Here is a 72,089-nt window from a genome sequence, read left to right as displayed (position 1 = left end):
TGGCAGACTTCGCCACGCGCCTGGTGCCCTACGGCTATTGCGTGTCAATAATATTATTAAAACACCGTTGCTCCGGCCCTCTGTCTCCTGCTCCTGATTCCACCTCTCCACTGGTCCTAGACAGTCGTGACACTGTAAGGGCTGTCATAGAGAGGGGACCAAAGCGCAGCGTGTTGAGTGCTCATGATGAAATTTATGTGAACTCAAAAACACTAAAGACAAAATAACAAAGAGAAAAACGAAAGTGCACAGTTTTGTCAGGTACATAGACTAAACAGAATACAACTACCCACAAACACAGGTGGAAAAAAACCCTACTTAAGTATGTTCTCTAATTAGAGACAATGAGGACCAGCTGCCTCTAATTGGAGACCATCCCAAACAACAACAACATAGATATAGAAAACATAGACAAACACAAAAACACCCCCTGTCACGCCCTGACCTACTCTACCATAGAAAATAACATCTTACTATGGTCAGGACGTGACATGGGCAGTATTCGGAAATTCAGATGAATGACATGCCCAAATTAAACTGCCTGCTACTCGGGCACAGAACGTATGATATGCATAATATTAGTAGATTTGGATAGAAAACACTCTGACGTTTCTAAAACTGTTTGAATTATGTCTGTGAGTATAATAGAACTCATATGGCAGGCAAAAACCTGAGAAAAATCCAACCAGGAAGTGTGGAAATCTGAGGTTTATAGTTTTTCAAGTGATTCCCTATCCAGTATACAGTGTCTGTGGGATCATTTTGCACTTCCTAAGACTTCCACTAGATGTCAACAGTCTTTAGAATGTTGTTTCATGCCTCTACTGTGAATGGGGAGAGAATAAGAGGTCCTGGAGTCAGATGACTGAGAAAATGACATGAGCTCAGACAGGCACGCGCTCCCATGAGAGTTAGCTGTGTTCCTTTTCTTTTTTAAGACAAAGGAATCGTCTGGTTGGAATATTATGGAAGATTTATGATACGAACATCCTAAAGATTGATTCTATACATCGTTTGACGTTTCTACGAACTGTAATATAACTTTTTTGACTTTTCGTCTGAACTTAACTGCGCGAGCACAGTGCATTTGGAGTACTCTACCGAACGCGCAAACAAAAAGGAGGTATTTGGACATATATATAGACTTTATCGAAACAAATTAACATTTATTGGGGAACTGGGATCACTGGGAGTGCATTCCGATGAAGATCATCAAAGGTAAGTGAATATTTATAATGTTATTTGTGACTTCTGTTGACTCCACAAAATGGCGGGTTTGGTTTCGTCTCTGAGCGCTGTACTCAGATTATTGCAAAGTGTGCTTTCGCTGTAAAGTTTTTTTGAAATCTGACACAGCGGTTGCATTAAGGAGAAGTGTATCTATAATTCTTTGAACAACAGTTTAATATTTTATCAACGTTTATGATGAGTATTTCTGTAAATTGATGTGCTCATTCACCGGAAGTTTTGGGAGGCAATACATTTCTGAACATTACACGCCAATGTAAAATGGGGTTTTTGGATATAAATATGAACTTTATCAAGCAAAATATACATGTATTGTGTAACATGAAGTCCTATGTGTGCCATCTGATGAAGATCATCAAAGGTTAGTGATTAATTTTAGCTGTATTTCTGGTTTTTGTGACGCCTCTCCTTGCTTGGAAAATGGCTGTGTGGTTTTTCTTGTCTAGGTGCTGTCCTAACATAATCTAATGCTATCCTTTGCCGTAAAGCCTTTTTTAAATCGGACAATGTGGGTGGATTAACGAGAAGTTTATCTTTAAAATGGTGTAAAATAGTTGTATGTTTGAGAAATTAAAATTATGACATTTTTGTTGTTTTGAATTTGGCGCCCTGCTATTTCACTGGCTGTTGGCGACGCTAGCGTCCCACATTTCCCAGAGAGGTTAAGGAAAACACACATGAGCACAGGTAGAAATTGGGTACAATGTTTACCAATAGTATTAATGACTATTAGGGTAACTCCAGATAAAAAATGGGCTGTCCCCATTCGAGAAAGTGTTTGGTAGACCATACAGAATGCCTGAATTGGGAGGACCAGAGCAAGCCAACATAGAATTAGAACACACCTTAGCAGAACACATGAGAAGATTATTTGTTAACCACACCCGTATGTCAAAGCTTTTGTGTCCCACAGGTGAATTACAGAAGATGATTCACTCAATCCAACCGGGAGACTGGGTGTGGATCCAATCCCTGAGGAGAAAAGACTGGAAGCAGTCCTGTCGGGAAGGCCCATACCAGGTTTTGTTGGTAACCGCCTTTGCCATTAGAATAGCTGAAAGAGCCACTTGGGTCCATGTTACCCACTGCAAAAAGGTAGGAACACCAACTGACACCGTTGAAAACACACAGTGTTAGGGAGCAGAACCGAGTGCCAATAGGGCCTGGGAGTTACCTCCCTAACGAAGATTCCCTATCCTGACCTATCATCACTGTGTGCGCTCATGGAGGTGTGAGTATGGGGTGGTTCCTAGCAGATTGACTAAGGGCAGGAGAGGGTTGGCAGTTTTTGGAAATATGGGGGACCCTGAGCTGCATCATAGTCTTGGTAATCTTCCTAATACATCCAGATCCACCACCAGTTGGCATAAATCGTACCGAGTCTCTACCATTGTTGAAAAGCAAAAGACAAACTACTCAATATAAGGACAGCCAAGGAAGAGTGACATATAAAATAGGGGTTAGAGAAGGACAGAACGTGAGATTTAAGATAAGGGTACTAAATTTGACTAACGGGTGGGGTTACTGTTATAAGGAGATAACTGACGACAACACCCCCTTATACCTGTGTCAACCAACTATGTCCACGTGTTCCTGGTCCCAGGTGTTTAAACACACAGGGGGAAGGGAATATGAGACTAATATCTGGAAATGGAGCGCACGGTGGGGTGTTAAACGGAATAAGGATATTCCTTCATGTATGTTGGGAATAGTAGTAACTATACAAAATGTAACTAGGAGAGACATACAAATGAAGTATCTGGTATGCGCTGATGAGTATGGCAAGGATACCTGCCTTCCATTTCCATTGACAGACACCACAGTGAAATACCCCGTAGTAAATCCATTATTAGGAACAAGTCAAGTTGATCATTCAGGTGGAAATTCCTTTGATTCTACTAGTCTACCCGATGTGAAAGATTTCCTTCTCCAAGAAAGGAACCAAGGGGAGATAGAAGGAATAACAGATGAAAATCTCTGGTTGAGATGGATGAATTACACGGCCAGGGCTCTGGGCCAAACCAATTGTTATGCATGTTCTACTGGGCGACCAACTATGTTGACTGCTCCAATGCCACAGACTATGCTCTCTTGTGTGTTAGACTTGGGATCTAATCAAAAAAAGGTCAACTGTACAGGGATAGGGATGGCCAGATTGAAAAACGCGGCCAATCCACCTCAGTTCACTCTAACTCCTGGGGAGTACCAGTGTTATAGACTCAAGAATGGCATCAGGGATTTGGGAGATTTTAATGGATGTAAGACGGTAGTTAATGTGACTGACTTAGATTCGGAAGCACAGGAGAAAATTCTTAACCTCACAGCCCCTATAACTGATGTATGATGGGCTTGTACCACCCAAGGACGCATACGGCAGACACTACCAAAAGGGTGGGTAGGTACTTGCGCCCCGGTGTTATTGGTACAACCAGTTAGAATTAGTCATCAGAGGCCGGTTATAAGTGGCCAAAGTAGACATAGGAGAAGTTTGGACCAGGATGGGAGTAGCCCTGTCTGGATGGATGCTATTGGCACCTGATGAATACAAAGCTATGAATCAAATAGGTGAAGGTTTTACCACTGCTTTCTTTTGGTGGGTAACTATTAACAAAAATGTGGATTGGATCAATTATATCTATTATAATCAACAAAGATTTGTGAATCAGACTAGAGATGCGGTGAAGGGAATCTCTGACCAATTATCCGCCACCTCCCTCATGACCTGGCAAAATAGGTAGGCTCTTCATATATTATTGGCAGAAAGAGGCGGGGTTTGTAGAATGGTGGGGGGTCATTGCTGTACTTTTATCCCTAATAACACATCACCAGAAGGGACTGTAACTAGAGCCTTGGCTGGGTTGACCGCTGTAAGTGAAGAATGGGCTGAAAACTCAGGGGTTAATACATCTGTGACAGGGTGGTTTGATGAAATGTTAGGCAAATGAAAAACCATAGTAGCTACCATCTTGGGGGCTGCTATTGTTTGTATGGGTATGCTTGTATTATGTGGTTGTTGTCTTATTCCCTGTGTCCGAGGTTTGGTGAGCAAGGCGTTGGAGAATGCAGTGACTCAGCAGATGGTGAGGTACGGGCCCTTCCCAGAGTCCGACCAATGGGATGAACGCTATATATACCCAGACCTGGTGAACACTGCTGATCCATTCGATCCTGACGACCTACAATTAGATACAACTTTTCTAAGTTCTAATGTGTGAAGGTTATAGTGAAAATCGAGAGAAGAACTATGACTGGGAGTAGTAATAGAACAAATCCCTGATAATTATGTGTTATTACTGTAGATACATTTAACCTGTGTGTGTAATATTTAGTCAAAGGGTGGATTGAATGAAGAATTTGAATGTTTAAAGGTAATGACTAAAGTATTCCACCCAAAATTGTATAACTGTGTGAAATGTGTTAGACTCAAGAATATAATCTGAGAATGTGTGTAGCTCTGTTAGAATTCTAGAACTAGGGCATTATATTCTTTTGTAGATATGCAAGCAGGGTGCAGCTGCAAAACAGATAACAGAAAACCATTAGAGGTTTTCAAACCAAGGGGCCCCAATGGGGGAGGAGAAGTGAAAGACTTGAAGAATGTGACAAGATTGATAGTTCTTTCTCTATTCTGTGGTCAGTGGAAAAATACTGTTTGTTTGAACAGGGAGTAGCCTAAGATAAGGATTTGTGTGTGTATAAAAGACTGGCTCTGTTTTTGGGGGGCAGAGCGCTCTCTGAATAAAGAATTGACCTATTGCAGACTGAGACTTTGTCTATTTCTTTAAACTGGAGTTTTACAACCTTCAGGAATTAGACAGAGATATAAAATAGTTCAGTTAGAACATTGAAATAGATATTCTCGTGACATTTCCCCAGTCAGTATTGTGTATGTGTTTCATGTCTATACGTAACTCGAGTTTGTTATATTGTTCGATGTTCTGTTTATTATTAAACTCACCACCTGAACTTGCTTTCCGACTCCTAGCATATACACCCAGATCCCCCGATCTCCTTTGTGGTGGAGGTGGACACTTCAGAGGTGGGTGTGGGGGCAGTTCTGTCTCAACGACAGGGTAATCCACAGAAATTGTATCCGTGTGCATATAACTCTAAGAAACTGTCCCCTGCAGAGAGGAATTATGACGTCAGTGATCGAGAGCTCCTGGCGGTGAAGTTGGCATTAGAGGAGTGGAGACACTGGCTGGATGGCGCCAAGGAACCATTCGGCATCCTTACCAACCATCAGAGCCTGGAGCACATATGGACAGCGAGGAGGCTGAATCCACGCCAAGCAAGGTGGGCCCTTCCCAAGGTTTGACTTCACGCTGACCTATCGCCCAGGTAAAAACAAAACACCAAGGCCGATGCCCTGTTCCGTCTCTACGATTCGGGAGAGGGTCCTGTCCAGAATGCACCTATAATCCCATCCTCCCGAGTCTGGGACGTAGATCTGGACATTTGCCAAGCTCTGGAGAGGGAGCCCATACCCACTAATTGTCCTCCTGAGCGCATCTACGTTCCCAAGGGGATAAGGGATCGGCTTCTGACCTGGGCACACACAGCTGTTGTCGCTGGACCAAATCCCCCCAGAACGCTCCAGCAGGGAAACTCCTTCCCATGCCTCAGCGTCCCTGTTCCCATCTATTCATTGACTTTGTTACTGATCTCCCCTTCTTTGACGGTTTCACCACCATTTTGGTGGTTGTGGATACATTTTCAAAATCCTGTCATTTAATCCCTCTTTCTGGTCTCCCTACTGCTATTCCAGCAGGTCTTCCGGAATTATGGCCTTTCCGGGGGACATCATCTCAAACCGTGGCCCCCAATTCACATCACAGGTATGGAGAGCCTTTATGGAGAAGCTCGGGCTCACGGTCAGCCTCACTTCCAGGTATAGGCCTCAGTCCAACAGGCAAGTGGAGAGGATGAACCAGGAGCTGGGGAGGTTCCTGAGGAGTCACTGTCAGGACCGGCAGGGAGAGTGGGCTCGATTCCTTCCATGGGCAGAGTACGCCCAGAACTCGCTACATCACTCATCCACTGGGTTGACCCCCTTCCAGTGTGTTCTGGGTTTTGGAGCATCTCTCACGTGAGACTCCAGCATGCCGTCCACCGTCAAAAGGAGCAGGCAGACAGCCACCCCAGTTAGACCCCCATGTACCACCCTGGGGACCGTGTCTGGCTTCCTACCAGGAACCTCCCACTCCGCCTGCCCTGCAAGAAGCTGACTGGAGAGTCAATGAGGTGACGTATAAGTTTCAGCTTCCCAGTGACTTTTGTATCTCACCTTCTTCCCCATAGATTAGGAGAACCTTGAAGGCTACTCCCGGTATCTCACACACACATGTCTACTGCTCCTTTGGGGCCACTAAATACACACACACATTTCTCTCCCTCTCCAGCCTCTACTAGACTTTATGGGACTAACGTTCAGTACATTGATTATTCATTATCCATGCTACATAACTACTAATTCATAATGGATTATTGATTAATTTACCTTTATTAGGTTCTCCTCTTATCAGTTCCCTAGCTGATGCTGTCCCCCATGACACCCCTCTACCCATCCTGGACATCGAGGGGGTCCGGCCTAAGCCGTCAGATCTCTACTAAACTCCCGACGTCGTGGGGGTCGGCTCCAGTATCTGGTAGACTGGGAGGTGTATGGCCCGGAGGAGCGGTGTTGGGTTCCGGTGAAGGACTATCTGGATCTCAACATCATCCGTGATGTCCACTTTTGCCGCCCGGACCGGCCCTCTCCTTGTCCTCGGGGCCGCCCCTCTGGTCGGCGTCGTCCTGCATCTGGAGCCGCGGGGGGGAGGGGGAGGGGTACTGTCACATCTACTCCCACTCCTCCCCTCCCGCGTTCGATGTCGCCGGTATACTAACCACCGATCCTAGGATCCATCATTACGAACTCTTGGCATCAATCATTACACACACCTGCACGTCATCAGGCACACCTGGACTCCATTACCTCACTTATTACCACTCCTATATCTGGCACTCCCTTAGGTTGTTTCCCCAGTCAGTATTATTTATGTGTTTCATGTCTATACCTGCTCGTGTTTGTTACATTGTTCAATGTTCCGTTTAATATTAAACTCACCACCTGACCTTGCTTTCCGACTCCCAGCGTATACAGTACAGGGTGCTGGAAGTGGAGTTTTCAAGTGTTGAATAGCAGTTGCCCCAGTAGCTAAGTGGGTATATTATGGTATGTATCAGGGCGTATAACCGTACAACAGGTCTAATACTATAAAAACATGCATTTAGTAATGCAAAAAGTTCAAAAGGCAATGTTTGTTTCACCTTATATGAGTACAGTCACTAGCTGGATATTCCTTTTCCAGACTTGTGTATACTGAATGCTATATTAGTAAACCGGAGAAAAATGCTGAGGGTAAAGACATCAGAAACATCACAACGTCCTTCTTAGTCATCAAATAATCTATTGTATGTCAACTGTAACTGTGTCTACATAAAAAATGATTATATTCAACAGAATTCCAGTAACGACTAGAGCATAGAATTTCAAAATCAGTGGACTATCTCCTGGTTCATGGGACAGCTGATGGTATGTCTTTGTTTCAGTGAAATATTTTACATGCTACTCAATCACGCACTCACACACAATGCTGTATTTTTCATTTATAATGTATAGAATATAGTACTCGGTATAGCCATTAACAGGTGAATGCTCCTGATCTTATTCATAATTGGTTTTAATGGTATTTGACAGATGCATATATTTCCTTGTTCAATAAGGTATTACAAACAGTTTGTTTTTCTTGTAGACAATGCTCACTTCCAGCAATCTGTACAGATCTCCAAAGCCCTGGTTGACCAGCACGAGGACTTTGAGGCAATGGTAAATATTGATTTGGGGAGGACAACCTGAGGAAGGTGGTGGGGATGATGAGTTGCACTTGGAGTCCACGTGAGGAGTGTCAAATATTCTTCATTGGTTCTGATCTACAGTATGCCTATGTTTGATAGTCCTAGGGCTAACTATAGTACGTGTAAAAATATTTTGGGGAGTTACTACTGTATGTTACATGCAAACTATATGTTACAACTTTCATTACACACATTTGACAGTTTATAAGACATTTTGCATACCCTTCACTGAGTGGTTTGAATATGACCAAACTGTATCTATGATATGAACTACACTGAGTGTACAAAACATTAAGAACACCTGCTCTTTTATTGACATAGACTGACCAGGTGAATCCAGGAGAAAGTGAATCCAGGTGAAAGCTATGATCCCTTATAAATGTCACATATTACATTCACTTCAATCAGTGAATATGAAGGGGAGGAGACAGGTTAAAGAAGGATTTTTAAGCCTTGAGACAATTGAGGCATGGATTGCGTCTGTGTGCCATTCAGAGGGTGAATGGACAAGACAAAAATGTAAGTGCCTTTGAGTGGTTTATGGTAGTAGGTGTCAGGTGCACCGGTTTGTGTCTAGAACTGCAGCGCTGCTGGGTTTTTCACGCTCAACAGTTTCCCCTCTATCAAGAATGGTTCACCAGCAGTGGCGACCCGTCATTCAGGTTAGGTGGGACAGAGCTCCACCTGTTTTGAGCACCACCTGTTTAGCAAAATAAAAAACATATACAGTGCCTTCGGAAAGTATTCAGACCCCTTGACTTTTTCCACATCAATCTACACACAATACCCCATAATGACAAAGCAAAAAGAGGTTTTTTGAAATGTTTGCAAACTTATAAAAAATGTAAAACAGAAATACGTTATTTACATAAGTATTCAGACCCTTTGCTATGAGACTCGAAATTGAGGTCAACTGCATCCTGTTTCCATTGATCATCCTTGAGATGTTTCTACAACTTGATTGGAGTCCACCTGTGGTAAATTTAATTGATTGGACATGATTTGGAAAGGCACACACCTGTCTATATAAGGTCCCACAGTTGACAGTGCATGTCAGAGCAAAAACCAAGCCATGAGGTCGAAGGAACTTTACGTATAGCTCTGAGACAGGATTGTGTTGAGGCACAGATTTGGGGAAGGGTACCAAATAATTTCTGCAGCATTGAAGGTCCCCAAGAACACAGCGGCTTCCATCATTCTTAAATTAAATACGTTTGGAGCAACCAAGACTCTTCCTAGAGCTGGGTGCCCGGCCAAATTGAGCAATTGGGGGAGAAGGGCGTTGGTCAGGGAGGTTACCAAGAACCCGATGGTCACTCTGACAGAGCTCTAGAGTTCTGCGGCACTCCACCAATCAGGCCTTTATGGTAGATTGGCCGTACGGAAGCCACTCCTCAGTAAAAGGCACATGACAGTCCGCTTGGAGTTTTCCAAAAGGCACCTATAGACTCTCAGACCATGAGAAACAAGATTATCTGGTCTGATGAAACCAAGATTTAACTCTTTGGTCTGAATACCAAGCATCACGTCTGGAAGAAACCTGGCACCATCCCTACAGTGAAGCATGGTGGTGGCACCATCATGCTGTGGGATGTTTTTCAGCAGCAGGGACTGGGAGACTAGTCAGGATTGGGGCATAGGTGAACAGGGAAAAGTACAGAGAAATCCTTGATGAAAACCTGCTCAGGAACTCAGACTGACACGAAGGTTGACCTTCCAACAGGACAACGACCCCAAGCACACAGCCAAGACAACGCAGGAGTGGTTTCGGGACAAGTCTCTGATTGTCGTTGAGTGGCCCAACCAGAGCCCGGACATGAACCCGACTGAACATCTCTGGAGTGACCAAGAAATAGCTGTGCACCGATGCTCCCCATCCAACCTGACAGCGCTTCAGAGGATCTGCAGAGAGGAATAGGATAAACTCCCCAAATACAGGTGTGCCAAGCTTGTAGCATCATACCCAAGAAGACTTGAGGCTGTAATCGCAGCCAAAGGTCCTTCTACAAAGTACTGACTAAAGGGTCTAAATACTTATCGTTGAAGTCGAAAGTTTACATACACCTTAGCCAAATACATTTAAACTCAGTTTTACACAATTCCTGACATTTAATCAGAGTAAAAATTCTTTGTCTTAGTTCAGTTAGGATCACCACTTTATTTTTAAGAATGTGAAATGTCAAAATAATAGTTGAGAGAATGATTTATTTCAGCTTTTATTTATTTCATCACATTCCCAGTGGGTCAGAAGTTTACATATGCTCAATTAGTATTTGGTAGCATTGCCTTTAAATTGTTTAATTTGGGTCAAACGTTTTCGTTAGCCTTCTACAAGCTTCCCACAATAAGTTGGGTGAATTTTGGCCCATTCCTCCTGACAGAGCTATTGTAACTGAGTCAGGATTGTAGGCCTCCTTGCTCGCACACACTTTTTAGTTCTGTTCACACATTTTCTATGGGATTGAGGTCAGGGCTTTGTGATGGCCACTCCAATACCTTGACTTTGTCCTTAAGCCATTTTGCCACAACTTTGGAAGTATACTTGGGGTCATTGTTCATTTGGAAGACCCATTTGTGACCAATCTTTAACTTCCTGACTGACGTCTTGAGATGTTGCTTCAATATATCCACATAATTGTCCTCCTTCATGATGCCATCTGTTTTGTGAAGTGCACCAGTCCCCCCTGCAGCAAAGCACCACCTCAACATAATGCTGCCACCCCCGTGCTTCACGGTTGGGATGGTGTTCTTCGGCTTGCAAGCCTCCCCCTTTTTCCTCCTAACATAACGATGGTCATTATGGCCAAACAGTTCTATTTTTGTTTCATCAGACCAGAGGACATTTCTCCAAAATGTACGATCTTTGTCCCCATGTGCAGTTGAAAACCGTTGTCTGACTTTTTTATGGCGATTTTGGATCAGTAGCTTCTTCCTTGCTGAGCGGCCGTTCAGGTTATGTCGATAATGGACTCGTTTACTGTGGATATAGATACTTTAGTACCTGTTTCCTCCAGCATCTTCACAAGGTCCTTTGCTGTTGTTCTGGCATTGATTTGCATTTCTCGCACCAAAGTACGTTCATCTCTAGGAGACAGAACGCGTCTCCTTCCTCAGCGGTATGACGGCTGCGTGGTCCCATGGTGTTTATACTTGCGTACTATTGTTTGTACAGATGAACATGGTACTTTCAGGCGTTTGGAAATTGCTCCCAACGATGAACCAGACTTGTGGAGGTCTACCATTTTTTTTTTCTGAGGTCTTGGCTGATTTCTTTTGATTTTCCAATGAAGTCAAGCAAAGAGGCAGTGAGCTTGAAGGTAGGCCTTGAAATACATCCACAGGTACACCTCCAATTGACTCAAATGATGTCAATTAGCCTATCAGAAGCTTCTAAAGCCATGACATCATTTTCTGGAATTTTCCAAGCTGTTTAAAGGCACAGTCAACTTAGTGTATGAAAACTTCTGACCCACTGGAATTGTGATACAGTGAATTCTGATGAAATAATCCGCCTGTAAACAATTGTTGGAAAAATGACTTGTGATTCAATAATTATTCAAACTCAAATAAGTTCAGGAGTAAGAATTTGCCTAACAAGTCACATAATAAGTTTCATGGACTCACTCAAAAATAGTGTTTAACTCTCACGTCCTGACCATGGTAAGCTGTTATTTTCTATGGTAGAGTAGGTCAGGGCGTGACAGGGGGGTTTATTCTATGTGTTCTATTTCTATGTTCTTAGGTTCTAGTTTTTGTATTTCTATGTTGGTTTATTTGGGATGATCTCTAATTAGAGGCAGCTGGTCCTCGTTGTCTCTAATTGGAGATCATACTTAAGTAGGAGTTTTTCTTCCTGGGTTTTTTGGGTGATTTTTTTGAGTAGTGTTTGTTTCTCCTCTGTGTCACAGTTTGTTGTTTTTGTATTCAGTTTATTTATGTACTGCATAGTTTCACAGAGTAAATAAAATGTGGAACGACACACACGCTGCACCGTGGTCCTCTTCTTCCTACGACAGCCGTGACATTAACCTGATTTTTGAATGACTACATCATCTCTTTCCCCCACACATACAATTATCTGTAAGTTCCCTCAGTCAAGCAGTGAATCTCAAACACAGATTCAATCACAAAGACCAGGGAGGTTTTCCAATGCCTCGCAAAAAAAGGGCACCATTGGATGGGGAGCGCGGCCCCTTTGAGCATGGTGACGTTATTAATTACACTTTGGGTGGTGTATCAATGCACCCAGTCCCTACAAAGATACAGAAGTCCTTCCTTTCTCAGTTGCCGGAGAATAAGGAAACCGCTCAGGGATTTCACAATGAGGCCAATAGTGACTTTAAAACAGTTACACAGTTTAATGGCTGTGATAGGAGGAAACTGAGGATGGAACAACAACATTGTAGTTACTCCACAATACTAACCTAATTGAAAAGAAGGAAGCTTGTACAGAATCAAAATATTCCAAGACATGCATCCTGTTTGTAACAAGGCACTAAAGTAATACTGCAAAAACAATTTGCAAAGCAATTATCTTTTTGTACTGAATACAAAGTGTTATGTTTGGGGCAAATCCAAAACAACACATTACGGAGTACCACTCTCCATATTTTCAAGCATAGTGGTGGCTGCATCATGTTATGAGTATGCTTGTAATCGTTAAGGACTGAGGAGTTTTTCAGGATAAAAAAGAAACGGAATGGAGCTAAGCACAGGCAAAATCCTAAAGGAAAACCTGGTTCAGTCTGCTTTCCACCACACTGGGAGATGAATTCACCTTTCAGCAGAACAATATCCTAAAACATAAGGCCAAATCTACACTGGAGTTGCTTACCAAGAAGACAGTGACTGTTTCTGAGTGGCCTAGTTACAGTTTGGACTTGAAAATCTATCGTAAGACTTGAAAATAGCTGTCTATCAACAAACAATTAGACAGAGCTTGGAGAATGTTGAAAAGAATAACGGGCAAATGTTGCACAATCCAGGTGTGGAAAGCTCTTAGAGACTTACCCAGAAAGACTGACAGCTGTAATCACTAACAAAGGTTTTTCTAACATGCATTGACTCAGGGGGTTGAATACTTGTCTAATCAAGATACATTAGTGTTTTATTTTTCATTACTTTTGTACAAATGTTAGCATTTTTATTCCACTTCACAAAAAATGACAATTAAATACATTTGACATTTTTACAACATTGTATGCTGTTGCGTTAAGATTTCCCTTCACTGAAACTAAGGGGCCTAACCCAAACCATGAAAAACAGACAATTATTCCTCCACCACCAAACTTGACAGTTGGCACTATGTTTTGGGGCGGATAGTGGTCTCCTGGCATCTGCCAAACTCAGATTCGCCAGATGGTGAAGTGTGAATCATCACTCCAGAGAATGCATTTTCTATTGAGCATAGTGATTTTAGGCTTGTGTGTTGCAGCTTGGCCATGGAAACCCATTTCATGAAGCTCCCAACAACGAGTTCATGTGCTGATGTTGCTTCCAGAGGCAGTTTGGTACTCGGTAGTGAGTGTTGCAACCGAGGACAGACGATTTTTACGCGTTACGCGCTTCAGTACTCGGCGGCCCCGTTCTGTGAGCTTGTTTGGCCTACCACTTTGCGGCTGAGCCGTTGTTGCTCTGAGACTTTTGCACTTTACAATAACAGCATTACAGTTGGCCGGGGCAGCTCTAGCAGGGCAGAAATTTGATGAACTGACTTATTGGAAAGGTATCATCCTATGATGGTGACACGTTAAAAGTCACTGAGCTCTTCAGTACGGGCCATTCTACTGCCAACATTTGTCTATGGAAATTTAATGGCTGTGTGCTCGATTTTATAGACTTGTCAGCAACAGGTGGAGCTGAAATAGCTGATCCACTGATTTTAAGGGGTGTCCACATACTTTTGGCCATGTAGTGTATATGAGTATATACCAAGTTCACATGGTATATGATTCTTCAGTCTGGACACATTATTGATAGAAACTGTGTGTTTTGCATATGATCATCATATCATCATTCATCATTGAACAAATTAACAAATTAATATAATCCTGAATTATATTGTGTTCGTGCCTTGATCACCTAAATATCTGATAATTCTCTAAATTCCACTCAGGGATAAAATGCTGAAAGGAGGTGTTTCAATGTTTGCTTAACTCCATATTCTTACGTTCCACAAACACTGAACCTGCAGTGCAAATCAGGCTATCTGAAAACAGATGGTAGACTGTTATATAAGTATTTGGATTTGTTGGACAGGATGAAATCATGTTTGATTTCGACACCTAAGTGACAGCTTTTACCTCTGGACATTTCCACATTTAAACAAAGATGGGCTGCAAATGTATCTAGTGCGTTGAGTCGAGTTCTGACTAATGGATTGAGAGTAACGAATGTGCTTGTGCGTCTGTGAGGAGGGTGCCACCTGAGCAGACAGTCACCCAGCTCAACTATATAAAGGCTGGCCAGACCAAGAAGGGGCCAAGAAGCAGCTCCAGGGAGCCAAAGAGAGAAGAAACCAGCCGAGATCTACCTACGCACAGCAGGCAGCCAGGCACAGACTCCCCATTTCTCACCGACACTCAACAGAGGGAACACAGGTGAGCAGCACCAAACCCCTAAAACTCATTTTCAACCGCTGATACCTCACATCGGGAAGTTTCTCTGAATTATATTCAATTCAGAATGAGATTCTCTTCAATGTGATGCTGTTTGGCTGAAGTTGCAGATTAGTTTTTTTTAACAATCTCCTATTTCCACTGCTAATATCTAGGAGGTCAAAAGATGAAAGGCACCCACTCTTTCGCTGGACTTCTGCTCTTGATCATTGCTCAGAGCAGCTTGCAAATCCCGCAGGAGGACACAGAGGACAACTCCAGGTAAGAGCCTCAAACTCGGAGCAACTTCTGAACTCTGCACTATTCAGGTTGAGAGTCTCTCTCTCTCTCTCTCTCTCTCTCTCTCAGCATCCTGTAACTACTGACTTGTCTGTTTCCGCAGCCTGTTGACAGAGGACTCTATGTTCAGCGAGCCAAGGGAGCTTTCAAACACGAAGAGACATTCAGAGGGAACATTCTCTAACGACTACAGTAAATATCTCGAGTCGAGACGAGTGCAAGACTTTGTCCAGTGGCTAATGAACTCCAAGAGAAGTGGGTGAGTGTTTCTTTCTTTTTCTCCTACTGGTGTGTCTGTTTTCCTCATTCCATTTCAAAAAGCAGTGGATCATCTTCCAGTATGTTCCAGCTTAACCTGAAACTGTGTGAATGCAGTACTTAAGAGATATGATGAATTTAATGTCAAATGTTTTTGCTGAGTTAGAAACAAAGATAAAAATGCCCTACATTTTTATGACATACTGTAGATATTAACTACATGTTGGTGATTTTCATGGTTTTATATGGTTTTAAGTTACAGCTCAGTAAAATCTTACTATAGCAGCTTAATAATGCACAGTGAATCAATATGTTTAACAACTGCTTATTTCTCATATATTATTAACTATCAACACTATAAAATCTCTCCATATTTTTTTCAGGGGTCCCATCAAACGACATGCAGAGGGTACCTACACCAGCGACGTGAGCTCCTACCTGCAGGACCAGGCAGCCAAGGAGTTTGTGTCCTGGCTGAAGAATGGCCGAGGCAGACGAGAATAGGCCTCCTCTACTCAGCCACAGAGTCCCAGTGTCTTATTACTCAGTCACAGAGTCCGAGTGTCTTGTCTTATGAGCCCCCAGTCAAGAGAGAATGCAACACATCCAGAATGTTCCATCCCCCTGTTCCATTTCCTGTTTTATAACCTGTATCCTCCTTCCTCTGGTCATGCTAATAAATCCCCGAACAAGAAATTGTGTTGCCTGTCAATTGCTTTTGTTTGTTTAATATAAAATGGTGACATAGTGTATTAACTAAATGCTTCACTTTGTACTTCAAGGGCAAGATTTTCAGTGTTAAAAAAGGAGGGGAACAAGATTGAATGGTTAAACAATAGCCTAATTAAAAGTTTGATTAAAAAAAACACTCTCCTTCTAAAAATAACAGGTTAAAAACTTTGGAAAAACTGGCCCAAAATCTGTGGTCTGTACCTTGCTAATTTTGTGGAGAAAAATGTTAATAAACCATTATTCTAGCCATACAAAATGTATTCAAATATCCAAAGACACACTCAAAAGTATGTGGACACCCCTTCAAATTAGTGGATTTGGCTATTTCAGCCACACCCGTCACTGACAGGTGTATAAAATCGAGCAAACACCCATACAATCTCAGTGCTCCGTGACTTTCAACGTGGCACTGCCATAGGAGGCCACGTTTCCAGTAAGTCAGTTTCATCAAACTTCTGCCCTGCTAGTGCTGCCCCGGTCAACTGTAAGTGCTGTTATTGTGAAGTGGAAACGTCTAAGAGCAACGGCTCAGCCGTGAAGTGGTAGCCCACACAAACTCACAGAGCGGGAACACCGTGAAATGGGTTTCTATGGCTGAGCAGCCGCACACAAGCCTAAGATCACCATGCTCAATGCCGAGTGTCGGCTGGACTGGTGGCCTGCACAGAGCCCTGACCTCAACCCCATTGAACACCTTTGGGATGAATTAAAACGCCGACTTCGAGCCAGGGCTAATCACCCAACATCAGTGCCCGACCTCACTAATGCTCTTGTGGCTGAATGGAAGCAAGTCCCCCGCAGCAATACATTTGGCCAACATTCTGGATGTGTTCACATACTTTTGGCCATGTAGTGTATCTAAACACTAACCAGAGAGATGCCTTATCATATGAACCCATAAACACACATTTTGTGGAAATACTATATTCAGTTCAAATATAATCCTTACTTTTATAATAAATGTAATTGTAATATATATAATTATAGAACCTGTGTCAATCGATGAGTATCAATTCAAGATCATGTTTAAGTCGAGAACCTGTGTTCACGGAGGTGGAACCCAAATCAATCAGCCTTGAGGACAGCCATATCACCAAGGGGAAAACACACCCAGGGATTTCAATCAAGTAATGGAATGACGTGATGTGAATCAACAGCCTGGCAGGGATCAGTGATCAGGGACCACTTCCTAGGTGTTACTGGCATGGAAGTAAACTAGTCACATGAGCCAGATATATGTCATGCTTTGGGATGTGATACCTCTCTAAGCTGTCAGCAAGTGAATAGAAAACCATCTGTTGGTTTTAAAAAAAAAACACCTGCCCACACAATTCTATTTATATTCCAAATCTCTAAGGGTCATACTGGGCATTTGTCGTAATAGAATTTGGGTCTCTTTTGTTGTTGAATAAAAAATGATATGTAATTCACTTCTGTGGATGAGGCTGTCATTGTTTTGTACAATATGTTCAAGTGAAGTCACGGTGTATAATCCATCGTATTACCTCCAGGCAAATTGAGGTCATGCAATGAATGACTTCAGCAATTGTACTTCCTCTTTATCCAACCTTATGCTCACAAGGCAGATATGGCTGTGAGTGAAGTGGAAGACTCAGTTCAGTTGAGGGGATTTCTGTCAAACATTTCACCCACAGTGTAATGTGACCTGACCTAGGTCAGTGTAATGTGTGTAATGTGTGTAATGTAATTACAATGTAATGTGACCTGACCTTTGACCAATCACATCAGATTTTTTTCAGAGCTGATCTGATTGGTCAAAAAAACTATTAGTGAAAAAATTATTCTGAATTGGACTGCCTGTCTAAACGCTGCCCTAGTGTATAAGGTTGACTAGTCAACTTGAACTCAAAGTTGACCCTCCCTGCCTTTATTCACTGGAACTTGCATACTCCTTGGTTTCTCGTAGGTCAAAGCATACAGAGTAAATCTAAAAACTCTCACAAATTTAGAATTAGGGTTATATTTTGGGCATTTGTTTTAGGTGTCAAGGCCATTTCAGATCACTAGTTGACTTACTCCAAATCAGACATTCCAAACAGCATGAAGTAATATTGATGGGGAAAAGAAACATGTTCAAATAAATGTATTAAGTTTGAGTTTTATACTTTCATAGTAAATGTACATGCAGTTGAAGTCGGAAGTTCACACACACTTAGATTGGTGTCATTAAAACTCGCTTTTCAACCACTCCACACATTTTTTGTTAACAAACTATACTTTTGGCAAGTCGGTTAGGACATCTACTTTGTGCATGACACAAGTCATTTTTCCAACAATTGTTTACAGATGGATTATTTCACTGAATCACAATTCCAGTGGGTCAGAAGTTTACATACACTAAGTTGACTGTGCCTCTAAACAGCTTGGAAAATTCCAGAAAATGATGTCATGGCTTTAGACGCTTCTGATAGGCTAATTGACATCATTTGAGTCAATTGGAGGTGCACCTGTGGATGTATTTCAAGACCTACCTTCAAACTCAGTGCTTCTTTGCTTTACATCATGGGAAAATTAAAAGAAATCAGCCAAGACCTCAGAAAAGAATTGTAGACCTCCACAAGTCTGGTTCATCCTTGGGAGCAATTTCCAAACGTCTGAAGGTACCACGTTCATCTGTACAAACAATAATACGCAAGTATAAACACCATGGGTCCAAGCAGCTGTCATACTGTTCAGGAAGGAGACGCGTTCTGTCTCCTAGAGATGAACGTACTTTGGTGCAAAAAGTGCAAATCAATCCCAGAACAACAGCAAAGGACCTTGTGAAGATGCTGGAGGAAACAGGTACAAAATGATCTATATCCACAGTAAAAATGTAGAAATGTCCTCTGGTTTGATGAAACAAATATAGAACTGTTTGGCCATAATGACCATCGTTATGTTTGGAGGAAAAAGGGTGAGGCTTGCAAGCCGAAGAACACCATCCGAACCGTGAAGCACGGGGGTGGCAGCATCATGCTGTGGGGGTGCTTTGCTGCAGGAGGGAATGGTGCACTTCACAAAACAGATGGCATCGTGAGGAAGTAAAATGATGTGGATATACTGAAGCAACATCTCAAGACATTAAAAGTTAAAGCTTGGTCACAAATGGGTCTTCCAAATGGACAATGACCCCAAGCATACTTCCAAAGTTGTGGCAAAATGGCTTAAGGACAACAAAGTCAAGGTTTTGAAGTGGCCATCACAAAGCCCTGACCTCAATCCCATAGAAAATGTGTGGGCATAACTGAAAAAGCGTGTGCGAGCAAGGAGGCCTACAAACCTGACTCAGTTACACCAGCTCGTCAGGAGGAATGGGCCAAGGTGTATATTTGGCTAAGGTGTATGTAAACTTCTGACTTCAACTGAATACAAGATACATAATAAACAGTAATACTTCAGCTCTAAAGATCAGTAACAATAGCAGAAAATAAACAAAATATTGTTTTGGAGTGCCATGTTTCCTTACACTGCTTCACAGATTTCTGCCACAAATAAAACAGATTGACTTTTCAAACACATTTATTCAGAGCTAAGTACAATTAGCAACAGGAGTAGTAGCAGTTGAGTAGAAATGCTCAACAAGAGATTTCAAAATATTTTGCAGATACTGATCATTAAAAATGAAGCAAAAAGGTATTATAGATAAATAGGTTTAGAAAATTAGATGTGAACAAATTCATTGTTGGTATTGTACAAAGGAAATATAGTTTAATCTTTATAACAATAAATATAGCTCCTATAAATGTTCCCCTTCCAGAAAAAGTGCTATTGCAATTGTTTCTATAGCCATGTATGTTACCTTTCAGCAGACACCTTCAAGTATTAGTTAAGCTTCATCTTTAGTTATTGACTGGACAATCATTCCTGGGCAGACACAATGCCCCCATGACAAACAACTCAAATAATATGACACACAAGCATTAACTTTGCAGCTTGAAAATATTGATATACTGCAATAACTGCAACTATTTCAACTTTGGCAACAAATATTATGATTTAAAATAAAGCCAGGATTATATTTTATTCTTGAACATTGTTTCAATTCTATCTATTGATATGCATAACAGTATTCTACAACGTAAGTCAGGCGTTTTACTAATCAAATGCTCAATGCAATGTTTGCTCTTTGTACAATAATAAATTGCCAACAATAAATAATATAAAAATGCTATTTTCAGCTAATCTCTTTATTGGTAGTAACACAATTGGAAAATATTCTAAGATTAAAGACTATTGCAAATAGCTAAAATCATAATGCAATACATTGAATGCTTTAACACAGATACTGTAGATTTTATTTGCCAATGAACGTAGCCCTTTCCTGCAGTCAAATGACCTAGTGGCCCCATGGGTGAAATGTTTCTTACGCCGGGATGCAAACTTAAAACGTAATAAAAAATGTTTAAACCCATAACCATGTGTGTGAGGTGTATACTTTTGTTTCAAAGAAGATTTGTTTATGACTATCCAATAAACCCTTTAAGTGACCCTGATTTAGCCCATTGCAGTAAAAGGTTAATCAGATGCTGTATATTTCATAAAAGTGAATTAATTAAAGCTGCATGCACACAGTACATTTTCACTTTGCCTATATTGTAGATATATGAACTCATGAATTGTATATACTGATGTACAGTACATAGTCTTTAACTGCAGTATTGTACAAACGTTTTAATCGATTGTTTATCTGGTTGGATAATTTATCCATTTCGAAACAACTGTAATATTATGATATTGAAAAAAATTACAAAAACATACAAAATACATTCAATAAATTCAAAAACATACATAACTTGAAAATAGTTTCTTAATGTGACAGATACATCCTGGACAGAAACATTCCGTTGCTTTCACATACAGTCAAACTAACCTCTCCTATATCTGCTGGTATTACTTGACATTTAAAAACACAAAAACAAATAAAAAGCTTACATTTCTGTAGATTGCCTCACAAAGAAGCAGCTTCTGACACATAAAACTAAAAACACTAACGCTTTTGAACACACAAAGATTTACAAGACAAATGTAAAGGAATGGTAAACTGTGGCACACAATATTGATTTGTTTTGAACACAGTGAAGGGGGAAACGTCATAGACTTGTCTCCCTGTCGAAGCAGCCCTTCTGCAACGTTCTCCTTTTCTTTTGTTTCCTTCCATTGTTCTTGGATAAGCTGTGGGTATAAACACTGGCTGTTAGTGCTTTCAAGTATACAATTTCAGAACGTAGCTTATACCGATCAGCTGTCCGGCTCCAACAACGGAGATTCTCCATTATGAATAATTTTTTGGTCCAGGATTAGGCTTAATCTGTGTCCCCAAATGTATCAACAACTGATGTTTTAGTTGGGAGGGGCTTTACGTGAACATTAACACCATATTGATGTGCTTTAGTAAATCGCATGGTAATCCCCTCCCATACAGAATTGCACTGTATGTTCAGGCAGCTGAGAAGTATAATGGGATCAGAATCTCAGACAATGTTCATGAAAGAGCAGTTTTCACAAGAGAGATGTACTAATATAATTACACTCTCCAGCTGTTGAGTAATGGGAGCCTGCAGCTAGTACGCTGTAGTGCTCCTTGCCAAACTGCCCGTCACGGCCATTGGCTGAGGCATAGTAGATTGGGTAGAGGGATGATTGTCATGCTAGCAGAGCCTGATTGGTACAGCAGCATCATGTTGTCAGAGATGGCTCCTACATGCACTTTACATCCTTGCTTTCTCAGTCATGTCACTTTAGACTGAGCACATTCATTCGTCACCGCCTGTAATACGCTGGGTTTATATTCCAAGCAGTGAACAGGTAATGGACTCCGCATCCATAATATTTATCTTTGCCTGACATTAGCAGTCATCAAAGAGATTCAAAGAGCTGTGCTCTCCCAGTGTTCATGAACTCGAAAATGCATAACATGACAATTTGAACGATGCAAAATAAGCAGCATCTAATTTCAACCTGATGGTAAATTGAGGAATTAGACATTGTACAATCCTGCCTCATATCATGCAAAGATAAACATAATTATTTTTATTCCAAAAAGTGATGGTCACCAAATGGAGTAAGGATGATCAAACGGGCACGGGGATCAGACTCTTACCTTTGAGGGGTTCAGCATCTAAGAGGACATAAGGGAGTTTATGACAGAGATGGAATGGGAAAATACAGTCAAGAAACTCATCAGTTTTAAAATGGAGAGACAACTCCTTTCTACAGTGAATAAGTAGCATCTAGTTTCAACCGAATGGTGAATCTGTAATTTTGTTCATATACAATAGCAATGACATATCAATATCCTGAAAATTCTCTATATGAGCATGGAACTTGGTCAATATGAGGCATTTTATGAATTCAATGGTACATTGTCATCAGTTTCTAATATAATGGTTATAACACAATATCTACTCAGTATAGGAGGAATCCTAACTTGAGATATTCTCAACAAACTCCATATTTTCACAAGGACTGATGCCATGGGGAAATGTGTAAGAAAGCTTGAGTTACATGCACATATCTTAAATGAAAACACATTTTTAAACAAACTGACAGAAGAAAAACAAAGATACATTTTAATGGAATAATGTATCAACTCCCAATGTGCTGATTTTGGGTATACATGCTTGAGGCAATGCAATACCATTTTGAGTTGTCGGAGTTGACATTCCACGTGTTTCCAAAAGAGCCTTTGGACATTTCATCTGTGATGTTGAGTACAGATTCACTCCTAAAAAACAAGACATAATCATGCATAATAATACACAACAAACAGTCAACTATTTTACTACCAATGAAGCTTGAAGTCTTTTTACAGTATAAAAAGGGAGATATAATGTTATCATAATAGCCAGACTTACTTTTGATATCCTTCTAATGGTAATTGCACTACTCCCTCTTCCTCTCCCAACATGCTTTGCTCCTCCTCCTGAAGAATATGATAATCAACAGGAAGTTGTTAAACTATAGTGATAGTACTGTACTGTATATAATTAATTGGTTAAAACACATGCAGAGATAAATCATTACAAGAAAAGTTACATATCTACAGTAAAAAACATTAAAAACATTATTTTGAGTTACTGACATAGCCTTGTTCTGTTCAATGTTCTCTACCTAGATATAGGTTCGTGCCGTGAAAAGATCTCCGTGGGCTATACTCGGCCTTGTCTCAGGGTAGTAAGTTGGTGGTTGAAGATATCCCTCTAGTGGTGTGGGGGCTGTGCTTTGGCAAAGTGGGTGGGGTTATATCCTGCCTGGTTGGCCCTGTCCGGGGGTATAGTCGGACGGGGCCACAGTGTCTCCCGACCCCTCCTGTCTCAGCCTCCAGTAATTATACTGCAATAGTTTGTGTCGGGGGGCTAGGGTCAGTCTGTTATATCTGGAGTTTTTCTCCTGTCTTAACTGGTGTCCTGTGTGAATTTAAGTATGCTCCCTCTAATTTTCTCTCTCTCTCTTTCTCTTCTCTCGGAGGACCTGAGCCCTAGGACCATGCCTCAGGACTACCTGGCCTGATGACTCCTTGCTGTCCCCAGTCCACCTGGTCGTGCTGCTGCTCCAGTTTCAAATGTTCTGCCTGCGGCTACAGAACCCTGACCTGTTCAATGGACGTGCTACCTGGTCCCGGACCTGCTGTTTCGACCCTCTCTTCCTATCTCACCTGCTGTCTCTAACTCTGAATGATCGGCTATGAAAAGCCAACTGACATTTACTCCTGAAGTGCTGACCTGTTACACCCTCTACAACCACTGTGATTATTATTATTATTTTACCCTGCTGGTCAACTATGAACGTTTGAACATCTTGGCCATGTACTGTTATAATCTCCACCCGGCACAGCCAGATGAGGGCTGGCCACCCCTCAGTGCCTGGTTCCTCTCCAGGTTTCTTCCTAGGTTTTGGCCTTTCTAGGGAGTTTTTCCTAGCCACCATGCTTCTACATCTGCATTGCTTCCTGTTTGGGGTTTTAGGCTGGGTTTCTTTCTGTATAGCATTTTGTGACATTGGCTGATGTAAAACGGGCTTTATAAATACATTTGCTTTGATACTCTAAATAACCAAATTCATGTTGTTACGTTCAAAAGAATACAAGATAAAAATCGCTGGCACCATTCAAACCAATGAGGGTTTGGAACGTTAAAGCCAATTATCTCAGAATCATCTTTTTGCAGAGAGAACCTTTTAAATGCTATTTTCATACCTCTTCTTCAGCATCGTTCAATTTCTTCTTCTTACTCTCTGGCATGAGATCATCCAGCCAGCTCATCTCTCTCTTGGTGAAGAAGCAATCCATCAGCTTCCTAATGAACACCAGAGCCAACACCTGCAAGGAACACAAACACACTTACTACTTAACTTACTATTCACGGATTGCATGTTTCCTCAAAATATAGTTTTGAACGTTCGTTTTGGACGGATGCCTGACTGAGCATTCTACTCAATGCATCATCAAGGAGCGCTGATGAACATTTAATCAAAAGTCCATTACGGTGGCTTGGAAATACAATGACATTCAAAAGGGCAAATAATTAGTAGGAAAATCTTTTGTCATCATTTTGATGTCACCAAATGTACTTTAGATGCAGTATAACATTAGCTAGCTAGCTAAAATTGAGGGGGGTGGCACCGGATTTTTAGCTAGATAACGTTATCAATGCTAGCTATTTTTGACGAACATTGCTGGCTAATGACAACATTGCCAACTGTCTAAAGTTCATTTGACAACATGATCATGCTGGCAAAGTTGTTTCCTACAAAATATTTCACTACTTTATCAATGTCATCATATTTCCATGCACTATAGTGTAATTTCGACGAGACAGTAGTTCTCCTCGGTCCAGAATGGCTGAGTTTATCACCACTTTAGGGCGCCACTACGGTGCCGCCGATAGAGGAGGGCTTGAGAACGTTCAAAACAATGGCATGACGTGACGGAGGTGCAACCTATGCTACTCAAGACAAAATGATCTACGTAAATAATCCTTGTCCCAGCAAGAACGGCCCATAGGGCAGGAGCCTATCTCCTGTTTCTAGTGTGCATCTATGCAGCTTGATGTACAAGTACACCCCACTGTACAGGACGCGTTCTAATGTATAACTTAAGTCAATGGCTATACTGTACATCTCATAGTGGTGCTAATTGTGTTGAACTACAATGTGGCCAAATAAATCTACATGTAACCTATGACCCGGGGAGAAAGCTAGGAGAAAGGCATTTGCGAACCATCATGGGGAAGACGATGGCATAATTGGAGGTCTTGATGACCCAGAGCATGACCAGGCAGCTGAGCTGGATGATGGTGAAGAGGTGGACCTTCCTCAGGGGAACGTATCTCAGGTAGATGAAGTCTGGCTGGTGCTTGGCTGGCATACCAAACAGCTTCAGACGGTCAAAGAACTGATGAGCAATAGAACAAAGGCTTACATGACAACCTCAGGAGCATTCAATTCAGGCCAACTGTGTTGTGATGAGTCTGCATTTTCTCAGATGGTCTTTTTGAACTTAGCTTCAGATGTTAGCCAAGTGTGTTCGAGCTTAGCCTTACAAATCTATTTTGACTGAGAGTGTACATTAACTTTATCTGAGTGTGCTTAGTGACATCTTACCTGTATTCCTCTGAGCGAAGATGCTCCCATGTACAGGAATACTCCATACAAGACAGGCATGGGAATATACTGAAGGGATGAGAGCAATCGTATTATATGATTCAGTTATACAAGTATCAGTAAAGACAGGAAACAGTCGAAAACGTGGGATTGAACCATATGAAACATAATGGTATAAATTATCTGTTCACTTTGAGGCACTGCAGACTAATACTCTGGGTGCAAAATAAATACAACTTGAGCAAGACGGACACTTATATTGCATTCGGAAAGTATTCAGACCCATTTACCTTTTCCACATTTTAATATTACTTTTTCCACATTTTAATACGTTATAGACTTATTCTAAAATGTATTAATTTTGTTTTCCTCGTCAATCTACACACAATACCCTATAACGACAAAGTGAAAAGAGGTTTTTAGAAATGTTGGCAAATTATTAAAAATAAAAAACAGAAATACCTTATTTACATAAGTATTCAGACCCTTTGCTATGAGACTTGAAATTGAGCTCAGGTGCATCCTGTTTCCATTGATCATCCTTGAGATGTTTCCACAACTTCATTGGAGTCCACCTGTGGTAAATTCAATTGATTGGACATGATTTGGAAAAGCACACACCTGTCTATATAAGGTCCCACAGTTGACAGTGCATGTCAAAGCAAAAACCAAGCCATGAGGTCAAAGGAATTGTCTGTAGAGCTCTGAGACAGGATTGTCTCGAGACACAAATCTGGGGAAAGGTATCAACAAATTTCTGCAGCATTGAAGGTCCCCAAGAAAATAGTGGAACCACCAAGACTCTTCCTAGGGCTCGCGCCCGGTCAAACTGAGCAATCGGGGGAGAAGGGCCTTGATCAGGGAGGTGACCAAGAACCCAATGGTCACTCTGACAGAGCTCCAGAGTTCCTCTGTGAAGATGGGAGAACCTTCCAGAAGGACAACCATCTCTGCAGCACTCCACCAATCAGGCCTTTATGGTAGAATGGCCAGACGGAAGCCACTCCTCAGTAAAAGGCACATGACAGCCCGCTTGGAGTTTTCCAAAAGGCACCTAAAGGACTCTCAGACCATGAGAAACAAGATTCTCTGGTCTGATGAAACCAAGATTTAACTCTTTGGCCTGAATGCCAAGCGTCACGTCTGGAGGAAACCTGGCACCATCCGTACGGTGAAGCATGGTGGTGTCAGCATCATGCTGTGGGTATGTTTTTCAGAGGCAGGGACTGGGAGACTAGTCAGGATCGAGGGAAAGCTGAACGGAGCAAAGTACAGAGAGATCCTTGATGAAAACCTGCTCAAGAGTGCTCAGGACCTCAGACTGGGGTGAAGGTTCACCTTCCAACAGGACAACGACCCTAAGCCCACAGCCAAGACAACGCAGGAGTGGCTTCAGGACAAGTTTTTGAATGTCCTTCATGGCCCAGCCAGAGACCGGAGTTGAACATAATCTCTGGAGAGACCTGAAAATAGCTGTGCAGCGACGCTCCCCATCCATAGACTGATGAGGGGGGGAAATTATTTAATCAATTTTAGAATAAGTCTGTAACATAACAAAATGTGGAAACGTGAAGGGGTCTGAATACTTTCCGAATGCACTGTATATTACCCTGCGATAGGAAAAGCCTTTGGACAGTCCGGAGGCTAGGGCCAACACAATATGAGCTCAGAGAAGCTATCTGACCTTGAGCACAGAGGTCATGAAGACGGAGCAGCCCATGAGCAGGAAGATCATGAGGCCGGTGAAGCGTTGCTCCCGGATGCCCAGGAATTTGGGCTGTTCCCCGGGGGCCGAGCACTCCGACTCCAGCTTCAGACTGTTGACGTGGGAGATGGAGAGCACGGTGGCAGCCACGAACCAGGGCAGCCCCATGATGGAGCACACCCCCAGCATGAGGCCCACCACGAACAGATCCAGATGGTACCCACAGCCTTTCTGTGGGAATTCAAAGACAATACAACACACCTGAGAATACACTACTCAATACTTAGGAACGCCAACATTTTAAAATCGAATGTTTCAAGAAATGATGTTTACAGAAGTGCTCCACTGTCAAAATGTTGACTACTCTGCGAAGATAAAAAAAAAAAAAAGACTTCTGAAGGGTGCTTCTTTAATCCATATCAACAACTGTACCAAACACTTTACAACATTTCATAATAAACTACACATGCACCAAATCAAAGCCTTCTAAACAGGTAACGGTCAGGCTATGGTGTACAAAGCCTCCCAGATGATCTGAGCCTCCCCATTCCAGTGGCCTACTGCAGGGTTTCCCAAACTCGGACCTGGGGTGCACCTTTTGGTTTTTGGCCTAGCACTACACAGCTGATTCATATAATCAAAGCTTGATAATGAGTTTGGTTATTTGAATCAGCTGTGTGGTGCTAGGGCAAGGACCAACTTTGGGAAACACTGGTCTAAAGTACCTTTAGTTTGTGCTCCTTCCTGTTGATGATGACTGCCGTGATCTGTTGGTCCATGAAGATTAGGATAGTGCAGAGCAGAGCAGGGATCACTGTTACTAAGGTGGTCCACCAAGGGTTTCCGCCTAACGGGCTGATCAACCAACCACGGTCATCTCTGGTCGGCTGCAAGAATTTAGGTTATTGGTATGGCGACTGTCCATAGTGTAGAGTATCTTGAGTAAAAATGTATAATCACATTGTAATATCTTGTTATCTACCTCACCTTAAACACACTGGGGACTTTTAGTTTTGGAGATGGGACCCCTAAGACATAGTCCACCAGTACCATGGTAAAGATGGTGATGAACACAGCAAAGTCACTGATGACAGCTCTCAACTGTGCAAGAGAGGGGTGCATGTCAACTGTCTGGTCTTAGCACGGGGAAAAATCTGTATTATTGTTTAATATCAAACTACAATGTCAATCACAGATTGCACAGGTAAATCAAAACACAGAGCACCTTGGTTGTTGATTCAATTCTCACATGGGATACACATTTTGCTTGAAGAAAAAAGGGGGGTTCTGTGCTCAGAAAACGGGAGAAAAAGTGCTGCCTTAAACCATAACAGAATCCAAAGAAAGTGGTGGAGGCGGACACTTCTCCATTAGAAACTCCGACAGTACTCAAATATGACCACTAGAGTGCTCCACTGCACCATAAAACTCAGGAGCATGACAGAAACCCTGTCTGCAGTCTGCAAACACATAACAGATACAAATGAGTGGGATTACAGTAGGAACTGGGTCTGCTGCCTTACCTTGGTGGGGAAGTAACGGCTGAACTTGAACTCTTTGAGGAAAGCCGACATGAAGACAGTGGAGAAGAAGAGAACAACAGACCAGAAGAGAACATCTGGAATGTAGGGTCCATGAGGGCCACAGGCGGTGCCCACAAACTCCCCTCGCCTCTTTATGCAGTCCTGCAACAACAGGTGGTCATTCAAAACATCCTGTGTTACAGGGTTGGGGTCAATTCCATTTCAAATCAGTCAATTTACACGGACAAGGTGACTGAGTGTATAGGGGATGTTGTTCCAAATGTGACTATTAAAACCTACCCAAACCAGAAACCGTGGATAGATGGCAGCATTCCCGCCAAAAACTGAAAGCGTGAACCATCGCATTTAATCATGGCAAGGTGACTGGGAATATGGCTGAATACAAACAGTGTAGTTATTCCCTCCGTAAGGCAATCAAACTGGCAAAACATCAGTACAGAGACAAAGTGGAGTCGCAATTCAATGGCTCAGACACGAGACGTATGTGGTAGGGTCTACAGACAATCACGGATTACAAAGGGAAAACCAGCCAAGTCACGGACACCAACGTCTTGCTCCCAGACAAGCTAACCACCTTCTTTGCCCGCTTTGAGGATAACACAGTGTCACCGACGCAGATCTCTCCCAAGGACTGTGGGCTCTCGTTCTCCGTTGACGAAGTGAGAGACATTTAAGCGTGTTAACCCGGCCCAGACGGCATCCCCAGCCACGTCCTCAGGGCATGAGCACACCAGCTGGTTGGAGTGTTTATGGACATATTCAACACATCACCGGGGGCACACTTCCTGCCCTCCGGGACATCTACAGCACCAGATGTCACAGGAAGGCCAAAAAGATCATCAAGGACAACAACCACCCGAGCCACGGCCTGTTCGCCCAGCTATCACCCAGAAGGCGAGGTCAGTACAGGTGCATCAAAGCTGGGACCGAGAGAGTGAAAAACAGCTTCTATCGCAAGGCCATCAGACTGGTAAATAGCCATCACTAGCCGGCTACCACCCAGCTACTCAACCCCGCACCTTAGAGGCTGCTGCCCTATATACAGTTGAAGTCGGAAGTTTATGTAAACTTCTGACCCACTGAGAATGTGATGAAAGAAATAAAAGCTGAAACAAATCATTCTCTCTACTATTCTGACATTTCACATTCTTAAAATAAAGTGGTGATCCTAACTGACCTAAGACAGGGAATTTTTACTAGGATTAAATGACAGGAATTGTGAAAAACTGAGTTTAAATGTATTTGGCTAAGGTGTATTTAAACTTCTGACTTCAACTGTACATAGACATGGAATAACTGGCCACTTTAATAATGGAACAATAGTCCCTTTAATAATGTTTACATACTGCTTTACTCATCTCAAATGTATATACTGTATTCTACTCTACTGTATTTTAGTCAATGCCACTCCGACATTACTCATCCTAATATTTACACTACTGTTCAAAAGTTTGCGGTCACTTAGAAATGTCCTTGTTTTTGAAAGAAAAGCACATTTTTTGTCCATTAAAATAACAGCAAATTGATCAGAAATACAGTGTAGACATTGTTAATGTTGTAAATTACTATTGTAGCTGGAAACGGTTAATTTTTTATGGAATATCTACATAGGCGTACAGAGGCCCATTATCAGCAACCATTACTCCTGTGTTCCAATGGCACGTTGTGTTAGCTAATCCAAGTTTATCATTTTAAAAGGCTAATTGATCATTAGAAAACCCTTTTGCAATTATGTTAGCACAGCTGAACACTGTTGTTCTGATTAAAGAAGCAATAAGACTGGCCTCCTTTAGACTAGTTGTATCTGGAACATCAGCATTTGTGGGTTGATTACAGGCTCAAAATGACTAGAAACAAATAACTTTCTTCTGAAACTCATCAGTCAATTCTTGTTCTGCGAAAGGAAGGCTATTCCATGCGAGAAATTGCCAAGAAACTGAAGATCTCGTACAACGCTGTACTACGCCTGTACTACCCCTTCACAGAACTGCACAAATTGGCTCTAACCAGAATAGAAAGAGGAGTGGGAGGCCCTGGTGCACAACTGAGCAAGAGGACAAGTACATTAGAGAGTCTAGTTTGAGAAACAGATGCCTCAACTGGCAGCATCATTAAATAGCACCCGCAAATTAACACCAGTCTCAACGTCAACAGTTGCAAAGAAAAAGGCATATCTCGGACTGGTCAATAAAAAGAAAAGATTAAGATAGGCAAAAGAACACAGACACTGGACAGAGGAACTCTGCCTAGAAGGCCAGCATCCCGGAGTCGCCTCTTCACTGTTGACGTTGAGACTGGTGTTTTGCAGGTACTATTTAATGAAACTGCCGTTGAGGACTTGTGAGGCGTCTGTTTCTCAAACTAGACACCCTAATGTACTTGTCCTCTTGCTTAGTTGTGCACCAGGGAGCACTGTTGGAGCTAGGAACACAAGCATTTCACTACATCCGCAATAACATCTGCTAAATATGTGTATGTGACCAATAAAATTTGATTTCAATTGATTTGAATTAACTGAAATTACAATTTAAAAAAATTCTCAGAGCATTTAAGGAAATTGGAATTGGAACATCCTACATTTAAATGGAATTGACCCCATGGTCCTGCTGGGATAAGAGCATCCTTGTCCACAAAGAGTTAAATTAATACTAAAAATGTGTTTTTATGATTTGGCATGGGGTAATCCAGAGTAATCCAGCCTACATGTCCTTAATCTCCTGCACTGGGCCATCTCCATCTGGGAGAGCCTGCTACTTTGTGTGGAACAACCTAAATGTGCTCTTTTTTGGTTTCTACCGTCATGCTGGGGGTGTGCTACTTAATCAAAAATACAATACAACGTTTCCTTTTCTGTGTAGGGTAAAACGTTTATCCTCAACATGTGACAAAACCTGGAAAAACCATGGGAGACTAACCATGGGTTCTATTTACAGTATGCATCATCTTTCTAATTTTGCTTGATCCTATCAACAAATTATGCCACAGCCTCTCATACACTACCTTGACTTCAAGTGCCTCCCAATAGATCTCCGAAGCAGTAATGTTGTTCTGCTCCCAGTACCGTAGGGTGGCATTACTGGGATCCGGAGGTTCAACACATGAACACCTATGGAAACAACAGAACACTTCAACATCAAATCCCTTACTGATCACGATCATCTCAAATGCTACGTAGGACTTCTTTCAAACACAATATAAGATGTTGCTGTCATTCTGAACTCTAAGGGACGGTTTGCTTGACACAGATTATACCTAGCTCTGGATTAAGATGCACCTTAAGAGGCCAAGAAAATGATCAAGGACCTCAGCAACCCAAGCAAACGGTCTGTTCACTCTACCTTCTAGCAGAAAGAGACGGTACAGGTGCATCAAAGAGAGACTGAATAACAGCTTCTATCTTCAGGCCATTACTAGCCACCTGGGAATCTGCCCTGCAGTTTGAGACTAATGTGCCATGTACTGCATATAGAGTCATTGAACGCTGGTCACCTAATATTATTTTTATATACTGTTGTTTACTCACTGTGTATTTATACTGTATTTTCGACATAGCCCATCCTAATATACCTACCAATTTATATCCAAATGATATACTGTCTATACACACCGCGTATTTATATTCTGGTTATGACACATGCTCACTCTAATATACAGTATCTTCTCAGGATTATTAATTGGACCCGTTCTGTCAATTTTATTTTTGTGTTTTTTTTTTATTGTACTTGCGAGACATTCTATTGCACTGTTGGAGTTAGTACCACAAGCATTTAGCTGCACCTGCTATAACACCTGCAAATCTGTGTACGCGATCAATAAATGTTGATTTGATTTGATTCAGTGGAGTCAGTGCACACTTACGAGTATCGTGTGAGTTTGTCCAGGTTGTTGTTCATGTTGATGGGGTAGTGTTCCCCCAGGTGGATGAGCTTCTCCAAGGCCTCGTAGATGAAGATGATGCAGATGAGCGAGGCGAACGCCTCCTCTGTGAATCGTGTGATGTAACAGACCAGGGAGCTGGCATCTGTGGCCACCAGGAGCAGACAGAGGAATGCTGTCCACAGCCCTATACAGGTTCTCAGTGAGAGGTAGGATAATCCATACTCCCTGAGGACAGAGTGCAAAACATCCCTTTTATTTTATATTTTTTAAATGTAATCTTAATTTAGTCAGGAAAACCCCAAAAAGGGCAGCGCAATTAAAAAATACATTGATCCTTCACAATACAGTGCATACACAGCACCGGAAGAAAAATCATTGACACTGCAGCACTAACATTTCGTATATTATATGACAACATCTGTGAGGTTTTTACCTCCGATCTGATCTATCTACAGGATATGGGATCTGAGGTTGTCATTTTCACAATGGTATTTTAATACTACTTTAAAGCAGTATAGAACATTAAAACAAATAATCAATGTACTATGGAAGTACTGTATATGACATCCGGTCATCAGTATGTGACCTTAACTATTGTTATAGGGTCGGAAGATCCTCATGCAATCAAATCACACATTATCAGATGTGGTGACAGAATTTGGTGGTGAGCTTTTGTAACTTCTCAAGGGATATGTTCTGTGTTGGACTGTGATGTTATGCCTTTCACAGACTCCTGGTATGTCTGCACCCTAACTCAAGGCCATTGTGTTCCAGAACTGTTGTGTAACAATATGATTGTATTATCACCTCCCACCATTTATTATTTGAGTTCTTCCCTGTGAAATCAGAGGTGGATCTCCCCTCCAGCTCCTTGTATTAAAGAATGTTCTATTGTATCATTATATTATATTATATCTCTGCCTTAATCTTTGGATCGAATTTTCCACAACACAGAGATGCGAGTACAGAAATGGCTTGAGTGCTATAGACAATACATAGAGATAATTAATCATGTGGGCCCATAGTGTTATACTACTGTATATATAATCATAACTATATATAACAATACAACTATACTGTTGTCAACAAACTTACTTGCAGAATTTGTACAATATCTTCTCAAACACCAGCACAGGCCCTGTGCTGCCCAATATGGTGAGTGGCTGGCCAGCAAAGAGGGAATAAGCTATTCCTGTCATTGAGGCGCCAAACAGTGATTCAATTGCACTCTGCGGGACACAAAGAAACATACACGTAAACCCCAGGGCATTTTTAACTCAAATACTTCTAGTAAGTTGTACGCAAACTCAATGAAGTCATTATTACTTAAAATGTTAATGTGGTACTGACTGAAATCTAAATGAGAAGTCACACCAACAAAATTTTTTTTAACGTATGATATCAAATTTAAAAAAAATCCCAGCATGCTCTTTTGCAATTGTTTTTAACATCTGCATTTTTGCATGTACCTTGAGTGATTGATTGATTAAATGTTTAGCTACACAAATATTTTTTATAAACTTATCCAATCATTGAATTTTTGCATCCGTTACTGAAATGGTTGTTCCAGTTTAAATGGCTTAGGTAGTTTCCTACCACTGTGTTCTTAACCCTGGCAGTCATAATGAATGCTGGTTGCGGGTGAATACAAATGTAAACTGTTGGATAGCCTAATGCTGACTAGGTTCCAATAGGAATTACACATCACTTTGCAAGCCAACAGAATGTGATTTACAGTTAGGGTTGCAAAATTCTGGGAAATGTCCCAGGGTTTTCCAGAAATCCTGGTTGGAAGATACCTGAAAAAATATTTGGGAAAGCTTGTGGAATTTTGCAACCCTACTTGCAGGACTGATGTGGCCTAACTATGAGTTTCAGGCCACTGTATAAGGCCTCACGATATGTAATGGTTCAATGATAATATTCACCTAGGAACTCACTTGGTTTAGGCCACAGGACTGAAAATAAACAAATTCAACAACCATGTCTCTGTCACTGACAAATAGTCATGGATGGCAACTCTACAATTCAATCGAAAAGGCAAGGCTCGCTGGGAAATGATTGGAGGCGTGCCTATGTGGGGCATTAAATTTAAGTACACCTTACAACAACAACAAAAACTGCATTTGTGTTACTTATATGGAGGTAGTACTGCTCACTTCAGCTATTTCATCTTCTTAACTGAATTTCTTTAGGTAATTGGTTTCCTCAAAATGTTTGAGCAGCCAGAATTGGTTTTACAGTGTAGATAATATTTATGAGCAAGAAAGATCTCTCAATAAATGTCTAAGCAGTTTATTATTATTTTACTGTGTATTTGATCGGGATGGGTTGCATCCTAAATGGAATGCTATTCCCTATATAGTTCATTACTTTGACCAGGTCACAAAAGTAGTGCACTATGTAAGGAATAGGGAGCCATTTGGGATGAAACCATGGTGTCTTACTATGCGTCCTTCTGTTGCCTCTCCCAGTAAACCGCCGAACGTGATGACAGGTGACATGCAAGCACAGTACAGGAAGAGGAAGGAGGCCAAGCACTGCAGGCTGAGACCGTCTGTGTAGTCGGACAGGTAGTGGGGCGCCTTGCGTTTGATGTCCAACAAGAGACCACCAAATAATCTGTAAACATCATAATAATAAGACATTTAGCAGACACTTTTATCCAAAACGACTAATATTATTGTGTGCATACAAGTTTAGGTGGCTCCAGCAGGAGTCGAACCCAGAATCCTGGCTTTGCAAGCTCCATGCTCTATCAACTAAGACACACAGAACACCTACTGTATATCTAATACCGGCACAGATCAAATTATATTATTTTATATAATGGTCATTCATTTAATCTCTTGTGACGCTCACATTGAAAATAACCTCCTAACAACTGCCTGCATTTCAAATCCATATCCAACCCTCATAGGTAATCTGCTGTCTCATGGTGAAGTGTGGATTTTGCAGTTGAAGCCTTTAAAAAAAAAATGTACTCCTCACACTACTTAATGAGCATGAAATACTGTAGAGAGAGTAATGAGGATGACTTGGCATGAGCTCATGCGGAAGAATATAGACCAGGCATTTGGGAACCCATCAATAGGTTGCTACACTCTGAGAAGAAAAGGTTGCAAATTGTACTTAAATTGGTACAAATGCTTGTCACTATAGTTCTACACTATAAGGTACAACAATTGTACTATTAGTTATAGGTACATAATTGTACCCTTATAGGCCATGCTCAAACTTGAATTAATAGACTATAGACAAATTTTCCTCTCACGGGTGGCAAAAAGAACTGAATGCCACTCCCCCACTAAGCCACACCTCCAATAATTATACCTTTCTATTCAAAATGTTGTGTACACAAATGTACCATTATACTAGATTGTCTGCACATATACCCTTAAAGGGTCCGGACAGTACCATGTGAGATCATGTGTGTACCTCTGTAAGTACATTATGTGTATTTTGATCTTTTGTACCCCATGGAACAATACTGTATCTTAATCGTACCTTTATTCTGAGAGCGTATGGCAACCATTGCATGACTTTCGTTCACACCTAAAGTGAACTGCATGCAATGGCATCCTCTGACAAGGTTCCGTAGATGTTTTTCAAAAGAAATAGGTGAAAAACCTGGTTACTTTTAATCTAGCGTTATTTCTTAATACACAACCACGACCACATACACTCACACTCTCTGAGCACCAGGCTGCCCCACCTCACCTACCGTCCTGTCCGCTGCAGCTCCGGACCACCATGTCCCTCGTGCTCCTCTTCATCACCTAGGTCTGTGCCGGTCTGTGCTGCAATCTTCCTCTTCTCCTGTTGTTCAAAGAACACTTATCTGTTATTTCTTTCATTTTTTTGGAATGAAAGACAATGCTGTGATTTGTATGTCTGCTGATGACAGACTTGTTAAAGAAAAGGCTAAACTCACCTGAGATGGCACATTTTTTGGTGGCTCTATTCGTATAGAAGGATCCCACTCCCCTGGTGGCAGGACAGTAACTTGGTCCAGGAACTCATCGATTCCAGCAATCAGATCATTGCGGTCCTTCGCTTTGTAGGCAACATCATGGAAAACCTTGGAACAAAGAACAAGAATAAATTCAGTCATGAATTGACATGTTAATTCAGTCATGCCCAACAGCTATGTTCATTATCGGAGAGGCTGTCTTACCTCGTCTGTCATTAGTGTTGCGATGGATCGGCCAATCTCATGGTACTGTGGCCCTTTCCCAAGAGGCCCTAGAAGAATGAACAAGAACCTAAAAAAACAGAGCGGTGTAGAGACAGTTGAGGGTCAGCCCAAAAAGGACTAAGGAGGGCATAGCGTTAGTCATAGACAGGAGACCATAGCTACAGGCTTATAGGTAGGGTTGTGAAATTCTGGTAACTTTAAAAAAAATCCCAGGCTTCCAGAAATCCTGGTTGGAGGGTTCCCGGATGTCCTGCTTATTTTCTCCTGATTCCAGGAGTATTCCATCCGGGATTTCAAGAAATCCTGGGAATTTTGGGAGAGTTACGGGAATACTGCACCGCTAAATGGGGGTCATAGTGTTACTAACCTAGTAACGATGGGGACCTCAGCCAGCCCGTTGAGCATGACTGCAGGTGAGAGACGTACAAACGCCACCACAGGCTTGTCTAGGAACTCCGCCTCACCCACCAACACATTGGACGCTTCCGCTCCCGGGGGAATCTTCTTCATGAAATGGAGGTCTATCTAGATGGACACAGGATAGAATATGCAATTTTTAGTGGAGCATTTTACGACTGAAGTCTTAATATAGCATTTTACTGTATTAATATCTCAACTCCTCAATTCAAAAGAAGAGTATTCATGGATTGCACGTTTCGTCACAATATTGTTTTGAATATTTGTTTTAAGACAGAATTCTACCCAATGCATTGTCAGTGGGCGCTGTCTAAATTGCATTACTGTGGCTTGGAAACACGATGACGTTTCAAAAGTAGGCAAATAATTAGTAGGGAAACATTTTGTTATCATTGTGATGTCGCCAGATTGACTTTAGATACAGTATAACTTTAGTTAGCTCGCTAAGATTGAGGGGACAGCACCGAATTTTAGCTAGTTGACATTACCATTGCTAGCTATTTTTTGACAAACTTTGATAGCTAATGGCAACATTGCGATCTCTCTAAAGTAAATTTGACCACATCATAATCATGTCAAAGTTGTTTCCTACTAATTATTTGCCTACTTTAGCAATGTCATCGTATATCGAGGCCACTATAGTGTATTTCTAACGAAACAGTCATTAATCCCCGTTATGTGTGGGCATCAGTCGCCTTAATGGCGCAGGTGTTGTAAGAATGCTCATAACAATGGCATGATGTAACCGAGTGATGAAGGTGCAACCCATAAATAGGAAAAGAAAAGCCGAAAATCTGAAATACATTCTCAAAACAAAAATAACCCTACTGAAAATGTGTGACTAGGGTTACAGAATTCTGGTAACTTTCCTCAAATTCCCTGGTTTTCTGGATTGCCTGCTAGTTTTCTCCTGATTCCGGGGATCGTCCATCCAGGATTTCTGTCAAAACTAGGAATTTTGGGATACTTACCAGAATGGGCGGCAGTGTAGCCTAGTAGTTAGAGCGTTGGACTAGTAACCGAAAGGTTGCAAGATCGAATCCTCGTAGCTGACAAGGTACAAATCTGTCGTTCTGCCCCTGAACAAGGCAGTTAACCCATTGAAAATAAGAATTTGTTCTTAACTGATTTGCCTAGTTAAAAATAATAATAATTATGCAACCCTATGTTGTGATAATAGTGCATTTCCTGTTAATAGCTAGATATAGATTGGCCAACCATAACATGAACATGTTATAACAAACTATTACAGAAGATTACCATAAATCAGTCTAAAGTGGTATCTCCATTTACATAACATTTCCAGAGGTTATCATCTCCTTGTTGTTACACGGTGTCTGCCCCCGCAGTGACACATCCATCCAGACCTGAGCCTGCCTGGCTGCCTGCAAACTGATCCTCCTGTCTCTGTTCTGCTGTGATCCTGTCTGTCTGCTATGGAGCCGCACTGCGTCAAATGGAAGTGAGGTAACTTTAAGAAGAGGCAGTAGGGGCATCGGAGTCCCATCTGTAAACACCATGCTCACTGCTAACAGAATAAGGAGGCCTCAAACTATATTGTAGCGAAGTGGAACAGAAAAGCTCAGCCTACAGAATGTGTAGCAAATTGAAGTAACTTAGCAATTGCATTTTTTAATAATATTCTAGGACAATAAATGTGTAACATGAGCTTCCTGACGGAAGAGTATGGATATGAACGAGCAGCAGTTACTGAGGTTAAATATATTATTTATGTCATTTGTACATTTTATTGACAGATACAGTGAAGACGTGATTGAGAGGAGGGGGATAGAGGAGAGGGACATAGAATGGAAAGTGACACAGTCAGGGTTTGAACCCAATACTTCAGGGGCAATGTGTGGTCTGTGAGCAGCAGTACCACCACCAGATCAACCCCTGGCACAATACTGAGGTTAATGGAGGTGCTATTGTTAAAGTGTACCGTTCAAATACAGGCCTAAGAATGTTAAATAGGCATGTTAAATCCAGAACATCCGTAGAACACTCTCTATTAAGCTTCTTTGTCCCAAAAAATATTTGGCTGCATTTTATTTCTGGTTTTATTCAACCACATTAGACAGTCTTAAATACATTCTCAGAACAAGAACAAAAGGCTCTGATACTTTGGTATCAGGTCACAGACAAATGGTTACTGACAAAAGGTTAGGATTTAGAGGTAAGTGAGACTGCTGTTGTCCCAGTCTAATCTACAATGCTAACGGCAGTGTTGGTGAGATGACTGTTTTGCAATAGAGTGGTTATAATGGTTTAAATCCTAATCCACAAAAAGAGGGCTTTTGTGGATCAAAAAAGCAACAAGTACAAACAAATGATAATGGAACAGATTATTTTTAACGTTCATACACCCGTCAACTGCAACAGCTGGTATGTTAAGTGCAGTATGTGGCAGTGTTGTATGTTAGTGAGTTCAAGGCCTATATTCTTAAAGTGTCTCCGAGTTGGGAGTGCTGATCTAGGATCAGTTTGGCCTTTTAAATCATAATGAATGAGAGGGAGGGACCTGATCCTAGATCAGCCCTCTTACTCTGAGATTCTTTGAGAATACGGGCCCAGAATGTCTTACTGTACCTTACTGAAGTCCACAGCACTGTTCTCTCTGCTGACTTCAGCTTTGCCATCATTGGGGATGGGTAGAGAGGTCTGGGGAGGAATCACCTGACCTGGAACAAAAAGAGAGGAAGGAGTCCAATAAGTCAACTACTGAGCCCTCTATATCAGACCAACATCAAGGTTTCACAGCAGTGCAGGTGCCAATGGCAATAAAGCACAGCGTCTCACAGAGAGAGAGAGAGAGAGAGAGAAAGAGAGAGAGCGCACTCTTGGGATACCAAAATGACCAACAGTGCTTTAGATATCTATAGATTTGCACTGTAATGGTGATGTAATCTGGGATTTATCAGACATTGGTAAAGTACCCTTATTTAGTGCAGATCCCAAGAGAGGACTGAAGATAAAGCCTAAGAGTGGCTGCATGGGGGAGGATGGGTGTCATGGATGGCCTTGGTGAGGATGGATGGGCAAAGCTTGTCCATTAGGATTTCAGCATGATCATTTGAGCATTATCATTGTGTCAAGGAGACTGACTGATGCAAACAGGAAATTAGCCCACAGCTGCCAGAGTAGAGCAAAAGGATTTAAATCGGAAGGATTACTTTTTATTTGTGAGAGGGCACAGATTAATACTAATTTCAGTGTTTGATCCATTCACAAGCCAGTAGAAACTCTCAGTGACTTACGGATGCATAACAAATCGAAATAATCAGAAATAAAAGCATGCCTTGCAATGATTCATTTTGACTCATATTTCCACATGAACTCAATGAGAGAAGCCTCAAGCAATTTACCAAGCTAGCTGCCCATGAAGAAACACCACAGCCTCTTTAGCTTTAAATGGCATTACTTGCAATGAGTAGGAGGTTGCCCTCGCTAACATGGCCCTGGTTTTGTTAATTAGTCCCACACTCGCTGTTTGCCACTCTTTAATTTAGCTTTTGGATAAACACTCTACTTAAATGAACATGCCTATGTCACACCACTCTGAATTAAATTACAGCAGAGAGTGACTCGCTAAAAGGGTTTTGGGTGGTCTTCATGTATCAAAATTGCCATGTGGAATGCTGGCAAACTTGCTTCCCGAAACATAATTCCTGTAAAAGGTGATGGACATTCTCAATAAGGTCATTCCTTATTATCAGTGAACCCTGCTGCTCGGGGTCCTTTCTCTTCTGAATGTTTCCCTGTCCACATCTTCTACACTGATCACACCGTATCTCTATATTTTCAATTCTGATATTAAAAACATATAACTCCATGTATAGTCGATGTTAATGTTCACGATAAGTACAGCGACTTGATAAATATGCCTAATAACTGTCACTGATGTCTATTGTGATCAATGGCATACACTTAACACTTACAATGTACGGCTCACATGATATGAGTTGTTGTCTACACTATACACTAACTGACTTGGTTAAATGAGCTGAAGCACAAATCACAACCTCTGTTATTGACAGAAACAACTTTGAAATTAGCAACCTTCACAAGTTATGTTTTAGGATATGCTCGCAGTAGAGAAAGGTTCTGTCAAGGTTTAAGAGTGGCCTGGGTCTGGGTCATCCTCCTTGTCCACAGGCTGGATATCAGACTTGGGTCTGGGGCCCTGTTTCTGTGGTCTGGGGCCTGTGTGTGGAGTGGCTGGAGGGTGGCGGGTGGTGGATGAGGTCAGGAGATGGAGGAAGAGACACACTGGGGACAAAACAGTGGCCGTGGGTTGCAGGATGAGACCTGCCTTTCACTGCAAGACCCCGCTGCCATAAATGAGCACCAGAAGGAGGACTTAAGGGTAGAACAGAGTGATGGACCACCTGCCAGACACACGTACACACATTCATCCACATATACAGACACACACAAGCACACACACAAGGAAACAAGAGAAGAGAGACACACTGAACACTGAACAGAAGGTAAATTATGGACAATGTAATGTAAAATGAGAAAGTTATCCACATGGGATGATTGAAACCACTACTTACAAGATTATTTCCAATTTTAAAGTTGCTGTGACCAGCGGTAAAAAGTGAGGAGAACTGAAACACTTCTGAATGGACCAGGGCCCAGGTTTAACTAAATATTTTTGAAGAAAAAAATAAAGGATTTTTCCTAAAAGAAAAATAAGAAGCTCATAAAATAGTTCTTAGGTGCAATTCCTAAGAACTATTCTTAAATCCCTCGCTATCTTCTGCAATATTTTAGTGCTTCCATACCCTCTTAAACATCATGTGTTTGAGCTAAAGACTGCTGTAGTTCATTGTTGGCATCAGATTTGTCTATTTCTTCTGCATCCACTGATGCCAACCATTAGTCTGTGCGATTGACGGGGGCTGAACTAGAGACTTGCGATACTCGAAAACGATTCATATTCAATTATTGCATTGTGATCTTGCCTAATGTTTTCTCAAGCTTTCCTATATCTCTCAGATGTATTTCAGACACTCATCTTGTGGATATTAATGTTTATTTCACTTATTTCAAGTTCAAGGACAAATTCTGCCCAGGACATAGATTATAGAATATTGTAATAACCTCACATCGTTTCTGTCACAAACTCCAAACTCCACACAGTTGTCACTGACTGGTTGGATATTCATTTCCAATTTCTGTACCAACAGGTTTTTGCTTGACAGACCTTGTTTTTTTATTGACATTTGTCAATAAAACTCAAGAATGCAACTGTTTATGTCAATTTTGTGTTCTACTTGTAGCCCTGGTTGTCCTGAGAAAACACTTCAATGTGAGGCTAAATAGGAGGACATAAAAGATAAGATCAAATGAAAAGAGTGACATTTCAGGTTTTAGATCCAGGGACTGGCTGGATTAAATTAGATAAGAACTTTTCAAATATCTTCTTAAGATGATTGTTGCTACTTACTTGAGCAGAGAGCTGCCTGTTACTCACCGTTCTTGTCCATGGACTGGGGCTCGGACTGCTTTTTGTCAGCGAAGGAGCGTACAATGGGGATGCGGTTGGCCAGCTTCTTCTGGTTCTGGTGGTGGTGCTGTTTGAGGAGGGACTCTCTCACCTTCCTCCTCACCTCGTCCCCCAGCGGACCCACGGTCTCCTGCTGGTCCAACACCATGTCTGACAAACAGGACCACACAGTCAACAGTTCGACAGCAATTAGGAAACCATTTATTACATTCTGATTCCAATGCTTCCAATTAAAGATTGAAATGAAGATCATAGAACAGGGTAATTTTCACCAGGAACAAAACATTAGGTTGCAAAACATTTTTCTACGGTATGCACTAATGAATACAACGCAGGCGTATGGGGTAGTTCCAGATGCCACTCTGCTCCACAGCAGTGATTTTCAACCTGTGGTCCACGGACATTACTTTTCACAATGCAAATTGTTTAACAAACATCCATCTCTAATAATCTGTCTTTAATCTGTTACATTCCCTGATCAAATTGACTCTACATTTTACGTTAAGACATTCCGTGACTCAGTTAATGGTGATCATCATGAAATGTCGACTGTGATTTGATGGTTCCCCTGAAAGGAAAAGGTTGGGAGCCGCTGCTCTACTGCACAATACCTGCTACCTCCTCCACAGAGCTGGCCCTCATGTCGAGCAGCACGATGCCTGTGAGGATGCAGCTGCGCAACTCGAACAGGCTGTGCAGGGACAGCGTGGCCACGTAGGGCTTACTCCAGCGCTCTCCTCCATCCTCCACGTCCTCTTCGAACTTCAGCCACCTGTATGAGGGACAGAGGCCCAGTTTCATGTCAAACTGTTCCAGGGGACTAGGGGATAGATGACAGACAGCTGTCCAGCCATCTGGAAGCCCTGTACTGATAGCGCTCAGCTTACACAGACGGGACACGAAGAACGTACTGATGCTGTACCAGAGTCTGGTCGAGCGGTAATGCACTCGACTCCGGACCATGCCCTTCAGTGATGGGGTTCGAACCTTGGTCCGGCTGCTGCAGTCTGTGCCCTCCCTACCAGTCATTCCTCCTTAAATGTCTGCCACTTGTCCTGTCTAAAAACCAATATGAAAGGATGTTTGGATCTCCGATTTGCTTTAAAAACAAAAAAGGCATATATCTATGCTATGGTAGGGACTGACTGACTAACAATCCATGTAAAGGTGTATCAGTCAATATCAATGTGACAGAAAGTATTGTAGTGTAGTATGCACAACAGGATATTCATCTAGTCCAGACCTTATCCTTGTTTATTACAAGTAGAGGTACAGAAATGTTTACTACAACTAGACAAGGGTTAGTTTCCCTTTAAATCTGGGCTCCCAGATCTCATGCACCAGACTTTATGCACCAGACTTTATAATTAGAGCTTTACTTAGCCCATCCGTCCCCGAGGATTACAATCCCTCTTTATGTAACGTTAACTCTTTCAGGTAACAGTTTTGGGCATTAGGATATTATCACAGAGAATAAAATGGTAAATAAATAAATCATATCATATATATATCGATTTCATAACTTTGCATGATTAAAAATCAACCTATGGACCAACATGGAATCCCCTAGGATGTGTCATTGGAATTGATTGAATGCTTTCAGTAACGACAGGGGTGTGTCATGTGACTCCCTACCTGGCGGTTTCCCTCCACTCGGCGTCCTCTCCGTCTTTCAGGCAGATCTCGTCCAGTTCAGTGAAGAGGTCATGGGGGATGTGCTCCTCGTCATCATCCTCTGTGCCCAGCAGGAACTGCACTCTCTGGGATGGCGTGTCTGGAGCGCAGGGTCAGGTAACGGCATCACTTACAGTACTGTCTGCCATACAGACTCCCTGATTAAGGAGCTCTGCAGCAGGTTATGCCCATACACTGATGGGCACTGTGCAGTGTGTAGACAGTAATCCTACTTTTGAAATGCACTATGCAACCATATAGACATAACATATCCTATAGCTCATAAAACGATAGAAATATAATCCGGCTGCTGCTTTTTACATGGGCCAGCCAGGCAGTGGCAATACTTACAGTATGTGGGAGACTCTCTTCCATTGTCCACTCCAGATTCCAGCTCCCTGCTTCTCTTCCTGTGTCTGTGTCCGTGATGTCGATGTCTCCGGTGGCTCTTCTTCCCAATGGGGACATGTACTCCAATGTAGAGTGTCCTGTGACCTAGATGCAGCCACAGGGAAATAAATATGATAAGATAAGATGATAACATAAGATAATAGGTGTCACGTTGTATAAAGGATTGGAGACAGGCGCAGGAATACGTAATAGGGGGTTTTAATACTCCACCCAAAAATACAACATGCCATGAATAACCGACCCTAAATGTAGATAGCGGGAATGGCAACTTCTGCAGCTGCAACTGGCCCGTCCGGCGCTGCAACTTCGGCAGCTGCAACTGGCCCGTCCGGCGCCGCAACTTCGGCAGCTGCAACTGGGCAGTCTGACGCCACAACTGGTCCGTCCGACGCCGCTGCAACTTCTGCACCTGCAACTGTCCGGCGCCGCAACTTCGGCAGCTGCAACTGGCCCTGATCGACCCACACCGCGGTCATGTCGTCATCCTTGAGGCCGGTGTCATCCCGCTGCTGGTGGAGCGCATCAGGGGAGGGGTACGGCGCAGAGAAGTGGTGCTGGGTTCCTGCGGTTGACATCCTGGATGCTTCACTGACCAGGGATTTTCACCATCGGCACCCTGACCTACCCGCACCACGTCCCTGTGGTCGTCCCTCAGGCCGGTGTCGTTCCACTGCTGGTGCAACACATCGGGGGGAGGGGGTACTGTCACGGATTCCCCCTGTACTGCTGCCCTTCCGTGCACCAGTTCCGCAGGTCAACTTCACCGGCCTCTAGGCGTCACTGAACTGTCTCATTACGCACACCTGATTCCAATTCCCCAATTAGTAATTGTATATATGTGCCCGCTGTTCACCATTGTCTTGTCGGTTATTGTTCCCATGTCCATTGGTCTGTGAGTACCTGTGCTTAGTTATTTTGGCTTTTGTGCTGCGTGTATTGTGCACTTGCTATTATGGGTCTCGTCCCGTGTAGGTTTTTGGGTTATATCCCGGTGTTTATTTTGGGCTTCGTCCCCGTGCCTTTCACGGCATGTTGAATTTTTGAGTGGAGTATTAAAACCCCCTATTACGTATTCCTGCGCCTGTCTCCAAATCATTTATACAACGTGACAAGAGACAGAGAAATCATTTTATTCAAAGAGGTCTGATTAAGGCTGCCCATTCTGTTTGTATTTACGGGTCAATATCAACAGAGATATACCCACAACAAAGACAAACATTGTGGTTTACACTTTAGTTTCTAACCAGCTATAAGTAAATACCAGCTTACATACCGGCTATAAAATAAACCCTTTTACTGACATCATTACTTTGTATCAGTGGAGGTCTAAACATACATCTCTAGGAATGTGTTATCGTCAACATCTGCCATAGAAGTACTATACAGGCCTCTTAAAATCCCCCTAGTGCATCATCTGGTATGATGAATAAAAAAAATACTTTTATTACATGAATTGCAGTAAAGACTGTGAGAGTTTGAAGCATACGGCTGTGTCTGATAGAATAACATGCAATATTGAGTCAAGCGCGATATACTGCAAATGATCTATCCTTTACCGTATTGTACAGATAAATAATATGACATTGATGAGTAATTCACCCTAGTCTCATTTAGAAACTAAACCATTTGCAGTTGACCGGGATCTGTGCAACCAGACAACTGCAGAATGGGGAGGATGATGAGACAGCGAGGAGTTTAGATGGGATATGCAGCAGGCAGCAGGGGTGGACCGTCACCTTGCTGATATCAGTGAGACTAAATTGATGTGCTGCTGTGACAGTGTAAGGGTAATCCGCCCTAGCTCCACGCCCGCTCTCGCCTCGGGGAGAAACACAGCTTTGTGACTGCTCCTTCAGGCCCGGGGCTTTAAGAAGGCAGCTAGCAGCCTCTGCTGTTCAAACCAATTCCAGTTATCCCACAAACACTAGCGTATCATTGCTAATCACTTCCTCTATTTACACAAGTACTGGGAACTTCTGTGCTATGATAAATGCATAGCTGGAAATTAAAATGAAATGAATTGGAAGTAACATCCTTGAAGGTCAGCATAAATAAATGTGTGTGTGTGTGTGTGTGTGTGTGTGTGTGTGTGTGTGTGTGTGTGTGTGTGTGTGTGTGTGTGTGTGTGTGTGTGTGTGTGTGTGTGTGTGTGTGTGTGTCTGTGTGTGCCAATGGAGGCTTCTCAGAGGAGGAAGGGGATGACCACTTTTCAGAATTTCAGAAAAATGTAAATAGTGAAACATTAAAAAAGTTACAACTATACTAAATATACTCATGTCACCAAATAATTAATCAAAACACACTATTTTGCAATGAAGGTTGACAGTTGCCTCAACAGCACTCTGTAGGGTAGAACCATGGTGTAGCCGGAGGACAGCTAGTTTCTGTCCTACTCTGGGTACATTGACTTCAATACAATACCTAGGGAGCTCAAGGTTCTCACCCCCTTCCATAGACTTGCACAGTAATTATGACTTCTGGAGGATGTCCTCCAACCTATCAGAACTCTTGCAGCATGAACTGACATATTCTCCATCAAAGCATCAGAGAAGGAATCTAGGACCAAAAGCATAAGCTACAGGTAGCTAGCACTGCAGTGCATACAGTGTTGTGAGTAGTTGACTTAAAAAGAGAGAAAGACAATAGTTGAACAGTTTTAAACAAATTCATTTCTTAAAAAATGAAGGAAAAGCAAGACAGAGAGAGCGAGAGGGATAGAGAGAGAGAGAGAGAGAGCTATATTTCGTTGTAGTTTCTTCACTTACTTAGCTAGCGAATGCAGCTAGCTAGATTAGCCTACACAAACACCCAGCTCAAACAGAGAGGGATGCTATGTTAGCTAGCTGGCTATGGCTATCCAACACTGGAACTCTTCCAAGTCAAGGTAAGCTTTTGGTTTTATTAATTTATTGCCACCGGGGCCCTCCGGTGTAACTGCTAAACTGCTTGCTGGCTGTACACTGTACTGCATGATTATAGCGGGTTTTCTAATGCTTTAGTTCTAGTAGCTATGTTGACTATGACGTTAGGTAGTATGGTGACAACAATGTAGGCTGTGTGTAGCGGTTAGCAGTTATGATATGTTTTTTTCGACTGGTCAGAGACAGCTGTTTTGTGTTGTGCACTGAAGTCCACAAGCGAAGGGAAAAGGTGAGAGGAGAGTACGTAGATGCGAGAAGGAATTATTCAACGAGCAAAGTGATCGTGCTGTTTGTATATGGGTGCTATGAAAGTGTTTGCAGGTGATCAGGGGTGTAATCATTCCTCCGATTCTTTTGAAAAAAAAATCTTAAACGGAAGCAAACAGAACGAAACGGGGATAAACATACCTGAATTTGTCCAATAGAAACTCTAGTTTGCAACTGCTGCACTAATGTTACACCCTAGATCAGCTAGATGCAGGCAAGAGTGTGCAAGGCTTGAATGTGTCACTGTCTGTCACCTTGATTGCACACATTTCTCTCTCGACCTGTGCACCTACATTGTAAACTTTCATTAATAGCCTAGGTTATAGCAACCTCATGATAGGTATAGGGAATATGTGAGTATCGTATAGTAGCCTAAACCTATCAATGTTACATTGAACTGGGTGAATGGAATATGAATGACAGTCATCCAATATGCTGTAATAGAAATAAGGCCATGCTCATAACATTTTTTATTTGTCCTCCATCTTAAACGGCACTGACCGCCACTGGTGTGTACTCAGACTATGTTGTTCAGATACTGTGATTCTGGCCTGGGGGCTTGTGATGGACTTCACACGGAAGAGACCTGAGCACACACTGTTGGCGTGAGCTGAATCCTAGTCACAACACACAACACAGAGTCACCAGCCACTATGCATTAGAGCAACTTAAGAACCAAATCAAACTTCACAATGTGTTACTATGTGCTAAAATGAGCAGGTCTTCTCTTTGGTCGTCAGGTTTTAACAATTCAGATACAAAGATAGGTGATTTTCAGCGATCTACACACTATTGATATCATGAGTCATGACTAACAGACCAATCAGAGTATTTTCCTGTCCTCCTGAAGTGCACTGCAGCTCAAGCAGCTCTCGTTACCACCCTCTCTAGTCTCACGCGTACGGTGTACATATTAGGACAGCCTCAGTCTTGAACACAACAGCCTTCTCTCAAGTGGCCCTGTGGGTGGCCTTCTAACCTTCTTGTCAGGCTTCCACACAATTAACTTAAGGTATTGTACTACATAATGTCAATGTACCTTCGAGTTCCTCCTTCTCAAAATTGGTTTTCAGCATGGACCGGTATCCACCTCTGTCCACCACAGCCTCTTCATCATTTCTCTGTGAAGGAGAGACAGAAACTGAAATGATTGAAGTTACATAATTGGAACAATTGCCATGTTGAATCCATATAGTCATTATGTACACGTAGTCATTATCTTCCCCAAGGGAATATTATTGCTTTAAAAAAGACTGGATAACAGCCAGGAGTCTCATTTGGCATAGTTGCTTCGAGGTGCACTGAATCACACTGAATCACACTTAGCTAGCAGACTGTAACGGGCTAATGTGACGCGCCATTAACCACTACAGGTTAGCTACTGTTTGACGTAGCGCAGATCATTTTTCCGCCAACCTTAACTTGGCGATACTTCCTCGATTCCCGACTTGGAAGACAACCAATGTCCGCTAGTCAATGAAATAAATATTTTGCTCCGCGAAGTGATCCAACAATGTGTACGACGCCATCTTGTCTCTTTCAAATCATCTCTCATTGACTTGAGACAGGTGGGTGTCCACCCCCCAAAAGTGCTGCATGTCATGATGACACTCAGCTGTCTCGATCGATGAGAGAAGATTTGAAATAGACAAGATGGCAGTACCTATCTAATAACCCCTGTCAGCCAGCTGGAACAGAGTAATGGTCGGACTAGGCAATATTTTCAATAGCTATAATCACACTTTGGTTCATCAGAATAGCACGTTATGCTTGTCTTAGCTGCATGCTCATGGTAGCCAGGTCGCCTAAGCATTTCAATGTTCCAGCTCAAACAATAATCTACTCGAGGGTCAACAAAAAAGTACTCAAAGTATAGTTTATTACTGACAAATAACGTTGACAGACTTACATATTATCAGGAATTATAAAACTGCCACGTTAGCTACAATAAGCATTGGGGCTATAGAAGTGAGCGAGGTTATAACATCAAAACAGAAATAGGACCTTTGTGAGAAGTAAGTTGACCTCAGAAAAACGTCGTTAAATGGTGACAGAAAGACAGCTGGAGAGTGTCGATTTACACACAGCGTTTCCTGTTTGGCAAAGCCCCAGTCTGACTAAAAGAGCCTCTGCTAAAAACCCTCATCAGAACGAACGACCACTCAGTCTTATTGCGAATGAACTGTGATGCAGTCACTAAACACATTTGAAAACATTTGCCACCTTACACCACACAACCATTGTGAAAGGAACCCTCTGCTCTCCAAAACAATAGATGGAGGTAGAAGTGTCTAAATGAAGTGTGAACGTGTCAGATGTGTGGTGCTGATGAGAGGGAGACGTGTGGTGCTGATGAGAGGGAGACGTGTGGTGCTGATGAGAGGGAGACGTGTGGTGCTGATGAGAGGGAGACGTGTGGTGCTGATGAGAGGGAGACGTGGTGCTGATGAGAGGGAGACGTGTGGTGCTGATGAGAGGGAGACGTGTGGTGCTGATGAGAGGGAGACGTGTGGTGCTGATGAGAGGGAGACGTGTGGTGCTGATGAGAGGGAGACGTGTGGTGCTGATGAGAGGGAGACGTGTGGTGCTGATGAGAGGGAGACATGTGGTGCTGATGAGAGGGAGACGTGGGGGGATTAGTGAGAGGGAGACGTGGGGGGGATTAGTGGTGAGTGCTGCTGATCCGATGACCTTACATGTCCACCTATTTAAGACGGCAGGGAGGATGATGAAAGAGAGAGAAACAGTGTGTGAGAGTGAGAGAGGGAGAGAGAGAGAGAGAGAGAGAGAAGGGACAGCGAGAGAGAGAAGGGACAGATGGGTGTCACGACACAGCAAGATGCTCACAAATCTAATTTAAAGGGATATCCCCTTCGAAACCCTAGGAATTACAGTCTCCAACTGAGCAGTCTTTGTCCTGAGCAGTCATTGTCCGGACGTGATGTGTTATCAATGTAGATTACAATCCCACCACTATGCTTTGTCATTGTTATGACTTGGGCTATGTATGGTCTCAGGGTGGCTGTTATATTTAGAAGTCCAAATGTTATGTTGCTGCTGCAAACAATAAGAATTTACAAACAACTTCAAGATGTCTTACCCGTGCTTCAGTTGAACACAAACCCTACATGGTGTGCTGTCTAAATGCAAGTACTTCTGCCAGCACTGCTATTCTGTTAGCAGCTATTGGCCAGCTCTATCCCGACCTGCTGCTTCCCCAGACACACAGCTAGCCGGACAAGGGCACTGAATTATCATCACAACTCTGTTCAAGCCTTCGAAGTAGTTTCGCAGCTCTGTATTTTAACATGCCTTATTGAGAGCCTTCGCAGTAGTTTCACAGCTCTATATTTTAACATGCCTTATTGAGTGCCTTCCATTCGCTTAATATGCTAATGCATGCTAATGCTAATGTGTGCCGGTGGCAGCTCGGAGGTCATATGACCAGAACTCCCAGGAGATGGGGGGGGGGCTGGTACTGCAGGATGGAGCAGAAGCGTGCACGTCACCAGCCCACTCAGTGATTTCTGCAAGAGGTACATACACTGCCTGTGAGGGAGCCTTTGAGGAGACATAAGAGAGAGAGCGGCACACAGCAGAGAGAGAAGCATGGCCAGATGAAGATATACTCCATCGAACACCTTGGCCTTTCTACACAGGGGCATGGAGTAGCAGGCAGAGCAAGTGAATTGTGGGAAGGCTCTAGTAAGCTAAGAGCAGCACTTCAATGATACTGCCCCCAACAAAGTGCCATTGGATGTTTTTGTCAATCCTGCTCAACAGATCTACTCTTCGATTGGTTTATCAGTATGGACTGTCAGAAACATACTGCAACATTGGATAGGCCTGCATACATTAAGCGGAACGTTGCTAACGTCCTTCCGGTTTGATGAATGCGTGGAGATATATCTGAAAGATCCGGTAGTTTGTTGTACCTTATGCTCAATATATGAGTCGCTCTATATATGAGTCACCACACACACACAAACACACATACATAGGCTCACAGACATGAGAGCACTTAATTCAAAAGAAAAGCATTTTATGTCCTAAACAATTTGGGACATTTCATTTCTATAAAACATGATCCAGATCCCTCTTCTCCTGACATAAATACTATCATTACAATGTCAGCCTGTCTATGGAAATGTGTGACCCAAATAGCTGTCTTCTCCCTAACCACAGAAGCCCAAGGAGTGTTCCGGAGAACTAGCAGTAATAACCTCATTACTGACAATGAGTTAGGTGTCGAAAGCGTTCCACAGGGATGCTGGCCCATGTTGACTCTAATGCTTCCCACAGTTGTGTCAAGTTGGCTGGATGTCCTTTGAGTGGTGGACCATTCTTGACGCACATGGGAAACTTTGTGAAAAGTGTGTGAAAAACTTAGCACTGTTGCAGTTCTTAACTGGCACCTGTTACCATACCTCGTTCAAAGGCACTTCAATATTTTGTCTTGCCCATTCACCCCATGAAAGGCACTCATACACAAACAATGTCTCAATTGCCTCAAGGCTTCAAAATCCTTCTTTAACCTGTGTCCTCCCCTTCATCTACACTGATTGAAGTGGATTTAACAAGTGACATCAATAAGGGATCATAGCTTTCACCTGGATTCACCTGGTCAGTCTATGTCATGGAAAGAGCAGGTGTTCATAATGTTTTGTACACTCAGTGTATATCAGTATCATAGCACCAGCGCTGCAGTAAATCAATAAGAAGGTCTGGCCTGTCAATAGTGCTATGTATACAAATACAATTAGCACACCCTGAACACAATCAATCAACAAACAGGATCCCATGTCTCACTGCTTCACTGTAGCAACATGGACAGGGCATCATGACATGGATATCACACAACATTTTTCCATGGGTAGTAGTTACTAGCCGTTACGAGTGAACTGAAGCCAATTGAACAAGTTATACTATATTCTTCAAATACAGTTAGTGCACCATGTTCATACTAAGCACAAGAAATGTGAAACATTGACAAAGTTAGTATGTCGTACATCTGTGTACACTAAGAATGATAGAATCAGCTTTGTTTGGATGGGTTCTCTAAGATGAAATCTACTTAGTAACCAAAAGAAGTCGATTTTTTTTACTAAAAGCTTCTAAAGTATAAACCAAACGAAGTGCGTGAAAACATTGCTGGATGTGGGCAAAAAAAGCTAAATTAAGCTTTGAAGACAACACTTTGTACTGCTCTGATTCTTCAGCCAGGACTATGGCCTCTCACGCAAAATGCACTCGGATTCAGAAAGCATCAAAACAGAGACATTAAAAGATAAAAAGTTCAGAGGTCAAAGATCAAGTTTTCAAAAGCATTGATGATATCTCTCAAGTCCATGGCCGCGTCTCGAATGTCACCCTATTCCCTATACGGTGTACTACTTCAATGACGCAGCAGCACGCTCTGCTATCAGACCTGTCACTCCCACAACACAGACACAAGCATAGAGGTTTATCTACAAATGACATCTACAGTATAATTGAAGTATGGGTGAAGTGTGTTATCATTGATTACATGTGCTGTATAGATCTAGCATTTCTGGTTTGCTTTGCCACATGCTTCCCTGAAACCTGTCTTGGACATCAAATCAAAATCAAATCAAATAAAACGTTATTGGTCGCATACACTTATTTAGCAGATGTTATTGCGGGTGTAGCGAAATACTTGTGTTCCTAGTTCCAACAGAAGCTCTGGCCCTGGACCAGCGCTAGGACATAAGGGCCCATTTGGATTCTGAAGGACACTGCTGTCCTTCCACAGCTGCTGTGGCACATGGGTCAGGCTCCGTGGCCAGGACCCAGGTTGGTCATCTGAATGCTAATACACAGGAGGGATCAAAGTCTGTACAGTGCTTCAGGATTAAAGTACACACCGCACATTTTGTTTAGCGATATACTAACAGAACATTTACTTACTTAGTCCTCTTTGTCCCAGCTGCACAGTACATTAGCTTACATTAAAATGTGTTCTTACTGTATTCAGTTTTGTCTGTGTGCATCTGGATGGGTTTATGTTTGTCTTGTATAGCATTCTATGGTGTCTGTACAATATAGCAGACCAAGGCATGTATTGTTGTGCATGTAAAGTGTTACTGTAGTGTGTTTTAGGAAGCAATGGCTTGTGACCTATTTTCCCCCAACTACTACACCTCTCTATGTGGGGTTTCTGGCTAACCTGGTGTGACATCCAACACTACATCCAACACTTCATGTGTGCTTCTACACCTGCATTGCTTGCTGTTTGTAAGAAGGGCTTTATAAATACATTTGATTTGATTTTGACTGCGTCCAACACCACATCCAACACTACATCCAACACTCCCAATGAGAATGACATGGCGCATACAGTAGCAGCATGACATACTGTAGGAATGAATAACAAGAGAAGAAAAAGATGACCAGAGATCAGTGTTGGCCTAACTCGCATTGTATGAGCACTCTGCACTCAAAGGCAAAAGGCATATTTAAGAGCAGAGGACTGTGGGGGATTAGTGGGGGCAGCCCAAGTGATTTAATTGGATGAGGCAGACATAATTTGGGGTCTGATCCGTGCAGATGGCAATGTTCACTCCGGCAGCAATAGCACCAGCAGCCTCATAATGACAACAACACCGTGCTCAGATGTCTCCGGGGTGCAGTTTCCCATAGGTACAGGTCTAGGTTCAGCTTCCCTTCCCCCAATCGCTTAACCATTAGTGGGGGGTGGGATGCTAAACTGACCCAAGATCAATGTATATTGCTCAGATGAGCTCAGCTTTGCATAGAACACAAAGTACATAATACAAAGAATACAGTCCTTCAACCTCCATTCACTTTTCCCACAACAAAATTGGCACCTCTCTAAGAATCACGAAGGACATCCAAAAACATATCATCCCTACAGGCTCTATAATACAAAATGGCAAAGCAGGCTTTGCCTTTCCTGGTGCAGAATTAATATGGGTGCACTCATCTCCTCTCCTGTATCCCAGGGATCAATGGCTGACATCAGCAGGGCAGGCTATCTCGACCCCCTGGCTGCCCTCTATCTCTCCGCTATCTTCTCCTACCTCTGAGAGGTGTACTTACTGTACTCTTCGATACAGTGTTCACTCCGCTATTAACTTTACACCGTTCAAATAGTATACTTCCTTGTGTTAACTTTGCCCTGATGTCATTAAAGAACAGGATACTGCAAGCATGATAAAGTGAAGCTGTTTGACACTGAGTTGTACAGATATTTCGAAAAGGCTTTTAGCATTAGCAGGAAACATCAGCATCACACACACACACACACACCCTTTAACCTTACATAGCCTGAAGAACATCTGGCGAAGAACATCCTCCCAAACATAGAGCAGAACAGAGAGCAGAGCATAGTCACACCATCACAGAGTAAACAGAGCACAGCTATACCTTTAAAGAATAAAAGCGACTTTTAGGACCCAAGCCTCCAGCAGAATGCATGAACATATCCTTAAGGTGTTCTCTTGTACTTAGGAGTGCTGCTGAGCCGAGGTCAGGAGGCTGAGTTGAGCTCCGTAGTACCTGTACCTCTGACAGGCACACACTCTGCAAAGCAGTCTACCTTCTCACGATGCCAGGAACAGCCTTACAAATGCACACTCACTCCCTCTGTTGATTTTAACAACTGAGCAACCATTTATCCACCAATCCTGCATGAGATTACAACAATGACATCACTGGTGTCCAGACTCTTCTCTAAGAGGGAGATAGCTGGTGCTAAGCCACTGTGTTTCCCTCTTTTGTATGGCTTTCAGAGTAAAGCCCCTGTTGTAGCAGCTTGCCATCGCTGCACTGCTCAGATCCGCATCGCACCGCCTTGACCCGTCAGCCTAACCACTCTGGCCTGACCTTGTTCTCTCTCTCTCTCTCTGCAGACTGGAGCTCAGGTAAACCATGAGGCAATACAAAAGATGGGGAGCTATCACCCCAATGTAGCCAACTAAAACCCTTCTATACAGTGTAAGTTCATTATTTTAAAGGCCCAGTGCAATCAAAAACGTGACTTCCTGTGTTTTATATTTCTACACAATGAGGTTGGAATAATATGATAATTACTTTTTAGTGTAAGAGCTGTTTGAAAAGACCGCCTGAAATGTCTGCCTGTTTTGGTGGGAGGGAGTTGTGTTCCAAACCTCTGCCAATAACAGCAAATGTTCAGTTTTTCTCCTCCCACTCAAACCACTCCCAGACAGCCCTAGTTAAATTCTTGCTTGAGAAATTGCTCTTTGCTAAGAAGCTATTTTTGTTTATTTTTGACCATTTAAAATGAAAACAATCATAGTAAGCTACTTCATTGTTACGCAGAAATAATTTGATATTGAGATAAAAACGGCTGCATTGGACCTTTACATGATGCATTGCCTACCAGTGCCAGCATTTACATATTGAATAATGTTCGTTTGTGTATCAATGCCAGTTTGAACAAACACAACAATGTCACTGACACTGAGATAATTCAATTGTTTAGCATTGATTTTATGAATCTATTTTAGAGACACATAAGGATGTACTTTGATAGAGAGATCAGTGAACAGAAATAAAATGCTTTTTCAAGCACATAAAAAATACATCTGAGAACTAACTTACCACACTTCTGTGTCCAGGAGTTGACACCTGAATAAACAGTATTGTCATTATAAGCATTTTATAGGAAAGCAAGTCCATGGCAGTTCATGAAACATAACAACTACAAAAGCAGAATTGGTAACCTGTGTAGGGCAGAACTTCTGCTGCACACCAGTATTTTTTAAATTTTTTTATTAAACTTTATTTAACTAGGCAAGTGAGTTAAGAACAAATTCTCATTTACAATGACGGCCTACCAAAAGGCAAAAGGCCTGCGGGGACAGGGCCTGGGATTAAAAATACAAATAAATTAAATAAAAATGTAGGACAAAACACACATCACAACAAGAGAGACAACACAACACTACATAAAGAGAGACCTAAGACAACAACATAGCATGGCAGCAACACATGACAACACAGCATGGTAGCAATACAACATGACAACAACATGGTAGCAATACAACATGGCAGCAGCACAACATGGTAGCAGCACAAAACAGGGTACAAAAATTGCTGGGTACAGACAACAGCACAAAGGGCAAGTAGGTAGAGACAACAATACAGTACATCACACAAAGCAGCCACAACTGTCAGTAAGTGTGTCCATGATTGAGACTTTGAATGAAGAGATGGAGATAAAACTGTCCAGTTTGAGTGTTTGGTTGCAGCTCGTTCCAATCGCTAGCTGCAGTGAACTGAAAAGACAAGCGACCCAGGGATGTGTGTGCTTTGAGGACCTTTTACAGAATGTGACTGGCAGAACGGGTGTTGAAAGAGGGTTTTATAAATAAGCATCAACCAGTGCGTCTTGCGACGGGTATACAGAGATGACCAATTTACAGAAGAGTACAGAGTGCAGTGATGTGTCCTATAAGGAGCATTGGTGGCAAATCTGATGGCCGAATGGTAAAGAACCATTAGTATTCTTGAAACTGTGTCCAAAATGCACCCTATTCTATAATCTCTACATAATACACTACTTTTGATCAAAGCCCTGGTCAAAGGTAGTATAAAGGGAATTGGGTGCCATTTGGGACGCAGGCTGAGTGAGTGGGGCACATCTAGTGGGGCACATTACTGGCATGATACTGTTCTATGCCATATGGTGCATCAATCACATCTGTTTGAGCCACCAGTACTTCTCAACCCGGTTGAGATGACAGTTATGGATTTTAGGCCAAATACTTCCCAGGGGGAAGCTAACATATACAGTGCCTTAGGAAAGTATTCAGACCCTTTGACTTTTTCACCATTTTGTTACAGCCTTATTCTAGAATTAATTAAATTGTTTTTTCCCCTCATCAATCTACATACAATATGTTTATTTTATTTTATTTATATTTAAATGTACCTTTATTTAACCAGGTAGGCCAATTGAGAACAAGTTCTCATTTACAACTGCGACCTGGCCAAGATAAAGCAAAGCAGTGCGACTAACAAACAACACAGAGATACACAGAAACAAATGTACAGTCAATAACACAATAGAAAAATCTATGTACAGTGTGTGCAAACGTAGAAGAGTAGGGAGGTAGGCAATAAATAGGCCATAGACGTGAAATAATTACAATTTAGCATTAACACTGGGGTGATGGATGTGCAGATGATGATGTGCAAGTAGAGATACTGGGGTGCAAAAGAGCAAGAGGATAAATAACAATATGGGGTGAGGTAGTTGGGTGTGCGATTTACAGATTGGCTATGTACAGGTACAGTGATCGGTAAGCTGCTCTGACAGCTGATGCTTAAAGTTAGAGAGGGAGATATAAGACTCCAGCTTCAGTGATTTTTTTCAATTCGTTCCAGTCATTGGCAGCAGAGAACTGGAAGGAAAGGCGGCCAAAGGAGGTGTTGGTTTTGGGGATGACCAGTGAAATATACCTGCTGGAGCGGGTACTACGGGTGGGTGTTGCTATGGTGACCAGTGAGCTGAGATAAGGCGGGGCATTACCTAGCATAGACTTATAGATGACCTGGAGCCAGTGGGTTGGCGACGAATATGTAGTGAGGGCCAGCCAACGAGAGCGTACAGGTCGCAGTGGTGGGTAGTATATGGGGCTTTAGTAACAAAACAGATGGCACTGTGATAGACTACATCCAATTTATTGAATAGAGTGTTGGAGGCTATTTTGTAAATGACATCGCCGAAGTCAAGGATCGGTAGGATAGTCAGTTTTACGAGGGTATGTTTGGCAGCATGAGTGAAGGAGGCTTTGTTGCGAAATAGAAAGCCGATTCTAGATTTAATTTTGAATTGGAGATGCTTAATGTGAGTCTGGAAGGAGAGTTTACAGTCTAACCAGACACCTAGGTATTTGTAGTTGTCCACATATTCTAAGTCAGAACCGTCCAGAGTAGTGACGCTAGTCGGGCGGGAGGGTGCGGGCAGCAATCGGTTGAAGAGCATGCACTTAGTTTTACTTGCATTTAAAAGCAGTTGGAAGCCTCGGAAGGAGTGTTGTATGGCATTGAAGCTCGTTTGGAGGTTTGTTAGCACAGTGTCCAAAGAAGGGCCAGATGTATACAGAATGGTGTCATCTGCGTAGAGGTGGATCAGAGAATCACCAGCAGCAAGAGTGACATCATTGATATATACAGAGAAAAGAGTTGGCCCGAGAATTGAACCCTGTGGCACCCCCATAGAGACTGCCAGAGGTCCGGACAACAGGCCCTCCGATTTGACACACTGAACTCTATCTGAGAAGTAGTTGGTGAACCAGGCGAGGCAGACATTTGAGATGCAAAGGCTATTGAGTCTGATGATAAGAGTGCGGTGATTGACAGAGTCGAAAGCCTTGGCCAGGTCGATGAAGATGGCTGCACAGTACTGTCTTTTATCAATGGTGGTTATGATATGGTTTAGGACCTTGAGCGTGGCTGAGGTGCACCCATGACCAGCTCGGAAACCAGATTGCATAGCGGAGAAGGTACGGTGGGATTCGAAATGGTCGGTGATCTGTTTGTTAACTTGACTTTCAAAGATTTTAGAAAGGCAGGGCAGGATGGATATAGGTCTATAACAGTTTGGGTCTAGAGTGTCTCCCCCTTTGAAGAGGGGGATGACCGTGGCAGCTTTCCAATCTTTAGGGATCTCAGACGATACAAAAGAGAGGTTGAACAGGCTAGGGTTGCAACAATTTTGGCAGATATTTTTAGAAAGAGAGGGTCCAGATTGTCTACACCAGTTGATTTGTAGGGGTCCAGATTTTGCAGCACTTTCAGAACATCAGCTATCTGGATTTGGGTGAAGGAGAGATGGTGGAGGTTTGGGCAAGTTGCTGAAGGGGGTGCAAAGCTGTTGAACGGGGTAAGGGTAGCCAGTTGGAAAGCATGGCCAGCCGTAGAAAAATGCTTCTTGAAATTCTCGATTATCGTAGATTTATCGGTGGTGACAGTTTCCTAGCCTCAGTGCAGTGGGCAGCTGGGAGGAGGTGCTCTTATTCTCCATGGACTTTAGTGTCCCAAAACGTTTTGGAATTAGTGCTACAGGATGCAAATGTATGTTTGAAAAAGCTAGCCTTAGCTTTCCTAACTGGCTGAGTATATTGGTTCCTGACTTTCCTGAAAAGTTGCATATCGCGGGGGCTATTCGATGCTAATGCAGAACGCCATAGGATGTTTTTGTGCTGGTCAAGGGCAGTCAAGTCTGGGGTGAACCAAGGGTCATATCTGTTCTTAGTTCTATATTTTTTGAATGGGGCATGCTTATTTAAGATGGAGAGGAAAGCACTTTTAAAGAGCAACCAGGCATCCTCTACTGACGGGATGAGGTCAATATCCTTCCCGGATACCCGGGCCAGGTCGATTAGAAAGGCCTGCTCGCTGCAGTGTTTTAGGGAGCGTTTGACAGTGATGAGAGGTGGTCGTTTGACCGCGGACCCATTACGCATGCAGGCAATGAGGCAATGATCGCTGAAATCCAGGTTGAAGACAGCAGAGGTGTATTTAGAGGGCAAGTTGGTCAGAATGATATCTAAGAGGGTGCCCATGGTTATGGATTTAGGGTTGTACCTGGTAGGTTCCTTGATAATTTGTGTGAGATTGAGGGCATCTAGCTTAGATTGAAGGATGGCCGGGGTGTTAAGCATGTCTCAGTAGATTGCAACTCCACCCCCTTTGGCAGTTCAATCTTGTCAGAAAATGCTATAGTTAGGGACGGATATTTCAGGATTTTTGGTGGCCTTCCTAAGCCAGAACTCAGACACGGCTAGGACATCCAGGTTGGCAGAGTGTGCTAAAGCAGTGAATAAAACAAACTTAGGTAGGAGGCTTCTAATGTTAACATGCATGAAACCAAGGCTTTTACGGTTACAGAAGTCAACAAATGAGAGTCCCTGGGGAATGGGAGAGGAGCTACCATAATACCCCTTAATGACAAAGCAAAAGCAGGTTAATAGACATTTTTGCTATTTATTGAAAAGACTGAAATAATACATTTACATACATAAGTATTCAGACGCTTTACTCAGTACTTTGTTGAAGCACCTTTGGCAGAAATTACAGCATCGACTCTTCTTCGGTATGACGCTACAAGCTTGGCACACCTGGATTTGGGGAGTTTCTCCCATTCTTCACTGCAGATCCTCTCAAGCTCTGTCAGATTGGATGGGGAGCGTTGCTGCAAAGCTATTTTCAGGTCTCTCCAGAGATGTTGGATTGGGTTTAAGTCCGGGCTCTGGCTGGGCCACTCAAGGACATTCAGAGACTTGTCCCTTAAAAGCTACTGCTGCGTTGTCTTGGCTGTGTGCTTAGGGTCATTTTCCTGTTGGAAGGTGACTCTTCGCCCCAGTCTGAGGTCCAGAGTGCTCTGGAGCAGGTTTTCATCAAGGATCTCTCTGTACTTTGCTCCATTCATCTTTGCCTTGATCCTGACTAGTCTAAGAGTCCCTGCTGCTGAAAAACATCCCCACAGCATGATGCTGCCACCACCCTGCTTCACCGTAGGGATGGTGCCAGGTTTCCTCCAGACGTGATGCTTGGCATTCAGGCCAAAGAGTTCAATCTTGGTTTCATCAGACAAGAGAATGTTGTTTGTAATGGTCTGAGAGGCTTTATGTGCCTTTTGGCAAACTCCAAGCAGGCTGTCATGTGCCTTTTACTGATGAGTGGCTTCTGTCTGGCCACTCTACCATAAAGGCCTGATTGGTGGAGTGCTGCAGAGATGGTTGTCTTTCTGGAAGTTTCTCCCATCTCCACAGAGGAATTCTAGAGTTTTCAGAGTGACCATTAGGTTCTTGGTCACCTCCCTGACCAAGGTCCTTCTCCCCCGATTGCTCAGTTTGGCTGGGTGGCCAGTTCTAGGAAGAGTCTTGGTGGTTCCAGACTTCTTCCATTTAAGAATGATGGAGGCCACTGTGTTCTTGGGGACCTTCAATGCTGCAGACATTTTTTGGTACCCTTCCCCAGAACTGTGCCTCGACACAATCCTGTCTCGGAGCTCTACGGACAATTCCTTTGACCTCATGGCTTGGTTTTTGCTCTGACATGCTCTGTCAACAGTGGGACCTTGTATAGACAGGTTTGTGCCTTTCCAAATCATGTCCAATCAATTGAATTTCCAACAGGTGGAATCCAATCAGGTTGTAGAAACATCTTAAGGATGATCAATGGAAACAGGATGCACCTGAGCTGAATTTCGAGTTTCATAGCAAAGTCTCTGAATACTTATGTAAATAAAATATTTGTGTTTTTGATTTTTAATACATTTGCAAAAAAATAAGTTAAACGATTTAATCCATTTTAGAATAAGGCTGTAACGTAACAAAATGTGGAAAATGTCAAATGGTATGAATACTTTCCGAAGGTACTGTATACTATATAGCTTTCAGCAACTACTGGACTAGAATATAATGAAAGTATATCCAATATTTATGATGATGATGCCTCTGAATATGAGTCTGATATATGAATGCAGTGAATACAGCAATGCCATGTGGGCAATACATGCATATTTATACTATCGCTGTTGAAAGGAGGATGGTCTAATTACAGGAAATGTATGAAGACATATCCCACTGGGCAAAAACTGGTTAAATCAACGTTGTTTCCATGACATTTCAACAAGAAAATTCAATGTGATGACGTTGAATCAATGTGGAAATTGTAGGGCAGACTGGACAGGTCCCGTGCTTTGGGGTTGGGGCTGTGGTGAGGCCTGGGATTTTCAGGCCGGTAGGCAAGGTACCAGCGCCCCGCATGTGCCAGGGCGAAGTAGGCATCGAGCCGGAAGGGGTGATGCCAACCCTGCGCTCAAGACCGCCAGTGCGCCCTTTCGGTCCGGTGTTTCCCGCTAGATGCACTAGCATGGAGGTGCGTGTCTCCAGGCCGGCACGTCCAGTACCAGCCCCACGCATCAGGAGTCTAGTGCGTCAGCCCAGCACCGCCAGTCAACAGTCGTCGGAGCTGCCCGCCAGTCAACAGTCGTCGGAGCTGCCCGCCAGTCAACAGTCGTCGGAGCTGCCCGCCAGTCAACAGTCGTCGGAGCTGCCCGCCAGTCAACAGTCGTCGGAGCTGCCCGCCAGTCAACAGTCGTCGGAGCTGCCCGCCAGTCAACAGTCGTCGGAGCTGCCCGCCAGTCAACAGTCGTCGGAGCTGCCCGCCAGTCAACAGTCGTCGGAGCTGCCCGCCAGTCAACAGTCGTGGGAGCTGCCCGCCAGTCAACAGTCGCCGGAGTGGCCAGACTGCGCTGAACTGCCGGAGTGGCCAGACTGCGCTGAACTGCCGGAGTGGCCAGACTGTTCCCCGGCCCAGCCCGAGGGGCCCTCCTGTCCCCCGGCCCAGCCCGAGGGGCCCTCCTGTCCCCCGGCCCAGCCCGAGGGGCCCTCCTGTCCCCCGGCCCAGCCCGAGGGGCCCTCCTGTCCCCCGGCCCAGCCCGAGGGGCCCTCCTGTCCTCCGGCCCAGCCCGAGGGGTCCGTCTGCCTGGCGCAGCTATCGGCTCCACCGAAGTGGGTGACGCCGAGGGTGGAGCAGGGTCCACGTCCTGCACCGGAGCCACCTCCAGGATAGGTGGGTTGGGGAGGGAGGGTGTAGCACAGTGCCGTCGTTGACGGCAGCCACCCTCCCTTCCCTCCCTTATTGTTTAGGGGGTATTGCTTTTTTGGTTTTGTTGGGGTAATGGGGATTTTTTGTGTTTTCTTTTAAGGTGCATTCCGGGGTCTGCAACTTTAGGGGGGGGTAATGTCACGTCCTGACCAATATTTAGGTATTATTTCTATTATATTTGGTCAGGACGTGGCAGAGGTATATTTGTTTTGTATTATGGGGTTTTGTGTGTGGTGTAGTGGGGTGTATTAGTTTGGTATAGGTTCTAGGTTTGTTTTTCTATGTGTAGTTTTGGGTGCTGGACTCTCAATTGGAGGCAGGTGTTTCTAGTTGCCTCTGATTGGGAGTCCCATAAGTAGGTGTGTGTTTGTTTGGTTTTCCTGGGTAGTTGTTTTTGCACTGCGTGTTGTGTGCCTGCAAAACTGTTCCTGTCGTGTATATTGTTTTCCAGTGGATGCGTTACTCCTTTTTTGAATTAAAACATGAGCATCCATATTCCCGCTGCAGTTTGGTCTATTCAACACGGCTCTTTTTGTGACAGGAAAACTGATTGGATTTTCAAAAAGTCATTACCGTAAGGGAATGTTTTTCACCCGACTTTTAACCTAAATCCAATGGCGTGGTGAAAGGTTGTGTTGATTTCACGTTGAATTCACATTAGTTGACAACTCAACCAAATGTAAATCAAAAGTAGACATTGAACTGACATCTGTGCCTAGTGGGATGTCACATAAAATAAGTTGTCATCTTCATGAATTCTTTGTATGTATCTTTCAAATCTTTATATCTCATCTTTTTGTTGTGGATTTTTAACACAGGGCATTTTCTGTACGTAAATTACATTTCTGTAAACAACAGACAAGGAAGTAAATCTGATCTAAATCAAATTGCTGATGAAGTGTGAGGTCTGATTGGATAATGGGCACATCAACATTTTGTGCACAGCAGAGATTACTGTACTCGTCATTCCACATGGCTCAAAACAACCAAAAGAGCATTCAAATGTTGGACCCTGACCTAAACCTCCATCTGCATGTTAAGGTTGTCCAGTCCTGCTTTTATCATCTAAAAAATATAGCTAAAGTCAAGTCTTTTATTTCAGTCACTGATCTGGAGAAAGTTATACATGATTTTATTTCCCCACACCTAAATGACTGTGAAATTGGTACGTAACAGCATTAAGCACAGGAACAGCCTCATCCATCAGTCATCCTCCTGTCAGCCATCACACCAGTCAATGCAGTCTATGAAGAGGATTGTATTTTGGGGGTTATATAAAAAGCTGCTTTACTGTCAACAGCAAATGGATAATGAAAACAAATCTCTTCGGAAGTGATTAGAGCAGCAGAGATGCTGGAAGTACATAAAAATTGTATTTTTAATTTCATCTGGACTAGTTTGAAAAATGTTAATTGCATCCTTCCTTCCACAAGCACTCAGAGACATGCTAAACTGAGGTTGACATCAGCGGCCTGTGCAGTTGCTGGATATGCTCTTAGGAAGCCCATCATCCAGTGCCGTTTCGAGGCATAAGCGACATAAGCAGCTTAAGGCCCTGCGACCACTAGGAAGTCAGTCGGGGTCTAAACTTACTGTTAGTTTGGATAGTAGAATAGGCTACACAACGTGCAATTTCAAAATTTGGTAGTGCATGAGCAGCTTTCCTTTCGTTATGTCAGTCACTGAAAGTAATTTAATTAACCCATGTCAGCTAATATTTAATAGATTGCTAGGTAAGTTGGTCTAGCCAGCTATCTAAACCTTGTAGTAATCATGGCCGAATTGGGGCCCTGACCTCTAGAGGGCCCCAATGGATTTTGTTAGTCACTCTCACTCAGATATCATAGGAACATGGCATAAGTCATAGCAAAATGTGTAGAACTGCAGGAAATCTGCTTTAAAACTGCAAAGTTGTCTCTGTCCCATGGAAAAAAAGCGTAGAATTGCAGAAAATCTGCTTTAAAACTGCAACATTTCAAATCAAATTAAAATCAAATTGTATTGGTGACATACACATATTTAGAAGATGTTATTGCAGGTGTGGCGATGCTTGTGTTCCTAGCTCCAACAGTGCAGTAGTATCTAAAAAGGATTCACAACAATACAAACAAATCTAAAAGGTAAAAGAACGGAATTAAGAAATATATAAATATTAGATCGAGCAATGTCGGAGTGGCATTGACTAAAATACAGCAGAATAGAATACAGTATATACATATGAGGTGTAAAGCAGTATGTAAACATTATTTAAACATTATTAAAGTGACTAGTGTTCCATTATTAAAGGTGGCCAGTGATTCCAAGCCCATGTATATAGGTCAGCAGCCTCTAAGGTGCAGGGTTGGGTAACCGGGTTAGTGATGGCTGTTTAACAGTCTGATGGCCATAAGATAGAAGCTGTTTTTCAGTCTCTCTGTCCCCGCTTTGATGCACCTGTACTGACCTCGCCTTCTGGATGTTAAAGGTGTGAGCAGGCTGTGGCTCGGGTGGTTTTCTGAAGGCCAAAATATGTGGAATTGCAGGACTTTATATTTAAAGCTGTAAAAGTTTCTCTCCACTCCTCTAAAATCTTTTGCCACCGTGAGGTGGCAGGGATCCCCAACCAAATCTCACTTAGGGCCCCGAAAAAGCTATAAATGGGCATTCCATCACCCACCAATGCAGCCAACCAAAATACTTTAACAGTTATGTGAAGTGCAAGATACGTTAACTTTGTCCACAGGCAAATGTCGAATATAGTTTTATTCCTGGTTACAGATACCCTTGGCCTAAAGTGTACTTGAAGGGATGGATGACTGTCTATAACCAATGGAAACAAACTGGTTGAACCAACGTTGTTTCAATGTCATTTTTCGACGTATTGTGACGTGGAATCTACATGGAAAATATATTGTCATCAAAAAGCCCCCCAAAAAAATTTAAAACCTGTTTGAAAAACATCATCAACAAAAACCTTTGTTTTGAGGGTGGAATTTCACCCACGGGATTATGTCATCATTGTAACCCCTTTTCAACATAGACAAACCCGGTATAAAATATGTTGAATTTGTACCTTTTAAACTAAGTCAGATTTTCAACCTTATATCCACTATCAGAAAAAATATATATAGGCTGGGCAGCACCTCCTATGGTGAGTTGCTCTATCTACTGCTATTCATTTGTTCTCCCACCAAAGGTTTCAACCAAGCCCTGCTTAGCTTTTATATTTGTCACTGAGTACGGTTACAGGCACACAATAAGGAGATTATTGTGGATAGTAAGATTAATGCAATATTTAGATTAAAATGCTTACATGCTTTGCAAGAAGAACGATGTCCCTAATAATCCTGTTTACACGGACACATCTGAAATCAGGCTACCTGATGGCAATCCGATAAATGCAGAAAATCGCTAATCAGAATAAACTCTCTACTACACCACTATTTATGGGAAACATATTTGATTCTGAGTTCAGTATGTGAAAACTACTTCTAAGACACATAGATTCAGTTGTTCCGAACTCACTTCAGTTGCGCTAAAGAGGGAGGCTCGCTCGGCTGGTGCTAGCACATGCGCAGATCAAATACATTAGATATCCATTAGATCAAATGCATTAGATATCCTTTAAATGTTTATATTTTGTTAAGCTGTCATCCAAACACAATTCAATATTATTTTTGAAATACAGTAAATAGCCTATCTTACAAACTAATGTAACCGTATGTATTCAACCTTAAAATAAATAACACGTCCATGGCCACATTTTGAGGTTAGCCTACAGTAACTATAAATGTTTTCTTGTGTAATCATAGAAAGTGTGTATATTCAAGATAGCATGTTGACAAAACAAAGGAGCTGATCTTGGACTTCAGGAAACAGCAGAGGAAGCACGCTCCTATCCACATGGATGGGACCGCAGTGGAGAAGGTGGAAAGCTTCAAGTTCCTTGGCGTACACATCACTGACGATCTGAAATGGTCCACCCACACAGACAGTGTGGAGAAGAAGGCGTAACAGCGCCTCTTCAACCTCAGGAGGCTGAAGAAAATTGGCTTGGCACCTAAAACCCTCACAAACTTTTACAGATGCTCAATTGAGAGCATCCTGTCAGGCTGTATCACCGCCTGGTACTGCACCTGCACCGCCCGCAACCGTGGAGCTCTCTAGAGGGTGGTGCGGTCTTCCCAACGCATCACCAGGGACAAACTGCCTGCCCTCCAGGACAGCTACAGCACCCGATGTCACAGGAAGGCCAAAAGGATCATCAAGGACATCAACCACCCGAGCCACTGCCTGTTCACCCAGCGATCATCCAGAAGGCGAGGTCAGTACAGGTGCATCAAAGCTGGGACCGAGAGGCTGAAAAACAGCTTCTATCTCAAGGCCATCAGACTGTTAAATATCCATCACTAGGCGGCTTCCACCCAGTTACGTAACCCTGTACCTTGGAGGCTGCTGCCCTATATACATAGACTTGAAATCACTGGCCACTTTAATAATGGAACACTAGTTACTCTAATAATGTTTACATGTTTTTTCTTCACTCATCTCATATGTATATACTGTATTCAATTCTATTGCATTTTAGTCTATGCCACTTATATATACCTTAATTCCATTATTTTACTTTTAGGTTGTGTGTATTGTGTGTATTGTTGTGAATTTTTAGATATTACTGCACTGTTGGAGCTAGAAACACAACCATCTGCTAAACATGTGTAAACATGAATATGTGACAAATACAATTTGATTTGATTTGATTCGATGCACATGTTGCAGGTCTGAGGAGATATTCACAATTGCTATAATAATCTGCACAGAATCTTGTACAGCATTGATCACTTGCACCATGTCCTTTTAATGTAATCTCAACTGCAATCCAGGTAATTTAGTTGTGCTATTAGATAAGTACAGTGATAACAAATTAAATACAAAATATCTGACATTGTATTCCCATTTGGACTTTGTTGCTATATAAATGGTTGAAAGCGCAGTGATAACACATTGAGATGACAACTAAACCAAAAATCTGACATTGTTTTTCCATTGGAATTTGGTTGAGCTTTCATATGGTTGAAAGCATAGTGATAACACATTGGGAATTCAAAAAACTTCTGTCTGTCTTTTTGAGTGGGTGAATTAAGGTTGACATCTCATTGATCAACGTCTCAACCAAATATTACCCACATTTCCACGTCGAAATGACATGGTTTGCCCAATGGGTTGTCTCTATAGGTGGGACAACATCTTCGTTACAAATGGCAGCCTAACCCGTAGTGCACTACTTTTGACGGGAGCCCTATGAGTCCCGGTCAAAAGTAGTGTACTGAAGGGAATAGGCTGCCATTGGAACGCATACAACTTGTCTGATCACTTATCTCATTTATATTAAGAAGGCTCTCTCTGATCTTTAGCAGGGCACTTGGCAGGCACCCTGAGACTATCCCCTAGCATCAGGGTTATGAGTTTATAGATTGCACTCATGAGTCTGTGATTCAGTGAATGTCAGTGTAAACATACTGTACAATCTATTTCCCTGGGTTCATATACTGTATAATCTCAGCGCATGGGGTCACCACTGGATTTACCAAATGTAAATTTAAATGGCTTCTGGCATAGGAGAAGCAATTACAATTATGTGTACAGGCCTGCAATGCTAAGCTACACTCTTCACTGAAAATGGTAGCCTGTTGTTGAAAGTCAGCTTTTTTCTACAGATTCACAAATGTATTCATTAGCAATATGTTTATATTAATATTTTAGAACCTGGTGGTATAATTTGTCCTTGTGCAAGGAATTTCCTCTTAGAAGAAAATAAAGAACTCTATTATATTATATTCTAGATGACATGAGTATGGAAGCTCGTTCCCGCCCCCCAATAAAATCTATGAGATAGTAAGTAAATGATGAGATGATAAATCATAACTTTATTTGGTAAACAGCTGAGGAATGGGACAGGATAAATGTCACCACTCTCAAATACATAGACGAACGGACTCCCCTATACAGTACATTCGGAAAGTATTCAGACCCCTTCTCTTTTTCCACATTTTATTACATTACAGTCTTATTCAAAAATGGATTAAATACAAATGTTTTCTCATCAATCTACACACAATGCCCCATAATGACAAAGCGAAAACAGAAACACCTTATCTACATAAGTATTCAGACCATTTGCTATTAGGCTCGTAATTGAGCTCAGGTGCATCCTGTGTCCATTGATCATCCCTGGGATGTTTCTAAACTTGATTGGAGACCACCTGTGGTAAGTTTTATTGATTGGACATGATTAGGCAAGGAATATACCTGTCTATATAAGGTCCCACAGTTGACAGTGCATGTCCAAGCAAAAACCAAGCCATGAGGTCAAAGGAATTGTCTGTAGAGCTCCGAAACAGGATTGTGTAGAGGCACAGATCTGGGGAAGGGTACCAAAAAATTGAAGGTCCCCAAGAACACAGTGGCCTCCATCATTCTTAAATGGAAGAAGTTTGGAACCACCAAGACTCTTCCTAGAGCTGGCCGCCAATGGTCACTCTGACAGAGCTCCAGATGGGAGAACCTTCCAGAAGGTCAACCATAACTGCAGCACTCCACCAATCAGGCCTTTATGGTAGAGTGGCAAGACAGAAGACACTCCTCAGTAAAATGCACATGACAGCCCGCTTGGAATTTGCCAACAAGCACATAAAGGACTCTCAGACCATGAGAAACAAGATTCTCTGGTCCGATGAAACTAAAACTGAAATCTTTGGCCTGAATGCCAAGTGTCATGTCTGGAGGAAACGAGGTACCGCTCTCACCTGCCCAATACCATCCCTACGGTGAAGAATGGTGGTGGCAGCATCATGCTATGGGGATGTTTTTCAGCGGCAGGGACTGGGAGACTAGTCAGGATCGAGGGAAAGATGAACAGAGCAAAGTACAGAGAGATCCTTGATGAAAACCTGCTCCAGAGCGCTCAGGACCTCAGACTGGGGCGAAGGTTCATCTTCCAACAGGACAACGACCCTAAGCACACAGCCAAGACAACGCAGGAGTGGCTTCGGGACAAGTCTCTGAATGTCCATGAGTGGCACAGCCAGAGCCTGTGCTTGAACCCGATCTAACATCTCTGGAGAGACCTGAAAATAGCTGTGCAGTGATGCTCCCCATCCAACCTGACAGAGCTTGAGAGGATCTGCAGAAACGAATGGGAGAAACTCCCCAAATACAGGCGTGGCAAGCTTGTAACGTCATACCCAAGAGAATTCGAGGTTGTAATCGCTGCCAAAGGTGCTTCAACAAAGTACTGATTAAAGGGTCTGAATACTTATAGAAATGTGATATTTCAGGTTTTATTTTGAATACATTTACTAAAATCTTTAAAAACCTGTTTTTGCTTTGTCATTGTGGGGTATTGTGTGTAGATTGATGAGGATTTTTTTTCATCCATTCTAGAATAAGGCTGTAACATAACAAAATGTGGAAAAAGTCAAGGGGTCTGAATAGTCTGAATACTTTTCGAATGCCCTGTATGAGATCAAAATGAAAGTTTTAACCATGTTTTGAAGCTATACAGTGTTTGTTTATAATTACATTGTTTACAAACAATGGAGTTAAACAAGCTTATATTTTGGGTTCTGATGGGGTAAGACTGTTGCTCATGAGGCATTTATAAGTTATATTCTTCAATAATAATGTAAAGTCCAAAAATGGATGTACCAGTCCCTGATTTTCAAACAGGCACCAACTCACATCAACAAAACTCTCCAACCCCTTAATATAAAATCTCTCTCTCTCTCTCTCTCTCTCTCTCTCTCTCTCTCTCTCTCTCTCTACACACTTACAACTTACTATAATATTATGGCTTACATATCTCAAAATAATGACTAGTTATCTCCTAATACTGACATACTATCTCATAATTATGACTTACAATCTCATAATAACAACTTACTATCTCATAATTATGACTTACAATCTCATAATAACAACTTACTATCTCATAATTATTACTGACTATGTCATTATAATGACATATCTCATAATTATGACTAACTCTCTCACAATAACAACTTACTATCTCATAATTACGACTTACACTCTCATAATAACAACTTATTATCTCATAATTATTACTGACTATATCATTATAATGACATATCTCATAATTATGACTAACTCTCTCATAATAACGACTTAAAAATCTCATAACAATGACTTACTATCTCATAATTATGACTTACTATTTCACAATAATGTCTTACTCTCATAATGATTAATTACTATGTCATAATTTGTAGTCAGATTCGTTTTTTGCGTGGCAGGAA

The 72,089-nt window shown here is 42.4% G+C and overlaps 2 protein-coding genes across 4 annotated transcripts; one reads left to right on the top strand and one right to left on the bottom strand.

The window, feature by feature from the left end:
* The first annotated feature begins 14,644 nt into the window (after positions 1–14,644).
* LOC106581724 (glucagon-2) lies at positions 14,645–15,998 on the top strand. The gene is made up of 4 exons (XM_014163974.3): positions 14,645–14,747; positions 14,921–15,026; positions 15,148–15,303; positions 15,686–15,998. The coding sequence occupies exons 2-4, from the start codon at positions 14,932–14,934 to the stop codon at positions 15,804–15,806; spliced, it is 372 nt and encodes a 123-aa protein (XP_014019449.2). The 5' UTR covers positions 14,645–14,747; positions 14,921–14,931; the 3' UTR covers positions 15,807–15,998.
* A 3,540-nt stretch (positions 15,999–19,538) lies between these two features.
* Positions 19,539–55,776, bottom strand: LOC106581805 (sodium-driven chloride bicarbonate exchanger-like). 3 transcript variants are annotated; one of them, XM_082966992.1, is made up of 26 exons: positions 55,576–55,776; positions 49,208–49,289; positions 44,921–45,064; positions 44,531–44,669; positions 43,507–43,667; positions 42,863–43,045; positions 39,970–40,061; positions 37,331–37,488; positions 36,943–37,030; positions 36,700–36,846; positions 36,490–36,584; positions 35,213–35,387; positions 33,861–33,994; positions 32,745–32,990; positions 31,887–31,992; positions 28,866–29,027; positions 28,330–28,443; positions 28,068–28,229; positions 27,322–27,573; positions 25,638–25,706; positions 25,255–25,428; positions 24,232–24,354; positions 22,892–22,959; positions 22,675–22,761; positions 22,138–22,155; positions 19,539–21,209 (listed from the first exon to the last, which is right to left on the bottom strand). In XM_082966992.1, coding segments are annotated over exons 1-25 (3,219 nt in total). In that variant the 5' UTR covers positions 55,633–55,776; the 3' UTR covers positions 19,539–21,209; positions 22,138–22,154. The 3 variants fall into 3 exon arrangements, 2 of the variants coding, with proteins under 2 accessions (XP_082823118.1, XP_045560422.1); XR_014381998.1 differs by having other exon boundaries at positions 22,138–22,761; XM_045704466.2 differs by having other exon boundaries at positions 19,539–22,761.
* Positions 55,777–72,089: the final 16,313 nt, after the last annotated feature.

Source organism: Salmo salar, chromosome 21, assembly GCF_965601325.2.
Source record: "Salmo salar chromosome 21, fSalSal1, whole genome shotgun sequence".
Lineage (NCBI taxonomy): Eukaryota > Metazoa > Chordata > Actinopteri > Salmoniformes > Salmonidae > Salmo > Salmo salar.
The sequence above is the reverse complement of the archived record's forward strand: the minus strand, read 5'-3'. Positions and strand labels throughout refer to the sequence as shown.

Bases quoted from the DNA above. Each gene is read 5' to 3' on its own strand.
- LOC106581724 (XM_014163974.3), top strand. From the start codon at position 14,932: ATGAAAGGCACCCACTCTTTCGCTGGACTTCTGCTCTTGATCATTGCT. The intron at 15,027-15,147 runs GTAAGAGCCTCA...CTGTTTCCGCAG, and splicing joins GACACAGAGGACAACTCCAG to CCTGTTGACAGAGGACTCTA. The intron at 15,304-15,685 runs GTGAGTGTTTCT...TATTTTTTTCAG, and splicing joins ATGAACTCCAAGAGAAGTGG to GGGTCCCATCAAACGACATG.
- LOC106581805 (XM_045704466.2), bottom strand. From the start codon at position 55,632: ATGTTCATGCATTCTGCTGGAGGCTTGGGTCCTAAAAGTCGCTTTTAT. The intron at 36,585-36,699 runs GTGAGTTTAGCC...TTTGAACAACAG, and splicing joins CAAAAAATGTGCCATCTCAG to GAGAAGAGGAAGATTGCAGC. The intron at 28,230-28,329 runs GTGAGGTAGATA...AAATTCTTGCAG, and splicing joins AAGTCCCCAGTGTGTTTAAG to CCGACCAGAGATGACCGTGG.